The 72,089-nt window shown below is 31.9% G+C and overlaps 3 protein-coding genes across 5 annotated transcripts; all 3 read right to left on the bottom strand.

The window, feature by feature from the left end:
* Window positions 1–38,742: 38,742 nt before the first annotated feature.
* On the bottom strand, window positions 38,743–41,715 carry LOC111022560 (teosinte glume architecture 1). Its single transcript, XM_022299720.2, has 4 exons — window positions 41,364–41,715; window positions 40,380–40,813; window positions 39,710–39,846; window positions 38,743–39,560 (listed from the first exon to the last, which is right to left on the bottom strand). Exons 2-4 carry the CDS (start codon window positions 40,664–40,666, stop codon window positions 38,998–39,000), a joined length of 987 nt encoding a protein of 328 aa, XP_022155412.1. The 5' UTR covers window positions 40,667–40,813; window positions 41,364–41,715; the 3' UTR covers window positions 38,743–38,997.
* A 6,294-nt stretch (window positions 41,716–48,009) lies between these two features.
* EMB2813 (DNA primase, large subunit family) lies at window positions 48,010–61,642 on the bottom strand. The gene is made up of 20 exons (XM_022299754.2): window positions 61,443–61,642; window positions 61,093–61,154; window positions 60,913–61,016; window positions 60,760–60,841; window positions 60,609–60,668; window positions 59,424–59,481; window positions 58,745–58,764; window positions 55,080–55,163; window positions 54,928–54,992; window positions 53,888–53,936; window positions 53,756–53,803; window positions 53,588–53,677; window positions 53,381–53,440; window positions 52,749–52,808; window positions 52,305–52,379; window positions 51,608–51,693; window positions 49,738–49,831; window positions 49,540–49,647; window positions 48,598–48,655; window positions 48,010–48,338 (listed from the first exon to the last, which is right to left on the bottom strand). Exons 1-19 carry the CDS (start codon window positions 61,573–61,575, stop codon window positions 48,638–48,640), a joined length of 1,356 nt encoding a protein of 451 aa, XP_022155446.1. The 5' UTR covers window positions 61,576–61,642; the 3' UTR covers window positions 48,010–48,338; window positions 48,598–48,637.
* A 918-nt stretch (window positions 61,643–62,560) lies between these two features.
* On the bottom strand, window positions 62,561–68,953 carry LOC111022578 (uncharacterized). 3 transcript variants are annotated; one of them, XM_088126732.1, is made up of 14 exons: window positions 68,630–68,953; window positions 67,910–67,983; window positions 67,554–67,631; window positions 66,397–66,472; window positions 65,485–65,549; window positions 65,081–65,182; window positions 64,790–64,879; window positions 64,592–64,666; window positions 64,472–64,504; window positions 64,254–64,334; window positions 63,754–63,816; window positions 63,550–63,624; window positions 63,101–63,184; window positions 62,561–63,011 (listed from the first exon to the last, which is right to left on the bottom strand). In XM_088126732.1, the coding sequence occupies exons 1-14, from the start codon at window positions 68,634–68,636 to the stop codon at window positions 62,814–62,816; spliced, it is 1,101 nt and encodes a 366-aa protein (XP_087982858.1). In that variant the 5' UTR covers window positions 68,637–68,953; the 3' UTR covers window positions 62,561–62,813. The 3 variants fall into 3 exon arrangements, with proteins under 3 accessions (XP_087982858.1, XP_087982857.1, XP_087982856.1); XM_088126731.1 differs by having other exon boundaries at window positions 68,641–68,953; XM_088126730.1 differs by lacking the exon at window positions 68,630–68,953 and having other exon boundaries at window positions 67,910–68,617.
* Between the last annotated feature and the right edge of the window lie 3,136 nt (window positions 68,954–72,089).

Genomic DNA, 72,089 nt, shown 5'->3' with positions numbered 1-72,089 from the left:
TGATCAAGAGTTCATGAGTTTGAATCTCTCCCCTACTTTTTGTATTGAAAAAAATTATTAAAAAAACGAATAAAAAATAAGACTTGATAATAAAAATTCACTAATTGGAGGTATATGCCAATTACACTTCGCTTTGGAAAAATTATTTTGATAATAGAATAGAAAAAAGTTCACTACCATCAAGATAAATTTAATAAATACAGTTTATTAACGTGAGAAAATATTCACCAAAACTTTGCAGCGACAGTTTAACTGTAAAAAAATAAAAAAGTTTTTAATATCAGTAAATTATGATCGACTGTAATGGTAATAATTTGTCTTTATTTATTTTTTCCTTTTTGTTGTAGCTACAGTTTTCAAGTTAGCCTACACAAATGTAACTAATATATAAAACTCCTGCATTACAATATTTTTTGAAAATTTGTTACAATAAATATTTTTTAGAGTAATATTTTAAATAGAACACTTTTTCTACCTCCATTATTGAAAAAAGAAAAGCTAATTTATAGTTATTAAAGTAGCCTTTGAAGTGAGGGAAAAAAAAAAAAAAAAAGAAAAAACCCCACCCAAATTAATTAATATTTGCATTATTCTAATCATGATTTTAGAACCACGTGTTTATCTTAAAATTTTTGGATACATAGTTTTCTTTTAGAGTTCAAGCCAATCCACCCCTTTTTATGCTTGTAAAAGTAGTGCTTTTAAATAAAATATTTTTATTAACATTTAAAAACAATACTAATAAAAGTAATTCAAAATAAAATTTTATTTTAGATTTTAAAAAATGCGGTTAAACAGTAAAAAAAAATTGAAAACTTTTTTTAGCTGGTTAAAAACATTTTAGAATATTGAAGGAAAAAAAAAAAGCACTCCTAAGTACAATTATTATGAAACTAAGATTAAGTCTTAAGTTAGAGGTATAATTTAACTTTTTTATTTTAATTTTTTGTTATAATAAGATTATTGTCGACTTCAAGTAATCTTCCTTGTTCAATATTTACTCTTTTACTGTAAATTGTAATTTTTTTTTAAATCATTCCTTATACGTTAACTTAAGTTACAAATGAAAATTTTGATACTTAGAATGTACTTTAATTACTTGTACAAATAACACGTAGGATTTTGAGAGAATTACTTTTTTGATCTTTGACTTTTCACATATATATGGGGTTTGAGGAAAATTATTCAAATTGGTTTCTAGAATCACTAAGACATACAAAAAAAAAATTGACTAAATAATGACCTAAGTAAATTTGTCACATCAGATAAAATTAACTATATAAGCAAATCCACAACATTATTTAACTTGGGTACTTAGTCAAATTTACAACCAATGGAATAGTGATTCCATAGACCAATAGAACCATCGTCCAAATTTGAAGAATTATTTAAACTGTCAATTTTTTAAATTTAGGAACCAAAGTGTAACATTTCCAATTTTTTATTAAATAATTTAAGGTGAAACATCTATATATTTTTTTAAAAAAATGTTATTTTGGTCTTAAGGTTCTATTTTTATTTCATTTTGGTCCTAAGTTTAAATATTATTTTTTAATTCCTTAGCTTGGCATAAAATCTACTTTCTCCTTGGTAGTAAATTTTAGTAAATTATTTAATAGAAACCTACGCACGCGTCACGTTTTGAGACGATGTTAACTAGTTAATGAAGGATTAACCCACAAAAACTTAAACAATTTATTAGACAAAGTTTAGAACCTAAAATATAATACGTAAGAGTTTTACGACCACAAAAATATTGTCGTTTTGATTTTGAACTAAATAAACGCCACCAAAACGTTTGCGATGCTTTTCTTTTTTGTCACAAGCTTTTTGCAAGATTACCTCATTTTACATTGCAATCATCACGACATTTTTCTTCTGCTAAAAGGGTCGCTACATGTCTTCACAAAAAGTTAAATTTCTTACGGCATAAGTACACCCCTAAGTTGGGTATCTCCACAATGATATTTGATATTGTTTGCTTTGGGCATAACTCTCACAACTTCGTTTTTGGTTCCACCCAAAAGACCTCATACCAATTGAGATAATTGTCTCCATCTATGGATCACTTCCTTTCCCAGTCAATATAGGACTTCATTTGCACTCATTACAAATCCAACAATATGCAAGTTTACCGTCTGAAGTAAGATTTAAACCTCAAATTTTTCCTTGGGATATTGGTGTGGAAAGGAAGATTTATAGCTTAAATAACCAAACCCCAATTAGAGGAACAATTAGAATTAAGTTAAACTAAGAAGCTACATATCATTTAAAGCTAGATAGCTAACCACTATGTCAAATAACTTAAGGAGGTGGGATTTGGATTGGGAGTAGCTCTTAAATCTAAATCCCAACTACAATTTATTTCTAGATTTTAGGGCTAAAATCTAAATCTCAACCAAAATTCAATGCCATTATTAAGCCATTAGGTTCAAAGGCTCAAATTTAGGCAATTTTTTTTTCTCTTAAAGAGTTAGATAGGGTTGCTAGTAGGGTTCACACATGAGGAAAATATTAATGTCTTTTAATTGTTTAAAGAAAGGATATATTGGACCTTGAGTACTTCAATTCTAATTTGGTCCCCTAGATGAAATTTGGTAGTTACAATTAAATCTTCTTGATTTGTACAAAATTTCAACTCCATTTAAGAAAGTTTAAACCCACCAATAATTAATGACTCACTTTATTTTTGTGTACTTCTTGCAAATATATTTTCTAAGAACAATTTCTAAGACACTTTTTTATAGGTTAAAAAGTTTTGTTTTCCTTAGTTTTTGTTTTGCTTTATCAAACCCATTTTTAAAATACTTTCAAAAGGTTTATTTTGATCTCTATATTTTAATTTTTGTTCATTTTAGTCTTTGTACTTTTAAAGCTTCAATTTTGGTCTTTGTACTTCTAAAAAGTGACCAATTTAGTTATTCTTTGCAAAATTTCACACAAATTTTATACACAATGAAAAGTCTTGAATACAAATTTATGGCTACATTCCAAAAATTTACTGAGTGAGGTGTTATGCAAAAATACGATTCAAAGAAATGAGAAAAATGAAAATAAAGAGACTAAAATAGTCACTTTTTAAAAGTACAGTAAGACCAAAACAAATATTTTAAAGGTATAGTAGAGACCAAAACAAATGTTTTAAAAGTAGATTAAAGTGAACAAAATTTGGAAACATAGAGACAAAAATAGACTGTTTGAAAATGTAAGAACCAAAATTGCTTTAATAATTCACACTTGGCAAAGAGATGGAGTTTGCAAAACAATGTTCAGTTTTTTTTTTTTTTTCAAAATTGTTTTTAGAAAGAGTTAATATTGCTTGCTCTGAAAAAATAGAGGAACTTATTCGAAAAACAGTGCTCAAACAAGCTCACTTATGTAGAGTTAGAAATTTTTCAGGCTTGATTATTTATCAACAGAAACGTTAATTAAATTACACACAGAAAGAATACTTTCTAGCTTTTTTAAAGATAGAAAATATTGATATAATGCTAAATTAAACCTAATTTTCTTTGTTTAACTTTTCATTTTTAAATTCTTATCAAAATTTCGAAAGCATAATAGAAAATTACTTCTTTTATTTATTTATTTATTATTATTATTTATATATAATTTGACCCTAAAACATTAAAACCCTGGAATACGAAGAAAATTGTTAACCAACAAACATGATATAGAATATAACATAAAAAACCAGTATAAGAAAAAACATAATCGTTATCAAACAAATTCGAAAACATAACTTATCTTAGCGAAACAGGAATTTAACCGTTCATGAGGGCTAAATGAGAGCCAAATTACATGAAAATAATAGGTTATGACATGAAATATAATTTTGTCTCATTTGAAAAAAAAAATGAATTACAATTTAGGTTTTTGGAAGGGCATAGGGGTTGGGGGGACCAATAATAACACATCAAGTGCAGGTGAGAAGGCAGATGGTGAATGAAAGCAATGTCTTTTAACACACACTGTGATGTGGTCCAAACTCACAGTACTTTGGCAGCTGCACCTATGAATATATGGTGGATGTAGTGGCCAACCCCCTCCACTATATATCGATTTTAAACGATTCGTTTTGGTGTATGTATTTTGGTTAAATCTTATCAATAATCGCTATTGCGTTTAGAAACGTTATTGCTGACTTAACCAGTTGAACTATATTCAAATTGGTTGGTTAGTCTTACTCCCTGTATCATTCACCATGTTGAGAATTCCACGAGACGAAGATACATGAGCTACTAAGCTATTCTTCTCATTGTCAATTGGTTTTGAGATGAAACCCATAAATATAGTGTATAAGATTTTAAAATGCTCCAACGATCATTCAGTTAAAAAATGGAATTCCGTCAATCTATCTTGAAGGACAGGTAGAGGATTCCATAATATAAGTTCTTATTGCATGCCAATAGTTTTGAGACGGAACTCTGTGAGTATGGATACACTAAATTGATCATCATGGGTGACTAATTGGTCCAAAGAGACTAAGGTTAATAGAGAGGAAATGGGTTCAAACTTCATGATGGCCTCTTACCTTAGAAATTAATTTCTATGTGTTTATCGGTATCAAATGTTGAAAAAAAAAAATACAAAATCGAATCCATCAAAATTAGATCATTTTTAATGGCATTGAGAAGATTTAAATAGAAGTTGAAATGAATTTCTACTCAGAAAGACAAAACTAATTACATAGCGATGAAAATTTTAAAAGAAAAATGGAAGGAAAGGAAAATTCAAATTAATTTCCATTTTGGGAAGGGTGTAAAAAATTTATAATTTTTCAACAAATAAAATATTACTACGTTTGGTAAGAATGGTAATTAGGTTAGTTTTGTAAATCTTTTTTTTTTTTTTTTTGACAAATGTTTTTGTAAAAGTTAGTGTTATGCATTTGAAATATGTAATACTCGATACAATTATAAGGGTAGAGTAGTAATTTTACCTTTAGTCATTTAGGCCCTTTTTTTCCTAATGACTTTTAGTATGAATAAACATGATAAATGGAGAGAAAACAAGAATGTAGGATTAGAACACAGTACCTCCCGCTCTATACCACGTTAAAAATGAATAAATCACCACTCAACCCAAAATAGTTTCTGTTTAAGAGGTCATGAGTTCAAATTTTCCAATCCTATTTGATGTACTCCAAAAAAAACGTGATTAAACAAATCAAATAATAATAGTTATAGAATAATTAGTATAATGTAACATGCGGATTAATTTATTTAGTTGTTTGTCTCGAATATGCATTAATTCTCAATCAAAACTTATCCCATAGATTTACACATTTTTATTTTTCAAAAATGGTATTATAATATAGGCTAAATAGAACTATAATCTAAAGTTTATGATGATAGTAATTTCGTTTATAAGTTTATAAGAGAAATACGTGCCTCGTACCCAAGCTATAGGAACTTCCTACCATGTAAGATATGATCCAATAATAGAAAATCGATATATGTATGTGTGTGTGTATATATAGACTATATACATTCATATAGATATATAGATCTATATATATATCTCAAAAATTGATTCATCCTATTATTGGATTTCGTAAAGAGTTAGAACGACCATCACAAATTGCAAATACTAATTTGTTAAGAATTAATCGGATTAAGATTATAGCAGTATCATTCACTAGAGTCTAAATATCTGCGAGTCACAATTTGTATCAATTAAACAAATAGTTGGAATTCCCAATGTGATACATTCTTGAAGAGCTCGATATTTTTTTTGCTATATATACATAGTTTCAAATATTAAAATGGAGATCTCACCAATATAACAATAACTTTCTTGCTTTTTAGTATCCTAACAATGTCTACCTAGTTAAGATTACACAATTGAAAAATACTCTTACTAAACCCACGCGATACAAACTCTATTTCACAGATTGCTCACAACCACTCAAGTCTCTTTTATTTAGATTTTATACAAGTAAAACCTTAACAATAAGGGCTATAATTATTGGAAGCCAAATATTATCCTTATAAAAAAAAATAAACAATATTGTAATCCTTATAAGAAAGCATATCCAACCCCTTGTAGGAATTCATTGTAGTGTTGAAAATCATTTTTCTTGTAAGACATGGGTCTACTTTCTTGGCTCCATTATCCGAACAATCTCTCACTTTGGAGACAAAACATCAATCTTGTCTCTCATTGCAACAACAGTCTTGGATCATCTTAGAATAACTTCAAGTCTTCTTTTAAAACAGTTTTATGATCTTCTTGAAAACTTCAAGGTTTTTCATGTAAGTTTAAACAAGTGTAAAACAAAATATCAGAAAAACAACTCTCATCTGTCTTTGCCTCGAGGTCGAGCAATCTACGTGGTCTTGTCTCCTAAATGCAAAATACACGACCACGTGTTCCCACTAAAACTAAATGGTGATATCTGAAACTTCCTTATTCGTTCTCAAACACTAATTCTTGAAGATAGAACTTCTCACACGTGACTTGACCAACTCTATTCAAGCTTGCTATCATAATTGAAACTTCACTCTTTACCTCAGCACCTATTGGGTTCATCTTCTTTGGTGTAACTGTTCGCTTACTCGACTTCATCAATTTACTCATCCGTCTAAGAACTGGGGATAATCCCAGACAACCAAAAAAACTTGTTTTTGTTCGACAATTATTGTTTATGAATTGATAGCATATCCTCTCGATATGTTCTGGTTGTCTTTGTTGCTGGCTCAGTTCACCTATTTGGACACCACGGAAACTTACATCCATCATCTCAATGATCCTCTGGCAACACCTCAATCACGACGTATAAATTGTAAATCTTCTGAGCTCAACTGTTATCGAACATGGATCATTTGGTGAATCTTCCACTGGTTTCCACCAAACTCACTTTGATAACCATATCGTCCAACTTACCTGTAGATATAAGGTTCATTATTATATTGGAAACATACTGACAGCTCGTAAAAGTAACTCAGTCTCACTATTAGTATTCAATTGTATATTTTTAATCCCTCTAGTTTTGGAAAGTTTTCCATTCTCCATCTTCAGTTGGTCGTGATTGCCTTTTCTGAAATATGTGAACAATCTGTTATTTGAAGATATGTGTATTGATGCTGCGTTGTCTATTACCCACTCCAATGACTAGTTTCCGATTTTTCTGTTGCTCTCAATATAGACGAGTGCATCATCCACAAATACATTTGCCTCTATCACATATATTTTTTTAGATCCTCAGTTTATATTCTACCGTCCTTTTTGATGTGGCTCTTTTTTGTGGCTATGAAAAAATTTAACCTTACAATTCCTCTTGCCATGCTTTTCTACTTTCAAACAAGACTCAGGGTGAAGAGTGTGGAAATTGATAGAAGCATTCTTTTTTATGTGAATATTAAAAAACCTCTTTATGAGATATATCTTATTATTAATAGAGGGTGTTTGGTACTTGTTTGTCAGTACTTTCATCAGAATTATTGTCGTCGTTTCATTTGCGACGAACTAGCCACATTCATCGACAAACATAACCTGATTATAGGACTGCTTGTTCGACAACCTTTTCCCAATCTTCATCCTTCTTCTCTATTGATCGATCCTTTAAAAACTTTTTGCTACTTCTTGCAGGTCATGAAATCCTTAATTTGCATCTTCCAATATCCAAAATTTGTCCCATCGAACTTCATAATTCCTTCAAAACCTGACTTCTCTACTTATCTCATAACTCTTTTAATTTTGGCTCTGATACCAATTATTGGAAAATATATATATATAGATCAATCAATCCTTCTGCAAGTTCTTCCAATAAAAACTATTTGATTTTCACATCGATATGTTAAAAGCAGATAAGTAAGTAACAATAATACAAGGAATAAGAGATGTGGATAGAAAAACTTAACACCACAAGGATTATTCTGGTTCTACTATAGTTTGGAATATTACAATGGAGATCTCACTCAATATATCACTATACAATGACTACTACCTTGCTTCTAAGTATCCTAACAATGTTCACCTTAAATTACACAATTGAAAAATACACTTACTAAAGCCATAGGATACAGACTCTTTTTCACACACTGCTCACAATAACTCAAATCTCTCCTATTTGGATTATGTACAAATAAAACCTTAACAAAAGAGTTATATTTATAGGAAGCCAAATATTTTAATCCTTATAAAAAAAATACAATATCATAATCCTCATAAGAAAGCAATATCTTTTTTCCTTGTAAGACACCGGTTTCCTATTTTCACTCCATTATCCCAACAGAAAGTGGGTCTCACGGCTCAGTCCATTACATGGTTTCTAGAATTGGTGAGAGAGTTACCGATTGTTTATATTAGATAGTTCAGTATAGGTCTTGACACAAACTATTAGTGAAGATTATATAAATCTGAGCTCCACTAATATTCAAGAACTTTATGTTGTGAAAAATCTAATGTCTTCATTTAAGGAATCTACTACTGATTATCAATCTAGTTCAGGCAGATGAAAACACATATTATCATGCTTAAGTCGCAATTATTGTTGAACTGGAAGAAAAAAAAAAAGCTAATAAAGTGACAATTGACTTTTACTTTTACTTTTGGAAAATCAATATATTTTTTCTAAAAGCAATTGTTTTATTTTCTTGTTGTAATCATAGATTAAATTGTTGGTTGAACAAAATTAATTTGATCAGAATCTTACTAAAAAATAGAAACATTAAACAAAAACTTCTTTTAACCAAATCAAGACCAAATTTGGAGAATGAAAGTATATTTTACCAGGAAAAATATAGGTAGAAATTATAATTCAGAAAAAGAGACAAAATTAGAAATAGAAGTATATTTCGAGACCAAAAATATATTTTACAATCCGAATTAGAAATAGAGCTAAATTTTAGCGACGGAAAGTATGTTCTAAAGAGAGAACTAATTAAATTAGAAATTATTATTATTAATATTAGGTTCACATTAATAATATTTTATTGATATTCTTTATATTTGTTGATTTGTTTTTTAATATAAATATCGATCGCGAAGTCGCCACTTTCACCCACTACAAAAATTTGATGTTTTCAAAATGTAATATTTCCCAACGAAAAAAATAGTCGAGATAAGACACTTTTGGTGACGAAAAAATAATTTGTTGCCACTTATCCCGATGAATCTTCCTTTCATTGCGACATGTATTCTTGTCGAAGAAAAGTACTTTCATCTGCAAAGGTGTTTCTCACAACATAAAACATAAAACTTTCATCGAGAACATAGTTTTTTACCAACATTATTGTAATGTGTCGACAAAGATAAGTTATCCTACGAAAGTTGATATCGTTGAGATATACTTTTCTAATAGATAGGAATCGACACTTTTTTTTTGCCGACGAAATCTTTATTTCATCGGCATAGGATAGTTTTTCCCGACGTTATATAATTAATGTCGTAAAACTCTGCTTTTTCCCAACACGATTAAGCACTCAAATTTTGGTTAGACCTTAATGCTGGGACACAGCACCTCTAGGTGCAGTCTCTCCATTCGAGAGAGACGCAACGCAAGATGATGATGGGTCAAATGTAACTGACACAGCTGGTGAAACTGCTGCTTTTGTTTAGTAAATAAGAATAAGTCCTCAAATAATTTATCTCTGGATAAACGACTAATTTTTTTCATATATTATATTATGTTAATATCGAATGAAATATCGATATCGATATGTTTTGACAAATGAAATTAGAAAGAGGAAATTGGTGTAGAAATTAGAAATGGGGGCATTGGTTGATAATATAAAGAAGTTGATGGGAACACATAAAAGTTGGAAGGGGAATTATTGACTTTGAGCTTTAAGAATGAAGAGAGAGAGGCAAATAATATCAAGTAGCCTTAGCTTAGCTATTTTGATTGTGACTACCAAACCCCACTTGTTGGCTTTACTTCCTTCCATCCCTCCCATCATCAATCATAGTGGGCCATTTGATGGTGCCTTTGTCTCATTTTCCCTATTTATTTACACATCCAAATATCATCACCTTCCTTTTCTAATATATTTGTAGCGGGTAGGTTAAATCACATATTTCGTTCTCGTACTTTGAATGTTGTATACTTTAATTATTGTTACCGTTGACGCTAATAAAAGAGGCACACAAATGCGGCACTCTCTACTTTCCAAAGTTTGGATGGGGTGACATATATTTTAATGATCTAGCAGTTAATTTGACAGGTTAAATAAATCAGTGTTAGGATTCATACATTTTGACAGATTAATTAGTCAAACAGGTATTTGGTTCAAAAAGAAGATCTATCCAAAAGAACAACGATCTTGAAGGGCATGTTAAAGATCTCGACTCAAACAAAACTTTGTATAATAGACGTGAGATATACCTCAAATTGTCAATTATTTTTTAGATGAAATCCCATGAATATTCCTTTCCAAAAAAAAAAAAAAAATCCTCTAAATATTGCTAACCAAAACCAAGTAATTTAATCTATATATTTTTTGGAAAATATAATATGATGCATTTGGAGTAAACCTTTTTATGTATTGTTTCTCGATTATTTATGAAATTTAATCATCGTCTATTTTCTTTTTCCTTTTTTTTTTCAAATTTAAATCTTCACCACCTCATTTATTATATCTTTATGTAGAATTTTGAAATTTCCTTTTTCATGAAAGAATGTAGATATGTCTTCAACCTAAAATTTACCCACTTTACTTTTTCACCAAAATATATATATCACATTTTAAGTTCAAGCCAAAATGCACAAATAACTTCTTTATGATGTTTTTCCTAATGAAATTAACAAACAAGGATATAAATTTAGAGTCAGCATAAGGGCAAAAATGACTTATGTTTTCGCTTTGTTAAAAGATAAAGGTCTCGTGAAGAAAATTGACATCCTTATTCTAAATTTGGTCTTTGGTCGAATTTCAAAAATAACTAATAATTAGAATTTATCACCCATAATAGTTTCAAAATTGTTTAAATAAAAAAAGTTATGATTTGCTTGGTAACGTTCTCTTTACTTATTTCTTAATTCTTTTTTCTTTCAATTTTTTTATAAGAAGAAAACAAAAATGAGTTTAATTTTTTAGTTCTTTCTTTTTTTACTAAAATTAGAGTTACTTAGGCACCATCTGATAATCATTTTACTTTTTTGTTTTTTATTTTTAAAGATTAAGTTCAGAAATATTACTTTTCACCTACTTTTGTTTTGTTATATAGTTTTTAAAAATATTTTCAAAATCAATGTCAAATTTTGAAAAATAAAATAGTTTTCAAAAACACGTTTTTGTTTTTTAATTTTAACTAAGAATTCAAATATGTTTTCAAAAGAAGTGAAAACCCTTACTAGTAAAATTGTACAAAAACAAGCAAAATTTAAAAAACTGAAAACTAAAAGACGAAATGGTTATCCAACGACGCATTAAGAATTTCTTTGTTTCTCTTTTTGTTAAGAAATAATAAATAGAAAATATTTACTTTGAAAGTTTAGAAATAATCTATTTTCATAAGGGTAATTTTTAAAGTTCTATTTAAAAACGTAATTTAAAATTAAAAAAATAAAAAATAAAAAAGTAGGGTATATGAAGATGAAATATATGGTACTTACTAAATTCATAAAAAAAAGGTACTTTTTTTGTAAGCATGTTAAGGATCGCATGTTGATAAAAGAAGAGACCTTACATAGGTTTATAATACACATGAAACCTCATGAATATTGATATGATATCATAACCCAAAACACTCAAATGAACAACCGGTCCAAAAATGGGATCCGGCCAAGATCGATGAGCCAAAAAGAGCCACGATCTTGAGGGGACATGTTAAGGTTTTGAGATAGAACCCCACGAATATTGATAAAGTCAAAACTCATTGGCATATGACATGAATATCGTGCATACATAGACCTGTGTTGTTGATGCAGAAAAATCCTAAGTAACTCGTATACCTATGTGTACACAATTTACTCCATCCATTTTAATTCATTAAGACATGTATTTTCGACTAAAAAATCGTATGTTCGAATTTTCATCTCCATATATTATACTAAAAATTACATCAATTTTATGTAAGTTCAGACGAAAAACAAAAGCTCAATCAATATAATAATTTGATCTACGAGTAGAGGAAAATGAAATTAGGAAAACTCAAATATTACCAATGTAGTAGATGTCAACAATAGAGGAGCAACAAGAAGCAGCGAAAATTGGAATGAGTCGAATAAGAGGGATGGAGTTCAAATCAAACTCGTATGCAATGGCTATCGAAATCTCACCACTTGGCTACAATTTACGCCTAATCGTGATATTTATATGTGGTTTAGTTAAACCATGGTTTATTATCGTGATTTATAAAGTTTAGTTTTTTAGTACATGGATTTCACTAATGCTGGTGTTATAAGGAGTGCAAACGAAGTCTCATATTGGCTGGAAGGGAATGATCTATGATATATTAATGAGGACAATAATTATCTCTATTGGTATGAGATTTTTTTTAGTAAAACAAAAAATAAAGCTATGAGAATTATGTTCAAAGTGGATAATATTATACCATTGTGGATGGTGATGCCGAAATCTGCTCAATATCATGGAGTGACGTGTGTTGGGTCTTAGCGAACTGCAAGTGAGCAAGTTGGAAGAGAAAAACCTACAAAAACAAGCATAACACTTCGACGTTCAAGTTAGTTCTGAGTACGAGCTGAGCAGATCAGCTTCAGACAAATTTTCATACCTGATTGAGTGGAATGATGATGTATTTATAGTTACTTATTTCATCAACTGTAGAACTGTTCCCAAGTTGTTGAACCGCTCTTTACTGTTCGACAAGACCGTTAGACATTACAGCTCGAGAGCTTGAGCTCCACGATAGAGGAGCGAGGAGCTTGGCAGTGTAGATGAGCTAGGAGTTCGGCTAGTAGATGAGCTAAAAAGCTCGGTCGTAGATGAGTTGAAGAGCTTCATCGTAGTGGAGCTTAGGAGCTCAACTGTAATTAAGTTCAACCGTAGTTGAACTTAGGAACTCGATTATTATAGATGATCTCGTCACGTGGTAGGTTATATTTCTATCCCATCAATGGAGATACTTAGCCGAACTATGTTCCTTTACCATCAAAACCACCGTTAACTTTGGTAGGGTCATTATTTAAGAGTCAAAGTGGAGAATTAGTGTGAAATAAGGAATTGGGATCTTGAAGTTGTTTCTTTGGTGCAAACAAGTAACGTTTCAAAGTCATTTTGCTAAGGAGAAATGGAAGAACTTCAAAGCTTTAGGATTTGGAAAACTGCCGTTGTCGCTTCCCTGTTCCCACCGACACCCTTCAAATCTTTGCTTTGTGCCTCTTATTTTGGTTAAAAAAATAATTAGTATAAAATTTTTAATTTCTTTTATTTTAATTACTCATTGTTTCTAGAAATTGCTAATTTTAAATTATTATAGAATCATCACTCTATCACTTTGGTCTTTGTCATGAATGAGAAAAAACAAAATTTCATTGTGACATTTTATTTATTGTTGTATTTTAAAAGGACAACGGTCAGTAAGATCAACTTATGTCCCTGTCCTATTTCTTAATCAAAATAATGATTCTAAATTTGATTCAAATTCATGCTTTTAGACCAAATATGATTTGTTAGACCCCATATGTCATTGAAATAAAATATCACGGAATGGATTTTTGTAAATCTTAAAAATTTTATACATTTTATAAACACTTTTAGAAACAGGACCATATTGAAGTATTCAGGCAAAATTTATAATTTAACCTTTTAAATTTTGTATAGATTAATTTATTGAGCAGCATTTTTTTTTTGGGTATTAAATCCTAATGAATGATTTTTCCCTTATCCTTCCTAATCATTTTGTTTTTTTTTTTTCAGAAATTAAAAGTTTTAAAAAAAATCTCAAGTAGGTTAATTTCCACAATATATTTTCTAATAATAGTCTAATGCCATGGCAACGCGTTTATGACATGTTGCCATCTTGGGTAAATTTGACTTTTTCTTCTTATGAGTTAAATTTATATCTCTTTTATTATTGTTGTTTAATTATCATCTTGTCCCTTTGGAAAAAAAAATAATAATAAAATAAAAATATTGTCATCATGGTCATCTTCCCTTCATTTGCTTTCATTTTCATATTTCTTTCCAGGTTAAAACACCAATTTGGTATTTGTATTTTTTATTTTAATTCAAATTGACCCATTTCATTTTAAAAATATTTATTTTAGTTTTTATACTTTCAACTTCACTTTGTTTAGTAGTATGAAAAAATTATGACTATATTTCAAGAAATATATTAAGTGTTATATCGTATTGAAATTGTGATAAAAATGATATAAAAAAAAGGAAGAGACCAAAAGAAAACAATCATATTTTGAAAGTATAAGAATTAAAATAGAAAAAAAAATTGAAAGTATTAGGGATCAAAATAGTATTTTATCTTGAAAATTTTTAAGTGTTATTTCTAGCTCTTGAGAAACAAGTGGGATGTTCACTATTTTTCCCATTTTTTTTCTAATTACATGTACATTTGATTGGTCGAGCGTATATTACATCATAAATATGAAACTGAAATATCTCCATCACAAAAGCTTAATTTATTATTAATAAAAAATTCTAAAGTGAAGGTTTAATTTTTTAGAATGAAAGCCTAAAATATAAAATTATTATAAACAAAGATTTTAATAAATAACCCATGTATTCATAGTTCAACTCAAATATTTGATACTTTGAATTTCAATTGTTTTGAAAGATTATTTCATGAAAAGTAAAAGTAAAAGTATTTATAATAAAATCAAAATCCCAAATGCCTATCGCTTTCCAATTTATCAAAATGTCGTTTTTAATTGAAATTCAAAGGAGGGAAGAATTTGAATCATGAAAGTAAAATATTTCAAAATTGGGTATTTGAAAAACAACAGAAGTTTTATCCACTGACATGATCAACTTAAAAAAAAAAAAAAGAAATCATTTTAATGTCTGAACTTTGAAGTATCAAAATAGAATACTAAAAAGGACTCGCAAACTAAAAAGAAATTTAAACCTAAAATATAAAAAATGAAAAGATTATTGTTATCAACCATGCCATTAATTTTTAAGTTATTGATAGAGTTTAAAAATGTACTACAATAAAAAGAAAATTGTTAGTAGATAATACAAAAGGTTAAATTATAAATTTTAATCCTCAACATTTCGATATTGTGAGTTTGATAGGTCTCAACTTTACGAAGTGTTTAATAAGTAGTTAAAATTTCAACGTATCCGATAGAGTTTTAAAATTTAAATATTAAGTGTCAAAGCAAGCATAGCTCAAAGTAATTGGTATATATTTCCAACCAAGAGGTTGTGAGTCCTGAACATTCAATTTTGTTTATAATAAATCCAAAATTTATTAAACATTTTATAAAATTAAGGAACCTAGACTTTTAAATGTCGTCTCGGATAGATTCCTGATTTTTTTTTTTTTTAATGAAAGATTAGGGACAAACGCTTTTTGATGTTTAGGACCGGTTAGACAAAATATTAAAAATTCAACAATTTATTAGATGTTTTTTTAAAGTTCAAAAACCTACTTGAAACAAAACAATGAAAGTTGACATACTAGACACAACAATCCTTTAAGGTTTTGAGATTTAGGGCTCGTTTAGTAATGTTTCAACTTCTTGTTTCTTGTTTTTCGTTTTAAATTTTTCAAAAACATAAGCATTTGGTAACTGTTTTTCTATTTCTCATTTCTCATTTTTAATAAACGTTTCCAAAATTGTATAAAAATTTTGGAAACAACAAAATCAAATTCCTTGTTTTTTATTCTCGTTTTCAGTTTCCAACTTTTCCCAAAACATTTAAAAAAAAAACGTTTTGTTATCATTATTGACTTATAAAAATGTATAATAAATATAACATAAAATATTTAATTATGTAATTAAAAATTAAACTATTTTAATTTAAAATTTTGGAGGAAAAAAACTATTTATTTTTTAGTTAAAAAGAGAGAAAAAAAAAAGGTACCAAATAGTAATATTACCAAATGAGATATGAATATAAACATTAATTATTGGAGGCCATTTATCGACTGCCACGTGTCAACATCTATAATCAACAATTAAAAATAATGGAAAAGACGACTTAACGAAGATGATTCAACAATTAAGTTTCCTCAGCTCGGTGTCCTGCTCCCAAGCTATCATATCTTCTACATTCTGGCCAACCTACAACAGGTACGAGTCAAGGTTAAAGAGTAATCGATGGAGAATAGATGACAGTCATATTTTTCGACTAGACAGCTCGATTATAAGTTGTCGAAAATTGTGTCGACAGCTCGTCTCTATAAATAGAGTACCCCACCACTGATAAAAAAAAATACGCGAAATATATTCCCTCTCAAATATAGATCGGACTGTAAACTAACAAAGCGTTGGAATACTAACTCTACTTTACAAATTTTGAACATTTCAAAAGAGTTAACCCAAATTTCAGAGATCTAAACTGAATCAATTTTACGATCAAACATTAATCAATCATAACAAAAATAAAAACGTTATGAAACGGAGTCTCGTGGAGAGAGAGCATGGAGCACTGAATCGTGGAGATGAGATTAGATTCGAATTCTCGAGGAATCCTTTCACATCAAACTAAATAAACCTCTGCCAATTCAATGAGATTTGAAAAATAAGGAAAGAGGAGGTTGAAAGTTGAAAGGGACTTTGGGGGTTGGAGTTGAATAAGAGAGAGAGTGGGACCCACAAAAGTACTTTGGAGAGAGGTGTCAGATTGGTTACCGGATTGGGCCGAACACAATCAACGTCACCACTAATGACACGTGAAACTTATTCCATTTCCGGAAACTCCTCTTTAACCAAGTCACGTCCCACTCCCTCTTTTCCCCCCTCTCCCCAAAATGCCCCTGCCTCCCCTTTCTTATTACTTTTCCTTTCTCTCTCCCTTCCATTCTTCATTTACCTTTTTACCCCCATTCCATCTACTTTGCAAACTATTATTTTTATTTCATCCTTTTATCTTATTTTTTTCGATCGAAATTTCTCAATATAGTTTATGTTTAAACAGTTTGTGTTCCTTATAAAATTAAATTTGTGTTCGATAACTTTTTTAAAAACAAAAGAATCAAAATAGTATTTAAACCTTTTTTTTCAACCATATTTTGAGGTTATTAGATTGTATGTCGTTTCGCATCTAACCTAATTAAATATATGATTCAATCCCTACGGACAAAGCGAAGAACGAAAGAGGAGGATAATTACTCCTAACTCATATTATATGGTTGCAAATCAAAAAATACTTGAGATTTTCTAGTTTTCCTCTCGTTTTGACCCTTTAAATTTTTTAAAATGTGAGATCATATTTATTATGATGCAAAAGTTTGTACCAATTTAGAAAAAATTTAACTTGTCCCTTGTCCCCCACTCTGCAAATATTAAAGTTGAAGAAAAAAGAAGAAAAATTTGAGAAGATGTCCATATTCAAATGTATTTCAAAAACAAAAGATCTAACATGACAAGTTATTTATGATTGTACCCTAAAAATAAGTCAGTACAATCCAACGTATCATGAAATTCATTTGCTATATCATAAATAATTTACAATGTTGAACTTACATATGATTCTATGTTAATAACAAGAAAATCTAGTAATCCTATAAGAAAGATAATAATGAAACTAAAGTTAAAAATATAATTTAACCTTCATCAAATTTGTTATTATTATTATTATTATTATTTAGTAAACATCAAATTTTATTATTGTTACTTCGAATGAATTTTGTAGATATTGCTTACTCTAAGCCAAGTTATGTTGGAAACTAATGGATCTAATGAGCAAAAATAAGGAGGATATGATTTGTTAATTTTTCGAATTATAGGGGTGTTTAAAATATTTTAAAACATAGGATGGGAATATAATTAGCGAAAATTCAAAAACTAATTACGTGTCCAATATTTTTTTTGTATCTTGTCCACATCCACTATTTTATTTTATTCTTCTCACATAATTATGATCATTAATTACAAATAATAATTGTGACAGATTGGTCAAGTCAATTGTTGAGTTATATTATGAGTCAATAAATGAGTTAATTAAACGTATTGATTAAATATTTTGAAGTTATCAATTTTAACATGATATTGGTTATAAGACTATGTATGATTACGAAACGCATGATATTGATATTTGAATTATCATAATCTTGTAAATTTATTCTTTTGGACAAATGGCTAGAAAAGTTGATTAGCTCTCATCTATTTTATTTAGACGTGATCTAGGACGTCGATGTGATGAAGAAGAAATTTTCAATAACGTGTCCCACCAGAAAAGATTATTGTTGAGTCGAGATGGAAGATCGTTAGGAATAAGGTAAAGAATAGTTAATGCTTACTATTCCACAATATGACTTATCATCGAGTGGTATTGAACAAATTACATGCTGCAATAGTAAAATTGTGTGCCCAAACATTTCCCATGAGATATATTCTTCATGTCTTTGCTTCTAATTTCACCCGAAAAGTCTCATACTAATGGATATAATTGAGTTTATCTATATACCATAAATCACTTTCTTCTCTAGCCAACGTGAAACTTTGTTTGTACTTCTTACAAACTCGATAGAAATGACAATACAAAAGTTCGAACACAAGACCTCGTACATTGATATCATCTTAAATATGATTAAATTACCAATAAATTCAAAAAGCACGGGTATGATAAATTTTTAATCATTTAATAATATCTAACAAATTTGTTATACTTGGATTCTTCGATGTCTTGTAATTGCAAATGACATGTACGTACTTTGTATTCTTACAACTGTTGTTTTAACTAATAGGTAAAGTGTACACGGAGACATTTTATGAGAGACATTTTATGAGGGGCTACAACGACACAATAATAACATATTTTCATAAGAAAACAAAAAAAAATTAAAAACCTTGTCCAATAAAATAACTTAAATGACGACTTATTTTAAGGACTGACCAATAGACGAAAAGTTTAATCGAGTCATCGATAAAGACCCATTTCTCTATTTATGTTAAGTTTAAAGGCTTAATTTTAATTAATAATAAGTTGGGAATTAGAATTGTAAAATAAATATAAAAAATTAAATTTTAGAAGTATTTTTTGAATGTGGAAGATGTGGTGTAAAAATGCACTTGGGGGAAATGCGGAGGCCACGCGGCTTTCATTTTCAGCCTCCGTCTAGTCACCGTCAACGAATTTGATTGGATGGCCGTTTTTCCTAATCATGCGGCTTTTTTTTTTTTTGAAATTTCGTTGAGAATTATATTACGTGGCACCTTTTCATTGGACTGTCATTCTTTCTCCACTTTTGCCTTTTTTTATTTTTTTTATTTTTTATTTTTAGTTTTAGGAAACTTTTACTTGCATTGTTGTTTCCATTTATAAAAAAACAAAATTCATTTACTGTTTAACACGATTTCAAATATTGGTGTTAACAAAAATGTCTAGAAAAAATATCTATCAAATGTGAAGTTGATTTTTGATAGATATATTTGAAAGAATTATAAAAATAAAAAATTTAATGGACAAATAAGCCTTTGTCTCTTTTAAACAAGTTCAAATTATCAACATTAATATTATGCTACTGATACTGGCAATACTTTGTTGATATTTGTTTTTATATCTTTTCAACTTTTTGTGATACTATGAAAATGTTGATTAATCGGTTAATTATATCAATTTTGAACTATTGATATATCAAAATATTTGACTAACATTTCCACGGAAATTTAATACTTTAATATCTAATGGGGAGGGAAAGAGGGCTTGGACTTTATTTCATCCCACTGGACCAACTTGAACATAATATTTAGGAAGCCATCAATGTAATTGACTTCAAAATAATGAAACTTTTGAATAATATTCCTAATGTGTGCACGAATCAAAATTTTAAATATCAATATTAACATAAATGTGTCGAAATTTACTCCAAAAAAAGAGAGGATCCCATTATAGTTGAGCTCACTAACTTGCATCTCATTAGGTACGTGTAAATTTAACACGAATGCATTCTCAAAACCATTTATTAAACAAATCTATCATTTTTTTAAAAATTTCTTGGAATTAGGAATTAATTATATATATCAAATCATAAAAATGGTATATTTTGATCGTGTAAAAAAAAAACGAACTTATTTTTTCATTTTTTGTTCAAATTAAACAACATGTATTGCAATTAATTAATTACATACGAGTTTCTTCTGAAATCCGAATAGATTCCAAAACACAACAAATAGAATGTATTTTCATCACCAAAAACGTGTTAAAGAGTGACAAAAAAGTGTGAGTTCTTGGTTAGGCATGACTTTATTGTTATTATTACCGCTTGGAAAATGGACCTCTTTGGCAATGATCCATTTTTCATGAACAAAAAACAATTCAACTTTAGGTATAAATTTAATCAACAAAACTAAAGGCGGCCGTTTGTAATGTTCTCATTTTGTGTTTCTTGTTTTTCGTTTCTTATTTCTTGTTTCTATTTTTTTTGGAATGAGAAAGAGTGATATGTTCGGTAACCAACAGAGGTGTGGAGTATTTTCAATTATAAATACACAATAGCTTTTATTTAATCTAAAATTAAGAAACGGAAAGAGCAAAAACGAAACTACTTTTTGTAGTTCCCAAAATTTAGTCCATTTTTTTAGAAATGTTCCTCAAATTTTAGAAACCAGAAACGGGGTGCATTACCTAACATATATGTTTCTAAAATAATGAGAAACATGAACGTTATCAAATATGCCCTAAATTTTCAATCTTGCTTGGTTGCCTATTCTCCAAAATTATTTTTCATTTTTTTTATTGGGATTGTGTAGCCTGTAATATCATAAGTTATCATGAAACTATTTACACGTTTGTGACTTCAGTTATTAAAAATTTCACTTAACTGTAATTGGTACTTATTTCCGACTTATAGGTCGTGAGTTTGAATCCTTATCCCACTTTCCACGTATTGTATTAATAAAATAATAATTATAAAAAAAAGTCACTTGCAAGTACATATTATAGAGAAAAGATTCTTTAAAAATACTTTAATTAAACATGTTTCCCATTGAATTCTTTTGGATTTGGTAGGGATTTTTAAAATTCTACTATAAAGGACAATTATTACAAATCTCGTCGTGAAGCCAGCTATGCATATAATTGGACTAAATGCATGGTCCAATTATATACTCATTCGTACAACCATATTACACTCAAAATTTGAGGCCGAAGACTTTTGATTATTACATTTTTATTAAATTATAACTTCGACGGGTCTCTTATTTCAAGGGAAAAAAAATTGATAGGTTTCACATTTTAATGTCGTGTTTATAAAGTGTTAGATATCCAATTCATCAGTTTAAACTTTTGGTTTGAGTGATGGTTAAAATTTATCCAACCCATTAACTTAAAGTTTTAATTTTGTATCAATAGATCTTTAAATTTTTATTTTATTTTATGTCGAATAGATCTTTAACTTATTACACGCCTGATAAAATTATTAAATATAGAGTTCCATTTTACCCGTTATAAAGTTTGAAGACTTATTAGACACCATCCTACAAGTTTCTGAGGAAAAATTAGTAATTTTAACCTTCTTTTTTTAATAAATAAAATAGTTAAGCCAAATCAATCATAGCTCAAGTGGTTAAGACATCTATTTCTGACCAAGAGGTCATGAGTCTGGATCGAATAAATAACCACTTAACCTGAAATCTTAAGCTGATGGGCTGAGTAAATTTCATTTATATACGAATATCTCAACAAACACTTTTTAAAGTAATTGAATTTATAGAACACGAAATCGAAAATGCAGTGTGCTATTAGACACATTTTAAAGTTTAAAAACTTATTCGATGTTCTATAAAGTTTGAAAAATCTATCAGACACAACTTTAAAAGTTCAAGGTAAAACTTATAATTTAACCTTATTTTTTTGTAATAAATAAAGAGTATGGGTTGTGTTATTAAATTATAAGATGAAAAAATGTTAAAACCTAAATTTTATTTTGCACCTAAGAAAGGGGTTGATCACCAACCATTTCAAGTTGAGCAAAGTTTGGGGAGAAGGAAGGTATAAGTATAAGATATGATTCATAAAAGGAGTGTTAGGGAGAAATTATTTAGAGAAGTATTTAAGGTTCATAAAAGAAAACACAAATGGGTTGAAGGGCTTTGGCTTATCCAATCCAAAGGCCCAAAGCTGTTGATTTGACAAAACCTTAAAGAATGTTGTTGACTTGTCTCTTTCATCCCTTTGAAACATATTTAATGTATGTCACCAATTTTCTTTCTTTCTTTTTTTCTCTCTTCTTTTTGTTTTCTTTTTGCTTTGTTTCTTTTTCTCTCAGACAGAAAGAAAAACAAAAAACAAACTCACTTATTGCATTACTTATTTGCATGTTCCATGTGACAGGATCTGCCCTCTCCATAACTTCAAGCTTTTTAAGATTCAGAAGCTGATCACATGGAAGACCCATATGGGTCTGCCATTGAGTTAATGAGTACAAAACAAATAGATTCCAAAATGCCAAAGTCTAAGTAAATAGTAAACTTATGTAGATTTAAATCTCATTTTGGTTTTGTTGATGTATGGTTCTGGTCGAGGTGACACGTCAACAAGTGACTCGAGGTGGATTATGATGTGGGTTAGCGAGGTATCTGCAAATTGGAATCTTGCAGTGGTACGATGTAGTGTGTTCATCTACATACATTTCAAAGCTTAAGTTATAATTTAGTCCGAGCTAGTGTTAAGTCAAGCGTAGTTGAACACAAGAGATTGAATACCTTCGAGAATGTGAGATTTCATCAACAGAGGTTTGTACCTGACATTCGGTTGATATTCCACTGACAATCAGAAGATCTTCTATGTTTGTAGAATTGATGTTCCAATGGCTGCCAGTAGACTTTCTATTGGTGTAGAATCTTCCCCAAGTTGGATCCGAGTTAAGCTCTAGTTTCGGGACACGTACATTGACCATTCCTTCTCGTCCTCGACATGTTTCAAACTAAGGCCTGGACACATGTGTCTCAATGGGGGAGGCCCATATGTTTGCATTTGATTTTACCAATTAACAATGCTATATCAACAGAGCATTAGGTCACCTATAAAATCATATAACTTATTCTTTTAAAGTTGGAGGTTCAATTTCCCACACCTTTTAGTTCAAGAATATATATTTTTGTCACCGCACCCACCCGGTACCTGTCTTGGCCATCCTATATGTGGCTTCGATACATACCTACGTTAACATAATCCACATATTTGAAGTCCTTATTCGTTATCTATCTTTTAAACAATTAACAACGAGAACTAAAATTGTTATTTTTAAAAAAATTTAAGGACTAAAACAGGTATTTTGAAAAATCAATGAATAATAAGAATAAAATTGAAAATGATAAATTAAAATAAGGTATTGAGTAATCTTATCTCATGGGAATGACACAGTGACAAGGGCTTTGGGCCTTATGTATCACTTGCTATAAGGTATTGAGTCAACATTCTATGTTGGTCACTATGTTGCTCAACCCAAGCAACGAGGCCCGGTTATAGTGATCCACAACATAAACCGTACAACATCGATTCTAGAAAATCAAAAAAATAAAAAGTAAAAAATGGAATAATCCTAATAGTTCAAGAATGAAAGTATTATTTAAATTTTAAAAGCATTTCATTGGCTAAGTAGGGTGATGATCAATTAGTTTAAAGTATCTACCTTGAATTGGAAAGTTTTTTACTTTGAATATTTTTGTGAAAATTTTTGGTCAATTATGTTATGCCATTACTAACTCCCTTTGATTTTCCACCCTCCAAGTTTATTAGTTGGCATTTCTATACATCTTTCCCTCTTATTGTTCTTTGATTGTTTTCTTGGAGTACCTTACTTTGAATTGAAAAACTAGTTTGATTCAATTTTAACATTAAATTTGGACTCCTCTGATTCAAAAGTGAGAAAACTATTTATTCGGTTCAGTTTATATGTTATAAAAATAATAGAAAAACTTGATTGAACCAAGAATTTTGGAATATATATTATATATTAAATCCCCCTTACTTTACCATTGTTAATATGTTGAAATATTTTTAACATCGTTATGATTTGTATTTTTTTTTTTTTTTGGTTAAAAAAAAGTCAAACACCTTATTTAAGACATCTATTTGACCTAAAACTCCTTGAAATTTGGGTTCAAAAAGGTGTTTTTGAAAAAGACCTAATAAGCCCGAAACCAAGAAAACCAAGTCCAACTTACTAGAGTTTGATTAAAACCAAATTTTATTATCAATTTGTTCGATTCGATTCGGTTCAATTTAATTCTAAAGTCAAGTCAAACTAAACCGTGAAAGACCACTATCCACATTTTACTCCATGACCAATGACACTAAGATCGGTTGTCGCTAATGAAGTAGAATAGCTAACTAGCTAGTTGATGAGAAAATAGGTAGGGATGGATCAACAGCGAGATTTTTCTCATCCCACATGAAACATCTGGTTAGGTGGACTTATTAATATTTTGAATTTGATGGCAACTTCATGAATAAGAAGATTTTGTAGTTTTTAAACTTGAAAAGGTTGTTGATCCAAGCTAGATGAGACACTTATTATCAATATCATCCAAAAAAGTCGATCCGCCCTCATAAATTGTTAAATTGTTTGACTCCGAACAAAATATTCTTATAGGGGCATTTACACATGGCAAGAATGACAATTACAAAGTAATTGTAGGAGAGGTAGAAGAATATGATTGGCCGAAGATGAGATGGTTTTGCGAAGAAGAGCTTTCTACTCCTTTATTGATCTTGAGCAAAACTTATATCAATAGTACCAACAATATCAACACTATTATAATGTAAAAAAACGCGTATATAGAAGAATTCCTATCGTTTAAATGTGAAAAGTAATTATAATGAGACTAAAGGAACATATAATTAGATCCTTAACCCGCCCCCTCAAGATCGTGTCTCTTTTGATTCGTCGATCTTGGCCGGATCCCATTTTTGGACCGGTTGCTCGTTCGAGCGTTTTAACCTAGTTCAGAACTCTGATATCATATCAACATTCATGGGGTTCCATCTCAAAACTAATTGGCAATGAGAGAAGTAGCCCACCTATATTATAAACCATTGTCAAATATGTTTTCTTTTCAATGTGGGTTCCTTAACCTAGTTCACGTTTTCTTTGCAATGTAGGATCCTTAACCTAGTTCACGCCCCTATACAAATATTTAGTTGAATTATTTGAAACAAAAAGAAATTCAAAGATGGGCTAAGTCATCAACTCTTTGTGCTAGTGTTGTAGTTAAACTCTTCTTTTGAGACCTTGTAAATACGTCCCCGTAAGGTAACCCTTAATATTAATGACTTCTGATATCGAATTTGAATCAACTTTATAAAGTACTGTGGGGACGACATTTATAGAACCAAGCCACAATTTAATTACATTATTTGTCATCTCCAAACCAACAAATAAGTAGGAGTGGACCAAGTGTACGTGGTTAATAAGATATATATACTAGTATTATCGATAGAGTATATTGTCGTTGATACATCTAAATAATAGGATACAAATCTACTTCAAGTTAAGTTCATCATAACTCGGATGATAACGACAAATAGAGATCTTTAGGTATGTGTCGTTTTACTAGTTTTTATACAAAGCTCTACCTAATCGGTGGTTAGACCTTATGATAGTTGACAAACTCAAAATGAAGAAAGATAATAGCTACGTCGAGTTGATTGTGACCATGCATGACAAGGTTGAGCATAATTCGAAGAAATCATATAGTTATCAACCTACGAAATCAAAGAAAAAAAATCTTTGAAGTAGTAGTTGATCTTGTAATAGTTTGACCAACGAACATAAAGAGTACTTTTTTGCGTGGAGCACACAAATAAAACCAACCAAACGAGAAAAAGAACATTTTTGCGACACCCATGGCATAATGTCTATCCTCTCTTCAAATCTCATTGACATTCTAACACATTTTAGATTTTTTTGGAGTATCATCTTCCTAATACACCTACCTTAATAATTTCATCATATATTGGTTCATATTATATGGATTTGGATCATTCTTTTATTTATTAATTAAAATATTAAAATAAAATATCAGAATTACTAGCCGTATTGATTTTTACAGCTTGACAGATAAGACACTCTACTACTTTATTTGAGGTGGAAAATTGGATTATTTAAATTTCTTATGTGTTTTTCTCAGGGGTATTTTAAAAAAAGTTTTATTTAAAGATACAACTAACACCAGATTTTTTTTTAATAATGTTAATTTTAAAAGTATTTACGAAAATATGCCCAATCTCAAACTATTTACCAAAATAATGCTTTGGAAATAGCGACCTGTGAAGTGGCAACAACTGGTCGTTTCAGCTAACGTGGCGCTTCCGCAGCGCCACGTAATTTTTTTTTTAAAATAACGCTTGGTCGTCCGCTTTTAACAGCGTGACGGCCACACTGTTTTTTTTTTTATAAATTACTCAACATGTCGTCTCTTCAGGTTATTAAAAAAAAAAGCAAAAACAACATGGTCGTCTCTTCAGGAGACGACCATGATTAATTTAAAAAAAAAAACTAACGTGGCACTGAGTAAGCGCTACGTTAGTTGGTCGTCTCTTGAAGGGACGACCAACTTATGAAAGTTAAGAGACGACCTATGAATTTCAAAACATTATTTTGGTAAATAGTTTGAGATGGGACATATTTTCGTAAATACTTTTAAAATTAACATTATTAAAAAAAATCCTCCATTTTAGCCCTTCAACATAAAGGGGTGTGGGCTTCATATTCATATTCTTGGGCTATGTTCTATGAATATCTTATAGGGCTATTTTTGTAAATAACCATAATGGGAATGTTCTGTTCAATTATGAACTTGCTTATTATTTCTTTGTTTAGTTTCTTACTTTTTAAAAATTGTTTTGACATTTTGTCAAATTTAAAACTTTCAATTTAACTTTTACATTTTTAATAAATTGTAACAAGATCATGGTTTATGTTCCGCTGACATTGTAATATTATTCTGTTTGGGGAAGGGACGATAATTAGTCAAGATATATGCTAAACAACTCCCAGAAAGCACCATCAGAGGTGAAAGACTTAGTCATTTCTCCTTTGTCAACTTACAAATATCTTAGTTAACCCGTTCGGCCGCCTGCCTACACCTATAAATAGAGGGTCTCATTTCAATCTCAGATACGAAATTTCTCCTCGAACCTACTGTTGAGTTCGAGCTGCTTATTTGTCCACTTGCGCAGGTCTTTCCATCGTACTTGAAGTCAGAGCTTGGATCGAGTTCGATCTTGACCAAGGTTTGATCTTGTTCATTTTCTTACATAAACATATACTAAGCTTGGGCTCGAGAAGCTATTTTTATAATATTACCAAAAAAAATATTGAAGGATGATGATGATCGGGATGAATATATAAATGTCTATGAAGTGAGAAAGCAATTAACAATAATATCCACATAGTATATGTTGTTCTACATCAATCAACTAACATTTTCACATGATTTTAGTGTAAAAGCTTCACTGATAGTAGAGACCAATTCTAAAATATTTTCAAGAGACGGCGAATAGAATACTTGTGGGTTCGGAATCAAGATGAAAGTAGGTAACAAGTTTATATCATTAAAGTATATTTAAATCTTAAATTTACTCTATGAAGCTTGGAAATAGTCTTTGGGCAAATTGTTTTTAAAAACATTGTTTTTCTTTTTAAAATATATTTTTTTATAAGTAACTCAGTGTTGACACGAGATTTCTGAAAAAATTATATTCGTAGGCTAAATACAATTTTTATTGATATTTAGAGGTTCGTACAATCTTTAATATTTATCCTCTGATTATTTCGTTTGAATTCTTGGCTTGTTGATCTTGATCGACCTCTCGGCTTGTTGATTTCGATCGACCTATTGAAGACTTGTTGATGATAGATCTTGATTGGCCTATTGGCTTGTAGATCTTGATCGGTCTATTGACGACTTGTTGATTCTTGATCTGCTTTGGTTTCTCTTTGATCTTCATAGATATTTTGATCCTATAGATTTTATCTTGCATCCCTATATTTATAAGTTCATGGGCTTGATTTGGACTTGGGCTCACCAAATGGGCCTAAACCTTTTGCTAATTTGAACCAGATGAAGTTCTAATATTTTTTAATTTAATTTAAAGATACTTGTGAAATTTTAATTGGTCTCAATTTAATGACATAACATTTTGTCGTTGTTACGTGGCAATTTGTGATTCACCGAAATTTACCGGTAAACACTCATAAATATTAGTATTTTTTTTAAGAAATACTCATAAATATTAGTGTTATTGTATGCATTAAAGTTATTATATGTTCACAAATGCCATGATTCTGAAAGAAAGAAAAAACTTCATTTACCCTATAAATCACATCATCCATGAAAAGGAACACTAAAGAAAAGCAAGAAAAAAAAAAGCTTTGGAAAGTAGTTATCTAAAAACATATATTCTCACTCAATTAATTTTCTCAACAAATAGAAACTTGTTTCTGATTTTTTAAAGTAGAAATAGTTTTCTTTTTTCCTCTCATTTTAGTTTGTTTTTACAAATGAAACATTTTTTAGAAGAGTTAAAAAGTTGTTCAACCTTAAAAAGAACCGACTAACCTTATAATCAATCTCAAATTTTTAACCATTTTCTGTCATATAATTCAATTGATTAGCTCACTAATAATCTCCCCCAAAAATTGTTAGTTTGAAGTCTAATCCCCTTATAAGAAAACTTTTTTTTAATTGTCATTTAAGATTTTGGTTTGCTAATCATTCTATTTTGAAAAGGAAAAAAATGTAAAGGTTACATACTTTCAATTTCTTTGCTTTGTAATTTTTAAATTGTTTTTGAAATCTCAGAAATTTTATAAACTAAAAAAAATAGATTTTAAAATTTTGTTGGATAACCATTTCTATATTTAAAAAAAATAAAAAGAATATATATTTCTTTTTAAGTACAACATATTGGGGAGGGGATTCGAGCTCACGCCCCCAATTACCACTGAACTATACTCGCTTCGACAAAAAGAATATATTTTAAAAAATCAAAAGTAGTGTAGACATATGAACCAACAAAATTAATTTTATAAAAAAAATATTGAAATAATAAAATTATTATGAAATGAAAATCTAAAATATCCCATTAATTTATAATATGTATATTGTTTGGTAGGAGTGGAATTTAGATATTTTTTTCACTTACATTTATTTAAATAAGAGAATTTTGATTGTTGGGGGTTAGGTGGGGGTAGAATGGGTAGGGTAGGTGCATATAGAAAGAAATATTAATAAAAGTTAAGGAATTTTCTTGTAAAACTATTTAAATAGTTTAATTTAGGGTAAATTGCATAAATCAACCAATAAGATAGTTGTTGCAATTACACCCCTAAACTTTCAATTGCAAAAATTAGACCCTCAAACTTTTGTAAAATGATAAAATCAAACCTTAAACTTTCCAGGGTAAAAATCAAACCCTTAATCTTGAATAAAATTGCATCCAAAATAAAAATAAAATCCTGATTTTTTTTAAAAAATTGGATCTATGAAATTGGAAGCTATCGATGGTGTTGGTGGGAAATTGGAGGCTCTCCCACGCCGTGTAGATCGAATCCCCACCGTTGCAGTTAGAGTTGGAAGCTCTCAAACTAATTAATCTGTGTTAATCCTGATATATAGAACGTAGCCCACAAAATATTTGCAAAAAATGGTGCCACTGCCAACCCACTTGAGCAAAAAAAACAAATTAAAGAAACCCCACAAAAAAAGGACTAAATTTTTCCTGTGGGTTTTCAATAAAATGGACTTTTCTCCCAGTTTCAGACTAATTGGAAAGAAAACAAGTTTATCTTTAGTTTTAAATGAGAGATATATGAGGTAGAGTATAGGTACAAACCAGCTTGTTTAGGGAGGGCGGCGACCGAAGATGTGGAGAAGAAGAGAAGTAAGAGCAGTGCGAGAGACATGATTAGGAATTTTGGCTGCCGGAAAGAATGGTGAGGTTAATAGATTCAATTTTTTAAATTTTCAAGATTTAATTTTTACAATAAAAAATTTAGAGGGTCCAATTTTATCATTCGTAAGAGTTTGAGGGTTTAATTTTTACTATTGAAAATTTAAAGGTTTAATTTTTTCTTTCATAGAAGTTGGAGGGTTCAATTTTTATAATTGAAACTTTAAGGGTGTAATTGTAACACTTACAAAACTTCGAGGGTGGTTTGTGCAATTTGCCCTTTAATTTATTCAAGTTATTATTTAATTTCTTTTTAATAGATATATAAAGGAGATAACTAATTTTCCTTACCTTACGTTGAATTACCAAAGTTATTTTAATAATAAAAAAAGACTGCAATGAATTATTTAAAATATTTAATAAATTGATAAAGAATTTTTCAAAGTACAAAACTAAAATAAAATGTTCAAAACAAGAGGACTAAAATAATAGGGGTATGTTTCTATATATATATATATATATTTTAATCTTTAGTTAAAATGACTATTAAATTTTAAAAAAAAAATCATGCTCTAGCATAAATTTAAGAAAGATATATTTTTACAAAAATACTTTTTTTCAAATATAATATAGTTTTAACTTTTTTTAATGCGTTTTATATTACATTTAAATTTGACTTCGACTTGAATTATGTGAGTTTTGTAAAATTTTGAATTTATTTGAAAATAAATATTCATTTTATGCTATTGGCTCTAGAAAAATCTAAAGATATTATTTTTATAGGGTTAATCCGCCATGTGTATTGTAAGGTGGGCTGCCGTTTAATTTAATTTAATTTATTATTATTTATTATTATTATTATTATTATTATTATTATTATTTTGAGGGATCGAATGAAAGGAACTTTAACTAACCCATTTCCATTATCAAATTTAACGTATATTCTCTCCCCTTTTTAAAAAATTATTTGTTTTATTTTGATTTAAATTCTATTTTAATTTTTCACGTTTTATGCTTATTTTGATTTTAATCTCTTCATTTTTAAATATTGTATTTTAATCTTATAAATTTGCATAAAACATCATTTCAATTATTGTTAATTTTTTTATAAATTATTTTATAGATAGAAAATTGATATAGTCACACTTTTTTTATTTATTCGCTTGATGAGAAAATGTCAATGTTAAAAAAGAATTTGAAGTGAAACAAAATTTAAAATTTTTGTTTAATGATTAATTGAAAAAGATTTTTTTTTTTAATGAAATATTTGAAAGTTTGGAAATAGGTCTTAGCTTGTTTTATAACTATCGTATTTTTAGTTTTCCATTTTTAAAAATTATACATGTTTTGTTTTCTTACCCTTTCTTTATTATATTTTCACATCTCTTTAAAACACATTTGATTTTTTATATGGTTAGTTCGAGATTTACCGAATTTGCACCCATCTTCAAGTATAAAAAAAAGGATTCGACAGACCTGCAAAATAGAAGGATCATACACGGATGTGGTGCTAGCCACACACATTCTGATACTTAAGTTAGAATTGAGGTTTAATGTGAAACATAGCAATATGTAGTGTTTTTGTTGCCTAGCTTGATTGTGAGGTTTTTCTCTTTATTTATAGATGTCAAACCTAGGGTTGACATAACATATTCTCTTCTCAAATAGTTTGTGCTTTGGAGATAGTACCATCGACCAGACGATAAAAGAGAATGTGAGTCAATCCCTCGTTGGGCGTATCAACTGAGCACAAAAATCAGGCATGGGTGCTGGCTAGCCAATCGCAAAGACCTGTCGATCGGGAACGGGTGGTCGGCCGGAACTTGGTTGGACCATAGATCTGATCACACCCTAGACTTGGTCATGCCTCGGATCTGGTTCCTGAACCTTTGATGTTGTTCGCTTGTCGAGTCTAATTTCGTCTTCCCATAATATATCCAAATTTAGAAAGTTAAGATAGGCTTTTGGAAACTATTTGATTAATGAGTTCTAAATAATAGAAACTCACTTAATTAAATTGCATACCTGTTGATGCGTGGATTTTGACCCTTCGGCTCTTCTTCTCGCACACACCAAACTCGATGATAAGGGAACTAATATCTGCAAAATCAAACCGATCTAAACTGGTGTGACCTCAGTCACACGGGCTCCGATACTTAAGTTAGCGAGGGAGAGTTAAGAAAATAGTTAGCTAAGGATCAGTCAGCTGCTTCCTTAGGGTTGGATCTCACTGCTACTACTTATAGCCGTGAAGATGATTCTAGAACCTCCGTAGTCAAACCCTAATTCAGCGTTGCAGGGCCCGAGGGATCATTGATCGCAGGTGGGAGATTCACGGGCTGGGCCGTGGGTCGAGCAGGGGTCGGGACCGAGCCCTCTCGGCCCAGTTGGTTCTCCGTCGGTCGCTTTCCTCGTTCTCTGCCTCGGCGCTAGGTCGTTCTTTGGGCCGGCCCGTTACGTCGCCGGCTGGTCTCCCCCAATCGATGACTCAGGCTTCAACTCCTTGTCTTGTTTCGGGTCGTTTTTGTTCTCTATAACAATACCAATGTGTAGATGGTAAAATATGAGTTGGGATTATTGATGGTGCGGTATCGAAATTTTGATACTTTTGTTAGAGATAGGTGTCTTAATGAGTTGAGTCAAGCTGCAAATCTTATAAGTTTAATTTAATAAAATTTTCATAAATATCTATCGATATCAACATCGATGCTTTATCGGTATTTCCATTAAATTGAAACCTCGACATTTCTATTGACATTACATTTAAAACCAAATTTGTAAGTGACCCGGGGTCCGTTCTGCAGAGGACCATTGACTACGCCGCTGAGGTGAGATTAGTTTCTTCATTTTGCTCAATTTACCCAACAGGTAGCTCGGTCTAATTTTCTTCTTCGTGTTTTTCTCATGTGTTTGTTGCTTCCATTCAATCGGCCCTAGCTGTAAAGGCCGAGCTGGATGGGAGGGAAGTTCTGGCGGCGAGGGAGAAAGAGGAATTCTCTGCTGCCTTGGAGGCTGCTTCCTCCACCATGAAGGATGAGCTGCTAAGGGCTCATTGTGGACACTCTGGAGGCCGAGGTGGAGGCCAAGGCCGAGCTATTGAAGAAGGAAGAGGACATGTCATGTAATACCAAACGACCCCTTACAAAACAAAACACAATTTGTTTCTTTTTTTGTAAATCACAAAAATACAGATAATTTAAGATAACCACTATTAAAAAATTAACAACTAAGAGAATAATGCATAACGAGAGGAAAAAAATTCAAAAAAAAATAATAAATAGCTATTAATTTTTTAATAGTAATAAATAGGAAGATACCTACTCGTATATATATTATTCGAATTTATATTTTACACTAATAAAAACTTTATAGTTCATGTCAATCTAAACATAGTTGTCAAAGTGAGCATAGTTCAACGATAATTGACACCTTCTTCCAGCGGTGATAAATCTATATATATATATATATATTCTAATAATTATTTTTCTTTTCTTTCTTTTTTTTTTTGAGAAAATAATTACTTTTCTTAATTACTTCGTGATTGAACATTAAATTATTTAATAATTAGCTACTCTTTTGGAAATTGGAACTTAGTTTCTGCATTTTTTTCAGAAGACCTTTTGATCCCAATCGACTGATCTCTCGATTTCAAACGCTCTCTAACGTACAAAATGTAAGTCGCCGCCTTCACGTCCACGGTCTCATCGCCGCCGCCGTAACCTCCCCGCACTCCACCGTTTCCGTCGTGGAATCCGCCCTGCACCGCCATCGCCGGCGCCTGCCTGTTCGGATAACTCGCAGATCTCATCTCGCTAGACACCGCAAATGATCCGCCGCCGCCGCCGCCGCCGGTTTACGATGTAGACGGCGCCGGCGAGTTGGTTTGTTTCTCATTGGCTTTGACGCGGGATCTCGCGGCTCGAAACAGGCGCTTCATGAAGCCTCTCCGCTTCTGATTTTTCTCCATTTCTTTTTTTTTGGTCGGTGTTTGGGGAGAGAATACCCTAGACACGTGGAGGACCCCTATTGGTGCTCCACGATGACTCATGAGTCACGCCCAGCTCGGACGCTGATGCTAAGTATGAGGGCCGAGGTGAACCTGGCCGAGGTCCGACCTACCGGGAAGCTCGGTGGGGGCCGATGTGAGCTACTGTCAGCGGTGTGATTATCGGGTATAACCGTCGGTCCCGAGATTACCGGGTGTAACCGACGGTCCCGAGATTACCGGGTGTAACCGACGGTCCCGAGATTACCGGGTGTAACCGACGGTCCCGAGATTACCGGGTGTAACCGACGGTCCCGAGATTACCGGGTGTAACCGTCGGTCCCGAGATTACCGGGTGTAACCGTCGCGAGATTAGCGGGACTACCACCCATAAGTAGAGGACTTCACTCCACGATCAGGTACGATGATTTCTGACCTCGAACTAAACTGGGAATCCGACCTATACTGACTTGATCGTCGGAGTGCTCACCTTTTTGTGCAGGTCCGCCCAAGTATTCAGATCGATCCGGAGGCCGAGTTCGAACTGCAATCTGAAATACATATCCTTGCATAAACAGCCGGTCCGGCTAATCGTCGACGGCGAGCGGGTGAAGAAGATGAGTGGGGTTTTGCTAAAGTAAGCCATGGCCGTCGCTCTATATATAAGACCCAAAAAATTAATAATTTAAGTTGGGTTTAAAATACTTTTTTATCCCTACCTTTTAGTTTTTTCGATTTGGTCGTGTACCCTCAAAATCTTTCAAATTTAGTTTATTTGTTAAAGTGAACGTAACTCAATAGTAATTGACATATATGTATAATTATAAGGTTGTGAGTTCGATTCTCCTTTCCCACGTGTTCAAAAAAAAAACTTTAGTTTATTTTAGTTTTTTAATTTTTAAAATATTCATTTTGTTTTTGTATCTTTAAAAATTGACTGTTTTGGTCCACTTTTGTGAAATTTTAACACAAATTCTACACCAAACAAAAATTCTTTAATATAAAATCATTGTTACATTTTAAAAAATATATTGAGTACAATGTCATGTTGAAATTGTGAGAAAAGTACGAGATTAAAAATAAAATTAAGGAACCAAAATAATCAATTGTTGAAAATATAGAAACCAATTAAAGTGAATCAGAATAGAGAGTACACAATCCAAAATAACAATTTAACCGTAAGTTACATCATAACTGTGTTATCAAAACCTTTCTAGCTATGTTTAATAAATGTCTGAATTTTATCTTTTAGAAAATGTCTAAATTTTATAAATTGTATGATAGAAGTCTCAAATTAAAAAAATAATGTTTAATATATTTATAAAATTTTAATTATATGTCTAATACATCTCTAACTTTCCAGATATCTTTTTCGCATTAAAATTTTTTTACCAAAAAAATTAAAAGGTTAAGTTTCTTTTAAACACAACATTATTTAATGGTAAGAGATTTGAAGACACATTTTAAAGCTTAGAGTTTGCTAAATACAATATTAAAAGTTGGAAAATACTTATGTCCTAACTAGAGAAGACATATATTATGCTGATCACCGTTAAATATTTGATAATTAAGAGAAAAATGCAAAAATAGATAACTTTTTTAAAATAATAAACTGCCAATTTTTAATGGTGGTCAGTATTGACATAGGTCCTACCAATCAAAACGCAAGTACGAATGAATTAGAAATAATCTCGAAATAATAATATTTAGGTACTTACGAGTGAATATGTATCCTTTACTTACCACTATTAAAGATGACAAAGAGGGATGAATGCATAAACCAAGAGTGAGAAAATATATTTTTTTCTTTTTTAAAAAAATAAATAGTTGTTAATTTTTAATGATGGTAAATACCTAAATATTATTTATCTTAAAAATTTCATGGATGAAACTTATAATCTAACCCTTAAAAATTTCATGGATGAAACTTATAATCTAACCCAATATTTAATGTGCATGTCATTGATACAAGTTTAAAATCTATCTACTCTTAATAATCGTTTGAAATAGATTCGAAATACAGTTTTTCAACCAACTTTATAAAATCTCATTGTTCTTAATCCTTCAAATAATTTCTTAATTTCGTATCGGAGTAATGTGGCGTGGTGTGATTGGTCGTTGGGGTGAGTAACAGCAGCGCCCGGTGAGATTAGAATAATTACAGGATTTATGCTTTTATTAAAAAAATATATAATTGCCTTTATAAGAAGCCTAACTAAAAGGAGAATATAATTTAAATAACAGATTTCGTGTAAAATTAAATTATATTAAATTAAAGTGGAATATATTATTGTTCTCAAAATTTTACAAGAAAAATTCTCTGAAAAAAAAACATAGAAGAAATGAAAAATGTGAAATTTTAAATTTTTTATGTATTTTTAAAAATTAATTTCAAATTTAATTAGTATAGATAAAGTAAGATATCAAGATGGAGGGTTAGAGACACGATTTTAGTTATATCATCTCTAGAAAATAATTTATTCAAAATACAATAGACTTAACTTTAAATTTAGAATTTTTTTTAGAGACATACCATTTTTTGTAATTTTTTTTCACATCTACACTATAGGAAAGACTCTTTTTTTTTTCCTTACTTTTTTAGTACAACAAATTAGAGATACGTAAATCTAAACCTTTAACCTCAAAAGAAGAAGTAGGTGTCAATTATCACTCAAATACGTTCATGTGACACTATAGGAACAACTTTAAGTTATGATGCTCATTTCCATTAACAATAATTTTTTATTTTAAGCGATGATGTCTCGTAACTTCAATCGATCAATTTCTTAACAGATTAGTTTTTTCTAGCTTTATACAAAATTCTAGATATAGAACTTTCATATATTTGGATTCTCAAAATACAATGAAAACCCAACGAGTAATCAGTAAAATAAAACAGAATAAAATACATTAAATATATGTGCATTGAAACAATGTGAGACTAGAACTAGCTATCGTCAAACTTAAACTGGTTAATGCACATTTCTTCAACTTGAAAATTATAAGTTCGAATTTTCACCCCACGTGTTGTTGAATTTAAAAATAAATAAATAAATAACAGGAGTTATATAGGTATTGGCACAAGATTTCTTATAATCACATCTGTCCTACTAATTGTATTATTTTACAATCAAATGAGCATTTGTTATGAGTTTTGTTTATTTTCTAAAATTGATGAGGAATCAAGACAGTTGGAAAATATTTTCAAGTAACTAAAAGAATCATCTTTTACCAGTATAGAATTAATCTTTTATTTAATTTTTACGATATTCTATACGATAATATATATGTATATGCAAATATATACCAATTATGTTGAGCTATGTTCGCTTTGGCAAAACAATTCTGAGTTTAACCATTAAAAGTTTTTGTTAGGGTCAAACTTGAGCTTGAAATTACTTATATGTAAAGTCTAAAAATTTAATAGGTCAATCTCACTTGAAAGTGCAAAGTAGGGGCAAATTTTGATTAAATTTGTCCATGTTTCTTTTCTACCATAAGTCTCATGTTTAATATCTCTTAAGAAATCTCTAAAAGATTCAACTATATTACTTGTGCTCTCATGATCAAATTTTGTGTAGAATAATATTTATCTTCTAACTAGCTAGCAATAATTTTATGTTTCAAAAAAATTAAATACTTATTAAATTTATAGGTGTGGTCAGCAAGAAGATTCCTACTAACTAGTTCGTACGCAATTATTATTCTTTTATGTGTAAACTGATGGACGAAAAATGTTTATTTGATCAAATTAAAATGTAAAGTTTAAATCTAATTTTTATTCCTAAATTTTTAAGTCCGTTTAATTTTGGTCTTTGAACTTTCAAAATATTGATTTTGGTCTCATAACTAAAAATGAAAAATAAAAAATCAATCCATTTTGGTTCCTAAACTTTCATATTGTCTATTTTAGTCGGCAAACTTTGAAAATGATAACCATTTTTTAGTTGTTGCAATATTATTTGACCACATAATGTCTACTTACCTAATACTCACCTTTAAGGCTTTAACACATTAATGCACCTTTAAGGCTTTAACACATTAATGCACTTAGCTTAAGTTATAAATTTGTTAAAAGAAAAATTAAGGGACTGATAAGTTTAGAGGCCTCTCACGATTAATACACAGTTGATGATCTGATTAGTCGAACCGTTGTTGGAAGAGTGATCTCGTGAGAGATATTTTTTTAGGATGACGTTGATTTGATTTTGGCTATCCCATTGGGTGCAAACTATGAATAGGATACATTGGCACTATAACAACGAGGTAATATACTCAGTTAAAAGCGGGTATAAGATAGCCATGGAGGAGGGATAATGTAGCTACTACATCTATAGGAGAGGATGACACAATGTGTTGGAAACAACTGTGGCAACTCGACGTACCAAAAAAAGATATAAATTTTCGGGCGGAGAGCACTCTCCCTCCCAAGCTCAACCTCTACAAAAAGACTGTGATTTACCCACAATGCGAAAGGGAAGTAGAAACTGAAATTCATGCTCTATGAACTTGTAAGAAGGTTAAAGGGTACTTGTATTGATTTAACCTCTCTATTTTGTAGGTCGATTGAGGAGTTGAGCTGGGACGAGCTAGAAGTTTTTATCATCGTATTATAGGCCATGTGGAATAAACAGAACAATCTAGTCTTCGATAAATACCAGAGTTCAATTGATGAGCTCATTGTACGTGTGATTCAGTAGGTGCCTCTAGATTTACCAAACTACTCAGATGAGGTACTACTCGATGCGAGGGCAGGTTTTTGGATAATCATTTGTGATGCGGACGGAGAAGTTTTGTTGGCTGCTGAAATAGCTATGCATCTTAGAATAATTAGAGTAAGTGCATTTTATTCCAGGTGGGACTAAATAGACCAAGAAAATTAATAATCAAAGTCTGAACAAAGTTAAAGACATTGAAAGAGACATTAAACACACAACGTAGGAACAATCTTAAAACTCCCAAAACAAAAAGAAAGCAGAGATTGAAAGATTGAAAATGGCTGATTTTTAAATCCTAAGCATATTAGATAGATCTTATCTCAGAACCTAGAAGAGAATGACCAAATTCTTTCATGTTTCAAAACCTGAATAAATCTACTGAAGATCCATCAGGTCCGATCTGGAACGTCGAGTAGCACCGGATGTTTGCATCGCTGCTACCGTCCGAAACCAAACCAGAATTCCCGGGGTCACTCTCCAAGCCGAGACTGTCGCTGTGGATGAAATGGGCTGGGGGGATGAGGTTGGGTTGGACCATGGAGCTTAGATTAATCTCCCCAGGCTCAACTGGTGTTGACAGAAGAGAGAGAGCACAGTCAGAGTCGAAGAATCGATTCGATCCGTTTCCGAGCACTTTCTGAACATTCTCGCCATTGCTCGATCCAACATCGAGAAATGGCTGGATATTGGATGATTTGGGAAGCAGTCCTATAGGGATATAAGAGATTGCTAGTTGTTTTTCTTTGTAATCAGAAGCCAGAGACCCAGGCAACATATCTTTTCTTCTATCAGCAAAGCCGAACTGCGTATTGCTGCCGCAAAGAGGGGCGTTGTTCTCGGGTTTGATCGCTCCAATCCAAGAAGAGCTGACATTATCACTGGCAGGGAGTAGTTGATTACCAAATGGCAAGAATCTCGGACCTGCACAAAGAAGTTGACGATTTATCATTCGACTGTGGTAACAAAAACGATGGGAGCAATCGTTATAGTATTATGAAACTCACGGAAGCATGGTGGAATCAGTAGAACATGACCAAAGTAGAAAACATGCCTAAATTAGTCATACGAACCTTGGTTACCATAGAGAAATCTTCCTGCATTTAGTGCCATAGAAGCTGGCTGAGGCTTTCTTCGACGTCGGTTGTGTCCATCGAGACGTTTCCTACAGCTTCGTTTTCGATCATCAAACTCCACCAAAGAATGGAATCTACAAGAATATGTTAATGGGATTGAAATGAATGCCAATAATAAGTATTAGGAACAAATAAAATGTAAATCTCACAAAGACTTTACATGAGAGAATTTGAAGGAAATTTTGATGTGAAAATAACAAATGTGTGGTAACAATTTGGGAAAATGTCTTTGCTTGCTATGTTAAATAAACAATCATGATTTGTGGGAATCACTCCATGTTTCTCGATCCGCTCAGGTTGGCCAAATCGAGTATACTAATTATATACAGAAGCTCGATAGCACTCTTGGCTGATAACATAAGGCATAACCAAAAGTCAAAAAAGTTCTATATAAAATTCAAGAAATGCTTTAAAAATGAAATATATGGAGAAAGTTGGCATAGATAAAAGCTTTATAAAGTACAGGATGAAAAAACAACAAACTAGAGAGTATATCCCATCAGCATAACTTAAATTCTAATGATCAGAAAACCATTAAAAATTTACAGAAAGGCAGAATTATGAAGCCAATTGCAACATATTTATGTTTTAAACATTCTAATCCCACCTGCTACACTGTTGGCAGAACCGTTGTTCTTGACCGCAAATGGTTACTTTCGGTGTTTTAGAATGGAGCTCGCATACTTTATGGCGACGATGGTAGTCCCTGCATTTGCTAAGGTCTGAACTGCATCCATCAACCAAACACAAAGGGACTTGGGCTCCACCCCCGGGAGCACGCGACCTCTTCATTAATCTCGAAGACGATGACTCGATCAAAGTAACTCTAGTTCCTTTTATGTCATCCATAGATCCTTCACCCATATTACAAATCCCCCCGAGTCTCAAATACATCAAGCAACTTCCTTCACTCCTCAACACACTCTCAGTTCCCAAAAACTTTATCTAAGTAGCAATTTGTGAAACGTTTTCCAAGGTGCTTTAAGTCATTCCCAATAGAAAATTCCTCAATCAGGGTCCTTCCTAATTCAACTTCACGCCCTTCAGAACACAGTTAATAAGAGTACGTGAGATAGAAATCAATCAGACGATGCACGAAATCGGTTCAGCAGGAAGAAGATACAATGTAAGCAAATATAATAGAAACAAGCAAATAAAAGCAGTATAGAAATCAAACAATCTGTTCTTTCCCTTCAAAAATCACTGCATACAAGTAACACAATCATTACTGCCACAAAAATTTCCTCAACTAGGTGCAATTTTAGGTTCCAAAAGACAAGGAATATAGACCATCTACAGGAGACATCCACTTTAGTCACTTCCCTTCAAGATCTACGGTCAAATTTTGGAAGAAAAAGAAAAATTGCTCACTATCACCAAGAGTACTATCCACCATTACAGAGACATTCAAGGTTTCTTCTCCACTAATCACTGAACCCCAATTCTCCAGCATCTACAGTAGTTTCAAATTCTAGTTCCCACAAGCAAAAACTTCACAATCCATAAATTGCATTTTTGTACTAAAGATTAGCAATATAAAGACAAAAGAACCAGAACCAGTGAGGGATTGGGAATTTTAATAGATGGGTACCTGGTAGAACTTCACAAGCAAAGCTCCATGTTCGTATTAGAACAAAATGTGACAATGAGAGAGGATTTGAAGTAAAGGGTAATGGGATTTGAACATTTTGGGCAGTCGGATTTCAGCAGAAAGAAGCATGGGGGGAGGGAATTGGGAAACTGAATAAAAAAATTGGAAAGCAGAAATTGGGAAGAGTGGATAATGTACTTTGATGATAAAGGGAAGGCAGAAGAAAGGGATAGTGGGAATAGGAGAGAGAACGGAAAAAATGGGAAAGGAAGGGAAGAAAGAGGGACTGAGAAAATGGGTATTTTGGAAGTCTTTTGCTTTCCTCTTTAGGCCCAACTCCAAGGCATTGGTGGGAGAGAAGGAAAAATCTTTGAGAAAATAAAGATAATAATAATAGAAAATGGGAAGAAAGAGAGAGAGAGGGAAATGAGTGGCAAGGAAAGAGACAGAGTGTGTTTGTTTTATGAGTTGATGATGATGGATGGGAGAAACAGACCCAAAGGAATGGTGAAATTTGGAAAAGTAAACCAAATCGTTTTTTTTTTAATGTTATATTTTTTTGCTTCTCGTTAATAATTATTTATCTTTCTTGTTTTTCGTATTTTTACAAATATTCTCATAATTTGTGTAAAAATTTTTAAAAACAATAAAAATAAGTTTTTTGTTTTTTGTTTTCATTTCTAGTGTGTTCTAAAAACATTCATAAAAATATGGTTCTATCATTCTTCGATAGATGAGGGTTGGAAAAACATAATTCAGGAAACATAAATGCTACCCTACGAGCTCTTCATTTCCTTTTCCTTACTCTCATGTTTCTTCCTACTCTTCTATTCAAAGCATTAAATTTTTGTCGATATGATAATATTTCCATTCATATTTTTATATGTTTATGGGTTCAAAATAGACATGAATAATGGATTGACATTTATGTATCGCAAAAAAATAAGAAACAAATAAAGAAAACATCAACTAAGAAACACTGGTACAAACGTAATATTAATACTAATAATTTTAAATAATTTAAAAATGGCAAAATGTTCATTTATTGTTTTAAATATTTGTTATATATTTGTTATGAATTTTTATCAGAAATATCAATTGACATTTTCACCCATCAATATTTAAAACATTGTTTCTATCTCAGGAAAGCCATATTTTCAGTGAGTTTGTTAATTTTAAGAGGAACTTTTTTTTCTTTTGGAAAAAATAAGATTTACCCTAAACTAGGGATGTGGATCAATTTATAACCTAAATCTTTAATTTTATCAAATTTTATCTTAAACTTATATATTGCTTTGCAATCTTTACTCAAAACTTGAACAATAGTTGCAATTTTTATGTTTTGATAAATTTTAGTTTGAGAAATCGCTATAAAAATATATATATATCCTTTATGCATTCAATAAATTAAAATATATGTATGGTAGTAACTGTGATCGAATTTCAAATAAAATGAATTTAGAGTTGACTTTTTGTTAAAATTTGTATGTTTTGACATAATTGCTTCAGTATCGATTTTGTGCATCAATCCAACTTAATTTGTACAAAACTTGATTTTATTAAAATTTATAAGGTTTTTGAAGATTATTATATTGTAGCTTGATTTTATTAAAATTTATAAGTTTTTGGAGATTATTTTATTGCTTTTTGTTAAGGTTATTTGTGGATTAGCAAAAATTATAATACTTAGGGTACAAATTTAATGAATTTGAAAGTTTATAGTAAAAATTAATTTTAAGTCCTTGTATTTCATCTTTTAAAGTTGTCATTTTTGGGTCTATTCTTTATCTTTTTTGTCTTATTCTCTATATATATTTCTTTGTAGATTATAGCATTACAAATATAGGAGTGGAAATTTAAATATTTGTAGAAATTAGTTATTGGCTTGGGTAGTTGTTAGTTGTTTAGAATTTAAATATTTATCAACCATGTCGATATATTTGTAAATTGGAAGGCTTGAAATCGAAATCAAGAGTCCTCGATAATTTTGATATAAAAAAAAGTTATCAATATGAATATAAATACAATAATAAAATTTATAACATGTTCAAGTGTAAAATAGTTATATGTCCAATGACGTAATTTGTATTAGTTTCTTAATTTCCATGATTTTCTACCAATATTTGTTCATAGTGATATGTTTTTATCGATGCAGGATTTGAATATGAGTTATGTAGTTGAATGTTTTGACGAAAACTTACACCACATAATAGATCTACATACCGATGTGGTGTTAAACTCAATACACTTTGATGAAGTTAACAAAGAGAAATCAGTTGAAAATAGCAAAAATTAGGTTGCACGATAACTTGCTATTGTTACTTTTCAATTTCTGTTGATTCTTTTTAGAAAAAATATAATAAGTTTAGGTTGTACACCTAATTTTTTTGGAATTATAGTTCAATCAGTCATAGCGACAAGATGTGTAGGCAGACCAACTCGTCAAGTTTCCCATTGAAATAGGATCAACTTCTTGTTAGGTTTACTAGGGTTGTTCCCAACTCTTTGGTAGCATGTTCTTATTTATAGGAGCCTCTTTAGGTTGATTCAAGTGGATTGACTTGACCAGATGGTTCGACCTTTGGCCAGATTTAATTGGGTGGTCTGGTCTTGGTCGAGTGATCCAGCCCTAGTAGGATCTAGTTTAGTCAGATTATCTTGTTCTGATTGGGTCTGGTGTGGTCTAGTTGTGTGGTCCAGTCCAAAGTACCCACAATTTATGTTACTTCTTTGAACTTATTTCAAGTAGATTGGTACCATAATTTTATCCCAACAGGTGCCTCGATATCTTATGCACACAAAATGTACAAAACACACGTTTAACTTATGTATTGGAAAGGGAAAAAAACAATCTTGTGATGGAGATTAAATCTTTTCCAATCCTAAATCCCCAAATATGCGGCTACTGTAAAAAAATATGCAATTTTTCTTCTTTTTTTTTTTTTATACCACATCCCTATTTATCAAATATTTTTACAGTCTTAAGCTGAAGTATGAAAACTAAAAAATATAATAGCATTAATTTGATTAAAATATTATTATTGTTTATTGTATTTTCAACTTGGTTCTCCCCTCTACTTTCAAAATGTCTATTTTAGTTTATGTAATTTAAACTTGGATTCATCTTAGTCTCTATACTTTCAAAACATTCATTTTGGTCCATATTTGCAAAAATTTTAATACAAATTCTATACAGACAGGAGACTCTTTAGTGTAAAGTTATGGCTATATTTCAATAAAAAATAATAGGAAAATTACAAAAATAGTACTATTACATAATACATACATGGTTTTAGAATGTAACAAAATAAAAAGCACAAGACAAGACAAGTAACATATCATCCTTAACGTAGTGAAATTTCTTGAAAGGAAATTGAAATCTGTGTTAGAGAGTTCTTGAATTATCATTCAGACCACTTTGTTTGCATAACCTAAAAGAAAGACAAAAAAAAATAAATAATAATAAATAATTTAAATTAAATCCTATTTTGGTCCGTTCCATTTTTTTCCTAAATTTTCAAAATTTTTATTTTGATCTTTAAACTAAAAAATAAAAATTGGAAAAAAAAAATATATATCCTTGTTTATCTTGATTTTAACAAATTGATAATGAGATTTGAGTGTGTATTAACGTAAATCCATACTAAAGGCAAATGTTGGGCGAGCAAATATGAGGTAGAAAAATTAAGGTTTTAATACTATTTTTATTTGGATCGATGTACTTTCGGCTTTGGTTCCTTTCGGTCATTTACTCTCAAAACATCCGTATTGATGTATATACTTTTAACTTTTGTTCATTTTAATCTAAATACTTTCAAAACGTTTGTTATGATCCTTATATTTATATAATGTGATTATCTTGGTCCTTATTTGTAAAATTTTAACACAATTTGTATACAGTTTACAAATTTATAACTACATTTCAAGAAATTAAATTTAGTGAGTGAAGTATGATGCTAAAAATTTTAATAAAAAAATAAATGTTTTAATCTTTAAAATTTTGGAAGTACATGGATCAAAATAGTACTTAAAACCAAAAATAAAATAGCTAAGACTAAAATAGTTATGGTTCGAAAGTTGACCGACTAAAAGAGACCAGTCTTGAAATTTCAGAGACCAAAATAGAACGCGGGATACGAGACGGTAGCAAGATAAAACTTTTCATCTTACTCGAGAACTATAAACAACTTTTTGAAGGAGTGAGTTATTTTATTTAAAGGGGGGAGGGGTGAGGTGGGGCCCAGTTGATTAAAAATTAGGAAGACTTTGGAGAAGTTTTCATTAAACCCATCTGCTTACAAAGTGGTCCAACATTGCTCTCTTACTTTAATTCTTCCCTCCTTTTAGAAAGAATTCTCCCAACATTTTCCCTCTATTCTAAACTATGCTTCATCATTACGCACATATATGCCATTCTAGGAACATCTTTTCCTCTACCTAACAACTTTCACGTCCTCCATGTTTGAACCAGTTTGCACAAACTTCGACTAATATCGTAGAATAACTGTTTGATCCTACTACATTTGGTTGTCCGCTGTTATGGATTCCTTAACATTCTCTTTATTTTTTTTTCATTGGCCCTTGATAATCACTAATTAATCTCAATTTTTTCCTAAAAAAATTAACAATAATAATAATTAAATCTCAATGGCGCAGCAACATATAGGGTAGAATATCAAGCCAAAATAATAATAATAATAATAATTATTATTATTATTATTATTATTATATATTATAAGGATTTAACTGCAAAACCTCCTGTTCCGGTACCATGTTAAATCATTTATCGAACCTAAAAACTTAAGCTAGTGGATTAAAGTAAATTTAATCTTTTATGGATACTGAAACATTCTATAATTAGCCCTTCATAATCACTAGGCCATTATGGTTTGCATTTCATTCTTACTAGTTAAATCTCAGTAGCACAGCAACCTAAAATGTAGAATATATATCAAGCCAAAATACCTGGCAAAGTAAGAGTTGATTCTTCTTTTCTTCTCCTGGCAGCTCAACCTGAAGAGTGTTAAAATGATAAATTGCAACATGCTCTACATTTTATTAGGACAAGAAGCCGATATTTCTACAATATCGTACCTTTTCAGCCTAAGCCCACATAACTTTATTTTTACATTCTACTCGAAAAGTTTCATCGACTTCTACTTACCTTTCTAAGATCTCTATTTCTAACTAATTTGAGACTACGTTAATATGCTCGTCAATGTCAATCCTACCTTTTAGTCAATAATGAACTTGAAACAACAATATGAAGTACAATAATTATGAACGGAATCGAATCGCCCAGCTCCAACGTAGAGTTTCTTTTAACCACCAGCCGGAGAGTAATTGATGAAGACCTTCTCTATACCCTTGGGACGATGTCAAAATAATTGAGGAGAAATTCCAACTTTTATGAGCAAACAAGCAGTGTAGGACCCACTTGCTAACGTTTTCATTTCTTATTTCTATTTTCTTCTTTTTAATGAAGAAAAATAAAATTACTTGCCCCCAATGCCTATGGATTCAAGAATGATAAAACTATATTTTTATTTTTATTTTGGAACAAATTAGAAAAAATAAAAATGAATAAAAAACTTGTTTTCTTGTTTTTAAAATTTCTATATAATTTTGAGAATGTTTCTAAAAATGAGAAACAATAAACATAAATAATTATTAAATACTTAGGTTTTAAAACTAAGAACAAAAAATAATAAACAGCAACATTGACAAACAGGCCCAAGCAGGTTCGTAGGAACAAATGACGGATAGATTCTGCATTGTGGAGAGACAATACATTGTGGTTTTACTTCATCAGTCAAATGTTGGATTTTACAAATTATATTAAAATAAAAAAAGAAATCCCAACAAAAGAAAAACGAACGTAACTCAAGTCAAGTAATCATCATTCTACTACAAAGTGGAAGAGTTAAAACTTTCGTATTACACGATCATTTTTATTCAAGGAAACAAACTTCGAGAGTGACAAACAAAAAATGAAATACACTAAACTATAGGACATGAAAGCACCACAATTAATAGAGAACAACATTGTGAAGCTTTCAATTTGGATAAATCAAAACACCGAAAATCGCTACTATTATAAAAATTCTAAAAATTCTTTGATTATGCTTGAACCAAATTTCATAAATAATAGATTTGACTGCATTAACCCACAGCAATTGTCACCTTGCAGGCAAAGAACATGATTAATTACTCAAAAAAAAAAAAGAAAAAGAAAAAAGAACATGATTAAGAAACTATACAACGTTTCTAAAGCAATGTCCCATCAATATTTAATAGTAATAAATATTATTATTTTAGTCTAAAAGTAGATGGACAGATTGAAATATATAAGTAGAAAGCCCATGCATTCTTTATCAAGTGAGTGGTGAATTAATCATTTTTCCTAATTTATTCAAACTATGATTGAGAATGATGTGATGAACTAAATTTGAAATAAGCATTTCAAATGTGTGAAAAATTGTGGCAAAGAGGCTAATGCATCTTACAAGAGCTCTAGGCAACAAAGAAATATAGGGAATGGAGCTCATCACTCTATTGAGCAAAACTGGTTTGAACCAATTTATATTATCTATTTTATATGAAGCAAACAACTTTCGTTGATTAATGAAATAGTACACGAAGGCAATGCAAAAAAAGAATAATATATATATATATATATAGAAGCCAGACGGAGTAAAAAAATGCTAATAAAAGACTAGAGATAAATTACAGAAAGGGACTCCAGTTCAAGGAGAGAAAGAAGCATCGCTAAATTCCTAACTACTAGAAACAAAAAGGGAGGTATGGGACCGACCGAGGTCCAAACTTCCCCCCAAGAACTTTCCTTCTAATTAAAGACCTTCCTATTTCTCTCAAGCCAAATGTTCCACAAGACCACAAGAAAGCAGCACGCCAAAGAGCCAACTCTCTATCCCAAAAGTGAGGGTGGTATATAAGACCTCTTCCAACATAGCTCTGCACAAATGTTTACGAACCATCTAAACATCAAAAACCTCCCCCAAAAAAAAAAGTTCTCAATCGTTGCAACAAACTGAGAATACCACAAAAACCAGTTTGAAAACTTCACATAAAAGGTTGATAGAGCTAAATTGATGAAGATTTAAGGTTAGAGATCTTGATGAGGAACTTTCGTTTGAACCAATTTGAACTATTATGACAACTTCCCAAGTGCCACAAAAAGGTAGGAAAAACATAGGTAGCAGAAAGGACAAACCTGGAAGTCCTAACTAGATTCCCACTTCTTGAGGTGCTCTCTAGGCTGTTGAATTGTTCTGCAAATAACAAATGCAAGTATTAAGTTTCAACTTTGAATTGTCTTCATTGGTAACAGCTGTTAGAACTTCAGCCTAAAACAAGATCTCTTCAGTCCCAACTTTGGTAATGGTTAGCTAAGCAATACAACTTGGTACGCACAATAAACTCTAGGCCTTTAATTTGTGCGAAGAAGCAATAAAGACAGTAAGTTAACATTCCACCGGAGAACATCTCAAAGACCAGTATTTCTTGGCATAGCGGCGAAGGTCAAGACCAAAATATTGATGATGTCCCTAAATGCACCTGGATAATTTCACTGAGTAATAAAATAAATGTTAAATTAAAAGTTTAATTGCTGAGCTTTCAAAGTTGTTTTAATATGTCCCTAAATTTCCAATTTTGTATTTAATAAGTTCCTGGGCTTTAGAAAAGCTTAATAGGTCCCTGACTTATTTGGTAATTTTTTAAATTTATGAGCCTATTCGATACAAACTTGAATTTTGTATTTAATAGGGTCACGACTTTTCTGACCTGCGAATTTTTAAAAAAAAATGTCTAATAAGTTAGGGTCTTTTAGACACAATTGAAAATTCACAAACCCATTAGATATCACTAAAACTCTCACAAGGACGATATGACAGCATATAGTAACACAATTCATCATGCCAATACAAGAAAGCATAAAAGTTACTACATGATAAGATATAGGAGCAACACATAGTAATTAGTAACTCCAATTCAACCTACAGTGCACAATAGCATAAAAATTGAGTATGTGCTATTGAATCTGCAATAGATAACATAAAAATTGGTGTTCGTGTGACACCAATGATACTATCAACTAAACAAGATAACATAGTATAGTATACACACTAGAAAAATTAAAGCAATTGTGATCTACCTTAGATTGCAGGATTTTTTGACTATCAGTGAAATACTGGTTCGGATGATTGATCCCGGCATCACATGATGAGCCATGGGTCGATTCAAATGCCAAGGTGCATGCCAACTAAAGATAAATGAGAAAACCATCAATATTATTCCCAATATTAATATGATAAATTTGAAAAAATTAAGAGTCAGCAAGTAAATTGAGAACCTGATAATGTCTATTTCGCACTTTGTCCACTATATCTTCCATTGTCCGATTATTTACTCCCATTTTACCAAGGGCTGCTCTTAAGTTGTCTTCACTGTTAACAGAATCGATATGTCAAGCAAAGAGGGAAAAAAACTGCAAGTACAGTGTAACTTTCATGTCGTATTGCAACCTTTTCTTAGAATTTTGATGAGACACTCCACTGTAATATGATTATATGCCAAAAAAAAAAAGAATTACAGAACTCATCAACTGTTGGAACCCACTCATTCCAACTAAATTGATCCTTTGTTTTCTCTTTCAGGGGCCGTAATGCTGTCATAACCTTAACAAAATTTAAGGGTACCCCATCGTCTTCTATTTTTAGCATTATGGACTGCTATATTGGTCAGCACTCTCCTGCCTTTTGAAATAATGTTGTCCAAATATTACATCCCATGCCTCAATAAAGCACATTTCTTGAGGCTTTCTTATAATTGTTGCTTCCTGTAACTCATCTAGAATAATTTCCAAATGTTGGATATGCTCTTTCGTCAAAGAACATGAGCACAGGCTTCCTAAAATATGGCTTAAAACCTTATCCATGAGCATTTAAGAGATTGTTTGGAAGGTTAGTCCAAAGAGCATGAGTAGAAAGTTATGGGTCTAAATATATTTTTTAGAGACATCCTTCCTTTTGATAGTTTTACTATAATTATTCAACTCTAATTTGGAAACTGTTAGCCCATAGAATTCATCAAGTAGCTCCCGGATGACAAGAATCACATATTTGTCTGAACTTTGAATCAATATCTAACATGCTGGTACTTATGTTGGGAAACCTTCTACTTTGTGAAATACATGAAGTTTCTTGAGGAAAGTAAAAACGAAATGATTATCAAGTTAACATAGAGGAAATAGGATTTCTCAAGGAAGAATGCTTTCATCTCTCTCTTCCACAAGGTTCCAGCCTAATTGGTAAGGTTTTTCGGTGAGAGCCTTTCCCTTATCCTCTCTAGAACGCCCTCAACCTGAAGTCGAACACATGTGCCAATGCATTACTCATTTGATTTGAGTTGACGCTCCAAGTCGTATTAGCTCAATCACCAACTACTATTTTCGGTGGATCCACAGTGAGAGCCTTTCCCTTATCCTCTCTAGAACGCCCTTGCACATCCAAGTGTTGGATAATCGCTACCAGCATCAGGCACATTTCAACAAAGCCATGTCCTGACGGTAACAGCTCCAGAGACCTCTTTTACTGCTTCAACACGACTTTCCATCTTTTTTGTAGTAACCTTCCCCAGAACCTACTGCAATGATACCAGAAATGATAGGAACCACTCCTATATTGTTGATATTCAAAGAGATAATTATAAAGCTAAGGGAGAATTCGAGAGCTTGCTATGCATCCATTACTTCTCACTAACAACTTAGCATACCCTCTCTCTCTCTCAGCCGTATACACAAGCACACATATTCCCAAAATAGCCTCTACCATAACTAACTCGAGCCCACAAAATGGCTCAACCTCATGCCGCACGTGCTCTCTTCTTCCTGGCGTACACATTCTTAATAGGGGGCCAATCAGAAAGCTCTCCCTACCAAAATAGCAAGAAAATTAACCCCCTCTTCCTCCCTACTGTCTCTTTTTCCCCTTATTTTCATGTGCTTCTAATAGAATCCTTACTAACAGAATCATGCACCAAAAGTCCAAACAGCCCTCAGCCTGACTAATTAACTTAGTTTGCTAACCGTTCTTGTTGCTACTCTAAACCTCCTCTATTCCCCCCTTTTCTAATGTTTCAAATTAAAGGTATATCACTTTATAATAAAAATGACCTGTGATAGAAAACAAAACACAGTTCCTTTATATATATAGAAAGCATACCTGAAATGTCTATATGGGCATCCATGATGATCTCCAACACCAGGTGATGATTGGATGACTTTTTGACAGGAATAAGGCGAGTAATCCTAGTGTTTCAGATAGGAGATAGATCATAATTCTACATAGAAATTGGCAAGTTACTCTAATAGTTCTAACACACAAAAAGTAAAAATGTAAATATCGGATGATGATATAAATAAATCACAGAACAAAAGTCCATTGAAATATGTGTGGACAACTACGAGTCAAAGGATTTTTATCTCCAAAAAGTCAAAATAAAGAAACATTACTGGAAAATGTTCCCATACTACATTACTAGCTATTTTAGTATTTAATTTTGACAAGCTTAGAATATGCCAACAACATAATAGGTCTGATGCAAGGCATAGATAAGATATAGAAGAGAGAATGGGAAAACTATAGGTACAAACGAGAGAGAAACTCAAAACTACACAATGCTGATTGTAGCAGTACTATTAGGACAATGACATGGGCAAAATCAAAACACAACAAGACAATTAAATCACATCCTACAAAAATAGACCATTATAAATGTCAAAAATATACTAAAATATTTGAAGATTCCTAAAATAAAAATCTACGTAAAGTTGACCCTACTAATTCTACATCTTAAAAATTTTCTTATTTCAAAAACAAATCTACACCTTAAGGACTTCCCAAAGGTTACAGCTCTTACCACTCTCTTGCCTTCTTTTCCATAATTATGCCTAATACCGTATGCATATTCTTTGTCAAACTTCTCAGCACCAACCTACAATAGAAGGGATAAAGCAGTAGCTATCAATTATTGTGAATATGATCTGTCGGGACAGGGCTAAGACGAAATAAAAATATAATAATCAAATTTAGGATGTAATCATATACAAGAATATAACAGATAAAATAATACAGAGTGACGATAAATGAAGGAAAATAAATAGAAGAGAGAATAATAGAAATAGAAATCAAGAGAGAGAACTCAAACATACGCAATGCTGTTTATTGCAATAATTGGGACAATTATATAGAGGCTAACTCTAACATAAAAATAAATGAATAGTAACTACAGATTTCCTCGGTGGAGAATGGTGGCATAGGAATTAGCATTTTAAGTTACAGAAATGAGTATTGTTATGCTTACTTTCTGGGATAACTCAGCTTTCCAGAAAGCAAGGGCATCATCAAGCTTCAAACCAACACCCTGCATGTGAAGAATTAAAACATAAAAAAATAAATAATTGTGAGAAGCCAAGCTGTCATTGAGAATTGAAGCATAAAAATAGAAAGACTTCATACCAACAATAAGAGGAGCATTGCAGATTAATACTTACTATCAGCAACACTAATCATACTTCAATCAACAACATATTATTTATTCATGATTGTTGATTCTCCTCGTATATAAACGTCATCGGTCATCTAAATTAAACTGCATTTTCTTATCAAATTGTAACAAAAATAGATGATATACTCATTTCACATCCATTAAGAGAGTTTTAACCAAGCGATAAAGGGGGATAGAGGAACATGAACACTATTCCTCTCATCGATGAACTTCATTGTTTCTTGTCTATATCTGTATGTACGCAATTTCATATCTAACAACAATTCAGCTCTTCATCAATGTAGAAAAAACAAGATAAATTAATTTGCATCCCACGCTTCAAACTACCATATTCCTAGTAATGCATGTACAAGATATACAAAACAGAGAAAAACAAGAATTATGTACAAGCGTAAGCATCTCAGATCAGCAAAAGTACATTGTACAACCTTGAGAAAGAGACCTAATTGCATTCTCCCTCCATGCTTCAAATGATGATCTTCTTTCAGCTGAACATGAGTAAAATAAAATAAATAAATGAAAAAGAACAGATCAACATATTGAATATTATGTACCACCAACATGAAGAAATAGGAGGAAAAATAAGAAGAAAAACTTCTAGAGATTTATATGGCCATTGTGACCAGTCTTCTTACCTTTTCAAATAGGTGCCGCATACAAAGAGGAAATGAACTTTTAGCTACTTGGTCAATGTCTTTTATTGATATATCACCATACTCTCTTGGCTGGGGAGATAATAAGCAACGTAGATCCATATCAGATTACATCATGTGGTAAAGTAGCCACTTCAATAAATAAATTACCTGTGAGTAGTCAGGACCCAGGTAGCTAGTGCAAAGGGCTTCTACGATCTATAAAGCATTTACAATATGTCAAGGGCCACGGAGTTTAACTTTTCTTTACCATACACATAGCTGATTATGATTAATACTCACAGGGGCCAACCGATTGTTCTCTTGTTCTCTTACTGTAGATGTCCATTTCCTGCAAATAAGATTTATAACCTTTTAGAGATTAATAAAAAATGCAATTTTCATCATGTACTTAGATCTTCCAAACAATATTTCACAAAAGCTAAAGGCGGCCTTTAGGTTTTTTCTCTAGCCTCGATGCAATATGAGGCGTAAGCCTCAATTTTAATTAAAAGATTATACCAATCCAAAATTTGTTTGATAAGGTATTGCTAAACATAATAGTTATATAAAATTATTTATAAAAAAATATAAAATAACAAATAAAAAGTCATCTGTCAATTGCCACTTAAATAAAAATTGTAAAATGATATCCTTAATATCATTACTATTATTATTGATAGGATTGATTTATTCTATAAACTTTTGTCTTCAGTTTCTCAATCTAGAGAGTAAAACTAGTAATAGATTGAATTGTCACAACTACTGTTTGTATTAGCATTCCATACATAGAAATATTTATATTTTTAAAAAATTGGACAAGTTAATAAAAAGGGCACACTCGGGGTCCAGCCTACAGAAGAATGCTGTTCAACGATGGCTCTTGGGTTTGATTATTCTATATCTTCCAATATATTTGTATTGCTCCTATTTGAGCTTGGATTTTTTTTGTTCTGTTTCTCTTTTTCTTTCATCCTCTGGGGGTTTGTATCTTGACATTTTTCTTATATTAAATGAAAAATTGTTTCTTGTTCTAAAAAAAATAGGTAAATTAATAACAGTCTTCTAATCATTACATGAAGCCTCAGTGTGACTTCTTAGAGCCATAAGTCTCTTCATGAGAAGTGCAAGCCTCTAATAGTCTAAAGAAAACGTAAGTATCAAGGCTAGAAGTTAAATCCTTGCCTCGAGGCTGAGAGCCTCAAGGCGTAAGCCTCAAAATCCTTTTGAAACATTGCTTCTAAAGCTTCATAATCAAAATGAAAATTAAATGACTGCCGGCTCTGGAAAATTAAATCTAATCTAACATAATCCAGTTTGCAGTTCAAGCTTTCTTTAACAACCTGTTTGTCAAACTCAGGGCCTTTGATAGAAAGCTGCGGAATTGCGTTGTAACAAGGGAAACCACCTGAGAGTTATATGGAGGAAAATTAGAAATAACTTTTTAGGATCAAGTGCATAAAATTGAATGTATATATATAAGCATAATATTAACCTGATTAGTAGCAATATATGCCTGTCCTTTATGGAGATATACCTTTCGACCAGCCACTAGTTCTGGAACTTCTTCCCATGGTACCTTCATAAGATAAGGTAGAAAAGAATTAGGAAAAAAGAAATAATCTCCAACAAGCTGAATTTTCTTTTATTTTTGTAGGAACATAAAATTCAATGATAGTAATCATATGGAAGTTTAAAAAATTAAACACGCACTGGCAGGAAGAGATGGCATCCGACTTACCAAGCCAAGGGACACAAAAGAACTTTGGCCGCCATATTACAAACAGAACAATTTTAGAAACCTTTAGGGAGAGAACTCCAAAAGGAGGCAAGAGAAAGAATAAGATCCCAAAATTCCATAACATGCCCATAAGTTGTAAGATTCTTCAATTCTTCTCGAGCTCCCACAACACATTGAACAAAAATGTGTGTAACATTACTAGCGAATACCACTATGATGTTAAATCATACAAAAGCCTACACGCAATGCAACTCAAGGGATAAGAAATCTTTTTTTGTTTTTGTTTTTTCTTTTTTTAAACAAGAAACAATTTTTCATTGATATATGAAACGAATAAAATTTCAAGGATACACACCTCCCAAAGGAGTAAGAGAAAAAAGAGAAAAAAAAAATAAACGAAACAAAACAAAACAGAATCTTAAAAAAGAGCATTACAACCATAGATAAGAATGAAAATCAATATAGGCCAAGAACCGCCACAGGAACCTAAAAAAAACGATGGAAACGATGGAAGATTAGAAGTGACTCTAACTCTCTGAGAAGAAACCAAACCTCTGCAGAAGAGGAATAAGAATCCATGAACAAAAAGACTTGAAACTCCAAGAAGATTCTTTTCGATAACCTTGCTGCACTTTGAAAATCCAAGGAAATGACTAACACATGAACCCCCACTTCCATTAAAAAAAAAAGAGACGGGGCAAAATTTAAGTTGCTGCCAAAAATCATATTCTCCAACCAAAAGAGATTGAAGTTGTGCCAAGAATGAGGAAATTGAAAGATTTTTGCATTGAACTTCATCACGTGCACTAATTCCCTCCCACCAAAAAAATGGACTATCTAGACTTTCTTTTTATGATAAACCATACTTTCATTGAGAAAAAAAAAATGAAAGAATTCAAGGGCAAACAAAAGAAAGATACAGCCCAAAAGGAGCCAAACTAAAAAAAATGGGATCCAACCAAGCAAAATAAGACCTAAAGGGTACTTACAAAAGATTTTACGCACGAGGCCGAGAGAGACATGAAATCTAACAAGGGACCAAACCTCCTCCCAAGGTCTCTCCACCCCTCTAAAAGTTCTATTATTTCTCTCAACTCAAAGGGTCCAAAGTATAGCACAAAACTAGCAAGCCAAAAGAAACAACCATTTCCCCGAAAGGACAAATGGAGGAGGAACTCCACCATCAAATTACATCCTCTAGGCCAAGCCAAACGAAAACTGAAAGTCTAAGAAAAAACCAACTCCATAGCAAAACGCGGATCACAGCTCCACATAAGGTGGTCAAATTCCTCAGCCACCCCTACGGAGGATACAACATTGTGGCCCTACCAAGCAGGGAGATCTCCTCCAAACACAATCCAGGATATTAACTCTACCAAAAAGACCTGTCGTAAGATCAAAAAAATAAAAAGTCACCTTCTTTGAAATTTTGACCTTCCACGACAAACAAAACATGGGGTTACTAGTCGGAGAGAGATTACCCAAGTAGTGGAGAAAAAGATCTACAATAGAAGCTTTCAAAAGCACTAGTCCCAAAGACAAGAATCTCTCCTCCCCAAAGTAACACAGAAATCCCAATCAAGGATAAAAGGGCCACAATTCCATTGATTGCCTATGTCTTTAATATTACTAGAGAATACCATTGTGATGTTACATCATCCAAAAGGCTATGCACTATTCAAGAGATAGAAAATTTAAAGATTTCTCCATTGAACTTTATCATGTGCAAACCACCCTGGGTTGACCTAGTAGTCAATATGGCCAATGAAAAAAATAAAGGACTTGGTTCAAATCATGGTGGTCACCTATTTAGGTTTATTACCCTACGAGTTTTCTAGGCAACAAATATAGTAGGGTTAGATAGTTATCCTATGAGATTAGTCGTGGTGCACAGAAGCTCCCCCATATACTCAACTTTGTCATATGAATTAATTCCCTCCTACCAAACAAATGGACCATCCAAAGACTATAACTTCCATAGTACATTTTTTGGTGACATAAGGGAGGAAAAAGCATCCTCATCTTTGAAGATAAATAGTCTTGATATCTTAGAAGAATCCTCCCAGCCAAAAAGGTTAAAGGAAAATGCTAAACTTAAAGCTTTAAGTGACTAATTATGAAGGAGAGGCCAATATGGAGAGAGAATTAAATTAAAGTGGTTGAAAGAAGGTGACATGAACTTTAAGTTTTTCCACATATGGGCTTCTCATCGGGCTAGTAAAAATTCCATTTCAACCCTTTTTTTTATTATCCGTGAGTGTTCGGGTCAGCTTGCGCGCACCTCGACTAATCTTATGTGGCAGCGCTTGACCTTACAACATTTGGTGTCAAAACACACATAGGAATTAATTCTTAAGGTAGGTGACCATCATGGGGTTTGAACTCATTCCCTCTCATTTTACCCTAGCCCCTTTGGGCCCATGATGGTTACATATCAACCTTGTTGAGCAGAAGGGATGTATTGTTTTCAAAGCAAGAAGAGATTCAACAAGAAATTCTGGGCTTTCTCTCCCCCTTACATAAAGAGATGAAGATGAAAGGTTTGTAATTAATAGAGGGAGCTTTGTGGCTGCCTATCAATAGAGTTAGCAAACTGGCTTGAGAGGCACTTTGAAGAATCAAAAATTCTAAATGCAACCCTGCAGTTAGGAACACAAAAAGCCCTAAGTCCATATGGTTTTACTGGAGAATTCTTGAAAAAGGCTTAAAACACCACTAAAACGTATCTGATTAGGGTCTTTCAAGACGTCTCAAAAATGGCATTATCAACAAAAAGACCAACAAAACCTACATATGCTTGATTCCAAAGAATAAAGGTGTGATTAAAGTCCATGATTTTACACCAATAATCCATACATGTTTGGATGTATCCATGTGCAAATATATTCTCCCATCCACATGACAGAAAACATTTCAAGTTCTCAACAGATCTTACTAAAATTATCCGCCTGTCAGGGCAGTTTTTCATTTTCCCGACAGATTTTAGGAAAATAATCCATCTATTTGAGAAATTTTTCCCTTTCCTTGAGTTACAATAGATGCAATGGTTAATGCTTAGCATCAGACATTTCACAATTTTCGACTGAGAAAAGATTGAATCTTGATACAATCGAAAAATAAATGATCTCATATCTACAGTTCACATGGACATCAAAATATTCATTTCTACATCCACTTCCAAAACTAAAATAAAATATATTCAATAACATACTTAAATAGCAATCGACATACATATGTTTCTTTATATATAACTAGGAGACATCAAAGATTTTTGGTATTAGCTCACAGGAAGGTTCGAATTTGAGACCTCTAAGCCAATATGACCAAGAGACCCCAAGCCCTTACCAACCAAGCTGACCCTTGGGGACTACAATTGACATACATATTAAGATAACTATCTAATTAAATAAACTACATACCTTAAAGTATATTGCATCAGCTGTAAAAAGAGAAAAAAGGAGATAAACATAAGTAACAATGATAAATCATAATAGATAATTAAGTGTGGTATAGGTGTGCACTCAACTCTTTTTGAGGCACAAACCAAAAGATAATTGAAAGTGTTGCTATTAAAGTAATATAACAAGTATAGATATACAGTTGACACATGCCACTAAAGGGAACAGATAGAAACAAAGGGGAAGGGGAAATGAGAGAGAAATAGAAAGATAGAATCAAGAAGAACAAAATCCAATTTGCTAACTTAACAATAGTCAACCAGCCGCATAGAGACAAAACCAAAAATAATAAGAGACCCAAACTAATTAAACCGTACAAGCCTAAATTAAATTTTTCATACGTTATTTTTTCTTTTTAACAAGATACGAACTTTTCATTGATTTATGAAAAAGAACAAAATTGGTCAATGACACAAACTCCTAAACCTAATAAATTTTTCATATGTTATTGGATCACCCTTAAACCTAAAATCTTAACTTGATAGGTGAGGTACATTACCACCAAATTCAAAATCTTAAACTAATAAATTAGGGTATATTCAATATTTTCAATATATTCTCAACAATTACCGTACAATCGATGAATTGTATGAGCATGAAGATGAAAACTGTAGTCTGTTAATGAGTTGTCCATTCTTACCACTAGGTACAGTCTGTCCAATCAACCGAGCAACTTGAACCAATTTGTCCTTTACAGCCTATAAGAAGAAAAATATTGAAGTTGCTTAGAAGAAAACTCATGGAGTAGAAAGAAAAGCATAATACATTTTACAAGCTAAGAAGATTCCATCAATTTGTACAAGCAATAGCCTGGGGAGGTACTGTAAATACAAATATTCCATCATGACCAAATTTTACCCAATCTCTCCCCTGCCTCTATGACAGACAAATGGGTATGGCTGATCCCACAAATCAGTTTAAGGTGAAGTCCATGATTAGGGAGATTTAAGCTAAGACAAAAAAAAAAAAGAACCAATTGTTTAAGTATCCAAAATTGCACTAGAAAAATAATAGAAAGAAAGGCAGGAACTGAGAGCTTTCCTCCCTTTTCCACCCTCCTCTTAAGAATGCTAGTTTTAAGAATTAGTAATTGCCCCACTGTACACCCGTTCAGCCCAATCGAAGAGCAGACAGCCAATACCCTAAGGAGCCACCCCTCAAAACTCATCCTATTGTGACAACATGTGGAGTGACAAATTTTCAGGAAAACAATTTTTTTCTTCAGGGAGCTTAATCACAAAGCTGTAAGCACCCATGAAATCATCCAAAAAAGGCTCTCCGTTGCAATTTCACCAAACTGGTGTATTGTGTGTTAAAAGGCAGAAGATACCCAGGGGCATCTTATAATCTCGTAAGTTTGCAAGCAGACTCTGGAACTTCATCTTATATATTCTCTTTTGGTTGGCAAACCCCCCTAGCACAATGACATCAGCATTATGCTACAATACTTTCTGGTGGGGCATCCTTTCAGAAAGAATAAAGAGATCAATAAACTACTTCATCAAGGCTTTCCTTTGGAACCAATGGAGGGAGAGGAACAACAGGATATTCAATGGCATCTTTCAGCTTCAGCCTTATAATAGGTTCTTTGATGGAGTCTTGGTTATGGCCCTAAGCTGATGCAAATGCTGTATATCTACCTTCTCACGTCAAAGATAAATTGACATTTTGATGATTTGGAGGGCCCTTTTGCAACCCTCTTCCTCTTGGGGATCTCTTTTTCTTCCCCCTTTTTTGTATATTTCGTCATATCAATGAAATTTCTCATCAAAATAAATGAATGTTTGACATTATAGCCAATGAAATTTAACTAGATATAAATTACCTCAAATTCTACGTTACTGATTGCTTTATATGAGAGGCCAAGCTCTGAAAAGATCAACTTCTGAAAACCCAGCAGCAAATAATGTACATTAAGCCCATCTCTAAATTGGGACATTGGAAACAAGGCACTAAGGAATGGGCCATATGTTTACCTGGGATTCAAGACTTTCGGAAAGAAAGCGGTATCGGAATAGCATAGTTTCCATAGAAAGAAACCATTTTCTCAACTCCTCCCTAAAACCAAGTCAAAATAATGGTAAACAAAAGCTGTGCAGAAATTATGGTAGAGAAAGAAGTAAACTTACGTTCTACAGTACACAAGGCGCAGAACAAAGTGAGATATTATATCCTTGTTCACCTCCTCAGATGCCTGTGGGTGTTTCATGTGTGTTTTCCGCAATTCTCTAACCTGCGCAATGTGAAAAAGAAAAATAAAAGAAAGTTAGAAATATAACATGGAACCCGTGAAGAAAATACAATCTCACCAATTTTTCCATCTCTTCAGGTCTCTTTCCTCGAGATAACCCATCAGAGATCCCTTTAAGAACTGCGCTAGACAATGGTAGCAGGTCAAGACCACATCTTAACAATGAAACTACAAACATTGATATGGGAGTGGTTACCACCACCACTTAGTTTACGAAACGTGTCAGGGATAAAAATCTTCGATCAATTATTCATCCAACCATGTAATTTAGTATGTAACCTAAACTAAATTGCATCACTCGACCTGCTTCAAAATTGCTCAAAATCCTAAAAGACAATAATCCCTGGGTCCAGATAAAGAAACAGAACGCGAAATCTTCATTAAGAAATAGAAATTAGAAGCGAGAACCTCGGATGCGATCTATGGCGTAAAGCTCGAAATCATAAAGATCGAATTCGAGAGGAGGAAAAGAACGGTAGACAGGAAGGGTGGTGGGGGTGGCGTTTGTGGAAGATTTCCTGTGAGAACGAAATGGTTCCATGGCGGTCTCTCGATCTTGATCTTTGCTACTGAAACTGAGAATTTGTGGAGTTCAATACCCAAAACGAAAACGCGCTAAAACCCGACAACAGTCGTAAAATGGCGGGAAACGCAGGGGTGGTGCATAGGTCGGTTCGACCCGGTTTGGTCCACATCCGGTCCAACCGATTAGCGTAAAAATAAGAACAAAAACTATCCTATGTAATATTTAAATCAGCTTACCAAGGTGAGCATAGTTCCACGGTACTAGCATATATCTTCAAACAATAAGTTGTACATTGTGAGTTACGCATGAAATGAATTTAATTAGTTTTATGTATGTTGTTATATGTTGATATAAAATAAATTTAAGAATGCAATACTTAAATTGTTAAATTCGATAAAGTAATTAAATACTTAAAACTTGATGTTTAACTTTTAGGTGAACAAAATTATTTTTAATTATTATTCTCTTTTATCTGTATTTAAATAATGTTATTTTAAAAAGATATATAATTTTCGATGGGTGAATTTAAAATAAAGAGTCATTTATCCCAAAAATAAATAAATTAGATTTATTTTAAAAGAAAAGGTGAATACATAAATTTAATTTTAAATTAGCTAATATTAAAGGAATTGTTTTTTATTTTTAAATTAGCTTTTGTATGATATTCATTTTAAATTTTATCATATAAAAATAAGCACAACGTGTTTAAAAAAACAAATATTAATAAGCACAAATATATGGTTAATTTAACCTAAAGAATGTATTTTACTTTTAAGTTAATTAAATTGAAATAACAAAAACAATTAAAAGTAATTTTAATTTTAACTTAGTTATATTTAAACAATAATATATTAACTATATTAAAATAAAATAAAAACTAAATACATATAAAATACGACTATCGATATAATATAATGAAATATTTAACATACTCATAATAAAAAATTATAATTATTAAAAAAGATTAAGAACCAAAACTAGATTAAGCACAAAGAAACCCTGAAATGAAAAGGCTTCAGAATCCACCACCAATAACATTACAATTTAGAGCATTTTATTAACGTAAGACAAAAAATAAGATAACCACTTAGAACCTAAAAAGAAGCAAAAGAAAAAGAAAAGCTTTATAATCATAACTACAAAATTCTGTACCCACCAGAAGCTATACGATATCTTCTTCATCTGGGCTGGGCAACTTCTAGCTTTAGCTATATAACAAAAGTCCTCACAGTACCGGCAAAAGAAAGGTCTCCTCAGGATTGAATACTCGGGCGAGCCTGCCGGAACACTGCACTCATCGCGCTCCTCGTTCTGGTAAGAAATCCGAGTCCAGAAAGACCGGGATTCCCGACCTCGCTCTTGGGGGAATCCGATGTACTGCTGCTACCATTGGGTGTTTTATCGATGCTGCTGCTGCTCGATGGCGTGTTTACAATCGTAGCTCCATTTAACTGCCAGGCATACACAAACAGTAGTTAGAAACTTATAGATGACTGTATTGATATCGACGTTACGAAACGAATTTGGAGTGTAGGACAACCATCAAGCCAGGGTCCGAGACGGCACTTTGGAGGGATCGCGGTTGAATCTGAGATTCAGCACTTTGGAGGGATTGCCGTTGAACCTGAGATTCAATTATAGCGAAAAGGGAGATTATTTTGGTAAGTTATGACAGCATAATAGACACAAGCCAAACTCATAATGTGCTCTCTCTCTTCAATAAAACACAAGAAAAAACCTGATCAGATAAAAATCTAAGCATACAACTGAACAAGCCTTTCACATAGGTAAGTGAGAAAATGGTGTTTCTTTTTTCTTGACGTTAGTAGCTTACAAGTACCTCGACTAATCTCTCGTTTGAGACTACCGCCTGATCCGGTTGTCTAAAAGCAATTTTAATATCCAAAATAAGGTAATCCCCATAGCCCCTGGGGTAGTTGTTTCAAAAAACAAAAACTATTATCTCTTGCATGGGTAAAATTAACTAACCTGGTTCGGAGAAGGATTAGATTCGGAGGGAGACAGCGCTTCTGGTGAAAAACCAATCGGCAATGGCCGATTTTGCTGACAAGGATCAGAAAATTAAATAGCGAGAGTATGCACAATCAAGTTGTGATCTCTAAGCCTATCTATCACCATTCTGATAGTATTTCATAAAATCATTATCAAAGCGACAGGTAGATGCTCAATTACCTTTGGTGAAGGTGTTGTTGGAGGGAGTTCAAGAGAAGGCCGAGAGGAACTAGAAGGAATTGCCTGCAAAATCCACAATAACATTAAAAAGAATGTAAATATTTGTATGTATTTGAAGAGTTGTACTTTCAGATCTCATTGATGCAATTGTAAATGTTTTGGATAGGAAACAATTTTATTGATGATATGAAATGTTACAAAAGGAGTATAAAAATCTTCTCCAATTGGATAGGAGAGAATTTAAACTGTAATGACTAAAGGGGTGTTCATTTTTTGCACCAATGAAGAGCCATAAAAAGGATTACATCAAAAAGGCCTTCCATAGTCTTTTCTTTGTCTTGAAAGATCCTGGTGTTGCATTCATCCCAAATCACCCACATTTTTCTCAAATCGATGACTAGAGGAAGTTTAAATTTCTACCACAAGAGATGCAAGAACCACCCCCCCCCCCCCCAAAAAAAGGGTTTATTTGAAAGAAAAATAAGGGGTTTGATGCATGCCTGTACACGTTCCGTGGTCCTTCGATTCTCCATGTTCCAAGCATAATTACACAATCTCCTAACACCTTCATTTGTTAGGTCCTAAGCAAAGAATCAAAAGGCAAAACAATCATAAAACACCAATTTCGAAGGTGTCTACATGTGCTGGGAATTGCAGTAAAACAATATAAACATTAAACAAAATATTGCAATGAAACTGTATAGAAAAGAAGGTTCACCTGCTTTTCTTCAAAACTCCAAAGTTTATTTTCCTAAAACATACAAGGAACGGGTCAGTCTTCAATTCAAAGTTTAGAGATAAATTATAAAGAAAAAATAATAAAAGGAAAAGTAGTTACCAAATTCTGGACTGCATGATGAACGGATTTAATATCCCTGCCAAAAGTATCTGACTTACCTCGTAGTTCTGAGACCTTTAGGGCAAAAGAAAAAAAGTTCAGTTTCAGTAAATGATATTTAAACCTTCCATCATAAGAAAAAAAAACAATCAATTCTTTTAACTATTAGCAAAAACCATTCGGTTTTCAGTTACGTGCCTTTTCTTGTGTCTCAGCAGTGAGATCCAAAGATTCGTCCAAACTTTTGTCCACATGATCCATTTTTGAAGATAAATTCCGTTTTGTAGCCTGGACAATCACATAGCAGGGAAAGCAATTAAATCATTGATTCACCGAAAATAAACAAAAATTTCCTAATAAAATCTGATCGACATTGAAGGTTCAGAGTTCAGTCATTTATGTGAGATTTCAAAAGCATCTTGCAAGCTCGAAAATTATGTTAAAAATGCTGTTATGTATAAATAGTACATTGAGACAATAAGATATTACCGAAATGGATGAGTAAACACTCTCAAGCTGCCTAGCAACGGAACTGCAAGCATCAGATAGACTACGCTTTGTAGCAAACATCATATCAGGAAGTTTCCATCCCTGAAAACATACTTGTACTGTGTCATTATATGATAGAAGGTTCTAAAGAGGCAAACAATTGTAAATTGCAACATCCACATTCAAATACGACATGGGATCAAGGAGAGGAAATTGTAGGCTAGTGCTACACCACTAAAATATTCCATTTTGGTTTTATGGAAAATATTACCAAGACTTGGTGTAAAAATATATTACAAAGGTTAAATATATCCTAACTGTTGTTTTAAACTTTTGAATTTAGCAGGGAATATAATATGTTATCACAGCACAATTTGCCCCAAACGAACCAACCACACAATTACCTTAATCCAAACGACCCCATATCCTACTACAACGACAAGAATGACAATGCCATATTTCCTACCCCCTGGCATACAAAAAAAGAAGATTGAGGTAAGAAAATTAAAGAGAAGAAATATGAAACCAAAAAAAATAAAATGCAGTCGCTGACAAGAAAGTCTCATTGTGAATTAATAGCCACCTCAAATTTAAGTTAGATATTAACAAAATAATAATACAAACAACCACACAATTTATATCTACACAGAAAGCACTCATTATTAATCATTATATAAAGGCAGCAGCAATTACATAATAAATTAAAAATCTTAAACAATGGACGTCCTAAGGTTTTCTTAACAGATGTCTTAAAAGAAAACTAGAAACACAGAAAATTAATCAGAGAAAAGTTACAAAATGCCATCATGGGTAAACATTAGGTTAGAAATTTCTTGCCATATCTTTACATAGAAAACTGAAACCTTCTTAAAGCAATAAGAAAAAGGAAAATGCTTCTCAAACAAAACTGCAGCAGGATCTTCAGAAAAAACATCCTTCTAAACAGGCAAAATCATATACTGACGCCAACCCAACTTACTGATAAGCCTTCAACTGTTTTTTTAAGGAAAGGAAACTTTTACTAATATCTCAAAGAGGAAAAAAAGGAGAGCTGAGGCATCCCCAAGATTTGCAAAGGACCCCAGTTGGCATAGGTCACATAAACCTCCGTTATAAGTTATAATTAACAAAAAAAATGTTTCAAGGGGAATTTTTAATTTGCAAAGTTGGAACTCGGTTGTTTTTTATATTTTTTTTAGAAATAACTTCTAAAAATAAAAAACTAAAGGGAAAACAAAAAACATTTGATGATAAAAGAACCATGAAGCTATCTACATTAATATCTAAAGAAACAAACAAGGAAACATCATCAACACCTGTCCCGCCATTGGTCACAATTGTCATTGAACGATTTGATGCTAACATTTGCAGTTCCTGCTGTAAGCTTTTTACCTGTAGATGTGTTAAATGCATTTAGCCAATTGCTTTCCTTGTCCAGGGGCATTCAAGGAACAAAAATAATAATTTGAACATAATAAGGTGACTGGCAAATGAAATTATCATGGTAAAACATATTCAAGTTGCAACAACAGAAAAAAATAAAATATTGCAAAATAAGGTGGATACTGACCTTTTCAGAAAATTTACTCAAATTAAAACAAAATAAAGTATGATTCCTTTGAAGACCATCCATTGAAATTACGAAAAGCAATAATATTATCAGCCACGGAACAATAGAGAAGGGATGAAAAACCAATAAAAGTAGACAATTAGATTTTAGAGTTCTTGCAGATCCCGCATAAGAAAACAATAAAGCAATTAAAGAACAGTACAACAAAAATTATACATTTCTAGATGTATGTTCACAAAAACTAATGGATAAAAAATTGAGGGGTAATCATAGGACTTCGAAATTAGCAGAATACTTCTGCTTTTCCTAGCTATCCAATTTTGAATGTGCCGTAAATTGCCATTATGGTACCTAATTATCATTTTAGTGTCGGGGACACTCAAGTAACCTCTTGGTTTAGGAAAGTTTGAAGAAAACATAAAGAAAGTTATAATGAGCTGTTTCAAGTTTAAAGTTATGGCTGCAGTGAGAGGCACATCTTTGGATTCTTCGCAAGATGAAAACCTGCCCTCCAATTTAAAATTGTCCAGCCATTCAGTTGTTGAACAGTCAGCAACCTAAACATGCTTTATTAGTGCAAATATTTTCCACTTCAAAATAAAATCTGAAGAGTAAAAGTTTCATGAATATGTAAGAAGCAAACATGGTAAACATTAACAAGGTACAAAAAACAGAATCTATTCAATAAAAATCATAAAGTTAGCGCGTAGAAATATGCCAGTGAAAAGGTTGCTGAAAGAAGCTTAGAATAGAGATGAATTTCAAATCTGAAGGAAAATATTAATGAAAAGAGAGAGAACAGTCGGAAATTTCCCTTCATTGAGGATCATAGCTATTAGCAATCGTACAAAACAACTAAAAATTAAATTCATTATATTCAATAAACCAGTTTAAGAAACACACCTGAGCCATTAAAGATTCATTCCGAGGCTTGCTTTTTGAAGTGCTAGAGTCATCTCGACTCATACGCTTTAGAGCAATCTGTTAATAGAAGCCAACAGAAAATTTGAGACATAAAAAATGAACAGGAATATAAACAATTAAGGAGAGGTTAGGGGAAAAATATACTGGTTGGCTGACAGGTATGTAGACAGAAGGGAAGACAAATATGCAGTGCATACCTCACTCGCTCTCTTAACCGGGAGTTCATCAAAAAGTTCGTAGTGAATTGGAAAGTCTCAAACAAAATCCAAAACTAAAAATTTCTACTATACATCGGAAATAAGAACTAAGAAGCAAGTTTTCAAATAGAAGAATACCTTAAAAGCACCCGAGACAAAATCGGATACATATGGCAGGCGTCCTTCTTTTGCCAGAACTGAGCCAACGATACCTGAAAGAGTAGAATATGTGTGATTTTCACTCAATTCTTTCCAGAATTCATATATACGTGACAAACAGCTCCATAAACAATATAGTATTCTGCACAGATGCAAAAAGCAGCCACCAAACGGCATAAAGCACGATTCACAAAAGGGACTCCACTTCATTTTTCAGCTTCTGAAACTCGAACTCATACTTTCACGAAGTTCAACCAGTCAAACAATTTGGTAATCCATGGAATACAGACACGAATACGACACATGATAGCTCTGAGTAAAAAATTGAGTAACACACTTATGAAAAACTCTAACAGATAGTCCTTCCACCCGTATCAAAGAAACAAAAATTATTCACACCATGGAACCTTTGACGTGGGAAAATTAAAGAATCACCAATTCACCAATAAAATACTTCGATCATTCTGTAAAATCCTCAAGCTAACAAATAACCTCAATGCTAAGGTCTCGGGCACAGAAGAAACCCCATCGCCCCAACCAAACCCCACGAAGAGACCGTATACCATCCTTCCTTTACGATCAGAATTATAATTTTAATTCATCGAACGCCCCTACCCCACGAAGCACAAGCAAGCAACCAAGCTATTACAGCGATATCACATTCAATAACTCGAAAAATAAATAAAATACTAAGTTTACTGTGCATGAACCAGCTCCAACGAGAATGGTGATCTTCCCGAAGGGAATCGCCATGGCAGTGCCAAGGATGTGTGTGTGAGTGATGCTGCAGTGGCTACTCGGCGCAGTGGTGGCTGAGCATCAGAACGTTGGTAGAAATCAAATCTTGGTCGGCGTAGGGACGGCGGATTGTGGGTGGTGGACAACGAAGAGACTCCGCCGGTGGCAAATTTTCACCCAAGGAATCGACGAGCTCTTGCAAGCTGCAACGTAGCAACCCTATTCGCCAAGAAGGGAATTGGTGAACCCTCGCAAAAATCAAATTGTGCTATGCTAATTGGAATTTGCGAATTTCCCCCTTTTATTATTATTTATTAGTATTATTGTTTTTTCTTTTTTCTTTGGTACATCAAATTTTAATTTAGGATATGGCTTTTCCTTTTTTTTTTCCTTTTGATTACTAGAATCATTAAATATCCATCGATTGGTTGTCTCAAAATCCCTAAGAAAAAAAAAAAAAAAGGAAAGATTTGTCATCCCAAGAAAACAAAAATTTGTATGGACATGTACATATATCTATGGTCTGATAAATTGATATTTACATTGTATTAAAAAAAAATTCAATAAAATATGAAAAGTGTGTTAATATACATATAATATTAATATTAATTATTTTCAGTTTATTTATAAATAGATAAATATTTATTGTTAATTTAAATAATTTTTATGATTTTAAATTTTTCTAACTTTTACATAGACATTTTGTCGATATTTTCTTGAATTTTAAAGCTTGATATATCGACTTCGACATTTAAAATCAAATTTTCAAACTCAAATGATAAATAGTTGTGATTTATTTATTTAAATAAATTATATATATTGTGTATATATATATATATATATATATTATGTATATATGTGCTATTTTAAGTAAATGTTAGATGGTCATTTTCTTCTCCTCATCTTGGATTTTTTTATATATATATAATTGAATTTCCTCTAATATTTCAAATTTATGCCTAATAAATTTATTAATTTTAAAACATGTCTAATTAGTTTTGTGTTTAATTAGTTGTTCACATATTCTATATTTTTCTTTTTATATCCGTGTGTCCGGGTCAGTTTGTATGCACCTCAATGACCAACTCAATTTTATATTTGACACTTTTTAAAATTTACGAAAGCATTAGGCACGTAGTTTAAAATTTAAGATTATATTATACAAGAAACTCAATTTTATATTTGATAGATCTTGTTGCTTTTAAATTTAATATAAAATTAAAAGTTTAACGACATAGACCTACTAGTAGAGGTGTTCAAAAACTCGATGACCCTAAAAATATATGGACCAACCCAATTCATATGGTTTGGATTATGTTATAAGTTTATGTGGGTTGAGTTGAGTTCAAATAAATTAAAATCAAGCAAGTTATGTTGGTTAAATTTTTCACCTAAAATAAGTTTGGTTGAACCAAACCAATTCAAATCTATTATTAATCGAAATAAAAAAGACATATATAGTTATATTTGTTTTAATTTTATTTTATTTAATAATTATATATGGATTAGTTAATCTACGGCTTTTAAAACCAACATTTTTAAGTTTTTAGTATATTTTTTCACATATAAATAAACATTGATTCGATGTTATGTAATATATAAATAAATGTTTAAGATATTAACATTTACTTTTTTTTTATAATACTTTGAATGCATGTCCCGGATAGCAAACTTTAATATTTCATGGTTGGGTTGAGTTTATATACATGGATCCTGAGATATTTGTACATTGTTTTTTTTCTTTCTTTTTGGTTAAAACTAATGAGGGGAAGTAATAAGAGCCTAAAAATTATAACCCTTATCAAATTTTTGAAATATAATTTAATGAAATTAAATATTTAGGATAAAATTTAATTTACTTTGTCGAGTTGAATGAATCAAAGTAAAAAAAAAAAAAAAATTGAAGAACAAGAGAAAAGGGTGTAAATGGCATAAAGTCTATTAGAAAGAGATGGATATGATACCAATGACCTTAACTAACACTACGCGATTCTCGGAAGGAACAAATTTTCCTCTTGAGAAATTCTCCAAATGAGCCTTTAAATTTATTTTTTTTGATTTAGACACATATTCTTTTTCTAAATTTCAAATATTTAAGTTTCCTAAATTATAACACCTTACCAATATTCATCGAGTTTGATGTTAGAATTAATTGACAAGGAGCAGCGCAAGTATATTATAAATATTTGTTGGGTTTTTAGTGTTTTTATAAGTTTTTTACTTTTAATTTTGTTTATAGTAAAATTTATATTTAAATTTCGTAAATTTTCTCTAAAATTAAAACTTCAATGGTTTAATACTTCTTATATTTAAAATGTTACCATAAATACTAAAAATAAAATCAAATGAGTCTTACCTTGACCGTTGTTCCTGCCCATAAAGGGGAAAAAGATCCTTCCTTTTATGGACATTGAAAGTATCATCTAAATTTCAATGATGTAGTTGTAAAATTTTTTTAATTTGGTTATGTTATGTAACATAAAATCAACAATAGGCCGACCAACAGATCAGAAGGAACTGGGAAGCAACCGGTAAAGAACTAGACCAGGCCGAGCAGGGCTTGGTCCCGACCCTTGCTCGAGGCCAAGCCCGAAAATCACCCACCTTTGATCGACGATTCTTTTTGGACCTTGCAACTCCGAATTAGAGCTCAATTGTAGAAGATTCTGGAATCATTCTCACAGCTATAAGTAGCAGTGCATCCTAACCCTTTATAGGGCAGGTAACATACTTGAAACTCACAATTTATCAACTTCCCTTGATAACTTAGACATCGGAGTCCGTGTGACTAAGGTCACATCCGTCTAGATCGATTCTGTTTTGCAGGTATCAGTTCTCTTATCATCGAGTTGGGTGTGTGTAAGAAGGAGAACCGGAGGGCCGAAATCCACACATCAACGATTGGCGTCGTCTGTGGGGAACGAAAAACAAGCTGAACAGCATGATGCCGGAAAGGAGTCCACGGGGTTCTGACGATGACTGCTATGCAAGGAGGAAGTTAAACTTGGATGACCCCCTGATAGGAGGACCCGAGGGCGAGACGGGTGAGTCGACAAAACCCGGAGCACCAAGAAGGGCTGCCCGAGGTACCTACGACAACAGCCCCTGAACAGCTCTAAAGTCAGTTCACAGCTTTAGAGAGAAAGGTAGAGGGCATGTTTCAACTAATGACCCAACTACTTCAACAACTAGAGCAACGAGAGGCCAGCGACGTACCCCTCGTCCGAGACCCCTGAAAGGGAAAAGGCCCAATAGAGAGTGAGACTGAAGAGTCAACGAACAGTGCAGGGAGCAAGTTGAGGCTAGGGGCAATAACAAACGACGAACTCGAATTTTCGACTCCCGAGGCCAGCAAAAGGAAAAAAAGCGACAGAGGTCACTGGTACCAGATGAAGGCTATTGGGTGGTTTGCCCTAAACTC

This window comes from Momordica charantia (genome assembly GCF_013281855.1).
Source record: "Momordica charantia cultivar OHB3-1 chromosome 7 unlocalized genomic scaffold, Mcharantia_2.0 BLBB01000007.1, whole genome shotgun sequence".
NCBI classification, from domain to species: domain Eukaryota; kingdom Viridiplantae; phylum Streptophyta; class Magnoliopsida; order Cucurbitales; family Cucurbitaceae; genus Momordica; species Momordica charantia.
This window is presented reverse-complemented; position numbering and strand designations above follow the sequence as displayed.

Excerpts from the sequence above, each read along its gene's own strand:
- LOC111022560 (XM_022299720.2), bottom strand. The coding sequence starts at position 40,666 with ATGTATTTGAGACTCGGGGGGATTTGTAATATGGGTGAAGGATCTATG. Across the intron at positions 39,847-40,379 it reads TTCTGCCAACAGTGTAGCAG|ATTCCATTCTTTGGTGGAGT; the intron begins GTGGGATTAGAA and ends ATATTCTTGTAG. Across the intron at positions 39,561-39,709 it reads ATTTCTCTATGGTAACCAAG|GTCCGAGATTCTTGCCATTT; the intron begins GTTCGTATGACT and ends TTCTTTGTGCAG.
- EMB2813 (XM_022299754.2), bottom strand. The coding sequence starts at position 61,575 with ATGGAACCATTTCGTTCTCACAGGAAATCTTCCACAAACGCCACCCCC. Across the intron at positions 55,164-58,744 it reads CTGATGCAATATACTTTAAG|GTACCATGGGAAGAAGTTCC; the intron begins GTATGTAGTTTA and ends TATCTTATGAAG. Across the intron at positions 54,993-55,079 it reads CATATATTGCTACTAATCAG|GTGGTTTCCCTTGTTACAAC; the intron begins GTTAATATTATG and ends TATAACTCTCAG.
- LOC111022578 (XM_088126730.1), bottom strand. The coding sequence starts at position 68,140 with ATGAAGTGGAGTCCCTTTTGTGAATCGTGCTTTATGCCGTTTGGTGGC. Across the intron at positions 65,550-66,396 it reads TGTGACCAATGGCGGGACAG|GGGGTAGGAAATATGGCATT; the intron begins GTGTTGATGATG and ends TTTGTATGCCAG. Across the intron at positions 65,183-65,484 it reads ATGGGGTCGTTTGGATTAAG|GGATGGAAACTTCCTGATAT; the intron begins GTAATTGTGTGG and ends GTATGTTTTCAG.